A 72,089-nucleotide genomic window follows, 5' to 3' on the forward strand; every position below is an offset into this window, starting at 1 on the left:
TGAGTCTGGGCAAATCACTTAAATGTCTCCGTGCCTAAAATGAACGTGTCGGTCTGTAATGGTCCTCATTTAAAGTGTTCCAATCGCGTTTGCCCTATATTTAACTGCAAAAAAATAAATAAAACAAATGGGGGCGTCTATGATGGAATGCTATATCTCAGCATCATAACAAGGACAATTGGAGACATCTACGGGATGAAAGAGAGAAGGGGCGACAGGAGTGAGGTGGTGGGAGGGACGGGCAAGCTATGAGGTGGTGGGAGAGACCTATCCTACTCCTGAGGCGGAAAGCCGGGAGATTTGTGCTGCTATTATTGTTTAATTGTGTTTTATTTGCTCGTTTTAAAACTCCTTCCTTCCCCCTGAGCACCTTTACCTGGGACTAGGCGTCCCCTGGAGCAGACGCGCAGCGGACTTTAGCGCTGTCACGAAGCTCAGGGTAACTTTGCCGCCATCTCCCCATCACGCACAAGCCACGCCCACTCTAGCGAGGCCACGCCCCCTCTCTGACGCATAAAACACCGCGCTGACTACGAGCGCGCCAGAGACCTATCCTACTCCTGAGGCGGAAAGCCGGGAGATTTGTGCTGCTATTATTGTTTAATTGTGTTTTATTTGCTCGTTTTAAAATTCCTTCCATCCCCCTGAGCACCTTTACCTGGGACTAGGCGCCCCCTGGAGCAGACGCGCAGCGGACTTTAGCGCTGTCACGAAGCTCAGGGTAACTTTGCCGCCATCTCCCCATCACGCACAAGCCACGCCCACTCTAGCGAGGCCACGCCCCCTCTCTTCCTCCAGCCTCCTCATAATCATGTGCCTCCCAAGGACGCGCCGATGGCGCGCCTAAGGCAAGCCCGTCTGCGCCCGTCCGCGCCTGGACGGGCCCAGGGACCAGGCAGAATGGAGAATTCATCAGGTACACCTCCCCTGAATTGCATTCTCTTCAGAACTCTGGTCTCCCTTCCCTTGATCCGATCACACATGCTCGTCTAAAGGCCAACAATATTTATCCTCACCATTACACGCAAGAGCCATCTTCTACCTCACCTCAAAGCCCTAAACCCACTAAGCCCCCCCCTAGGCCCAATGTTCTGACCCTCCGTTGTCTTCATCTTAATACCAGATCCCTGGTTAAACATCAACTAGATATTTTTCTACTACTCAAGTCGGACAGACCAGACATACTATTCGTCTCCGAAACATGGCTCACTGCAGATTCCTTGCCAGACATTCTCACTGCCCTACCAGCAGATTACTACATCCTGTCAGTAAACAGAAAATCAGGAAAATCTGGAGGAGGCGTCGCCGCCATCATCCATAAAGACCATACGTTCACCACTCTACCTCCTCTAGACTTATCAGACACTGAAAACTTAGTCATCAAATCTGATACTGACATAGGAACCACGGTGCTAGTACTGATCTACCGGCCACCTACATCCATGCCTTCCTTCCCTGTCTCCCTATCTGAGCAATTGGCCGGCTTAGTCGTTGATTATGACAAGGTCATGGTAATAGGGGATCTCAACTATTGGTACAATAATTTGGAAGCCGGACCTCATGCTAAAGAACTTTTCGAGCTCCTCTCTAATCTAAACTTCCGTCAACACGTCTTGATCCCCACCCATGAAAAAGGACATATTTTAGACCACATTTGGTCTTATAATATCCCTACCTCCAGCCCCATGGTCTCACCATGCATATGGTCTGACCACCACCTATTGAAATTTTCCATCACCTCTCAGGGCAACCCCAAAAATCATGTGCCCTCGGGAGGGTTAGCCAGGAAATGGAGATCTCTTAACTTCCAAGATTTCCTATCCACCCTGACTAACTCCATCCCTACCCCGGCCCCTGATATCAACTTGATGGATAAAGCACACACTGAGTGGCTTCTTTCTGCATGCAACGAACATGCTCCCTCAACCAGGTTCTCCCGCGCCCGTCGCATGGACGCCCACAGGTGGTTCTCTGCTGACTTAAAAAACAAAAATTAGAACTCCGCCAACTAGAGAGGAAGTGGAGGCACGGCTACCATGACAAAGATAGATCATCATATACGACAGCCCGTAAAAACGACAAGAGCGCTATCTTATCTGCCAAAGCAGCTTTTTTCTCAGAAAAAATCTCTAACGCTCAAAACAAATCGAGGGAAATCTTCAGAGTCGTAAACGACTTGTGTAACGACTCAGGAACCTCTCCCTCTCAGCCACCATCCCAAATGATGTGCAACCGGCTCAACGATTTCTTCAAGGAGAAGATCAACATCATAAAAAATAGTATTCATACTAACCATATCATGGCAGCCTATTCGGACATTAGCAGAAACCCATACATACTTCAGGATATTCCTCCCATCGATCCACCCAAATTGCTGGAACTGATGAACCGTGTAAAATCTGGTTCCCCCAATGACCCTTGCCCTCCGCATATATTGAAGGAAGTTTACACTGCACTTCCTCAAGGCATACTTCCCCTTCTGAACACCTCCCTATTACGAGGATTAGTCCCCAACTCATTTAAAAATGCCACCCTAGTCCCTCTAATTAAGAAACCGGGTGCCGATCTCTCCAATCTCTCCAATTACCGCCCCATATCCCTTCTCCCTTACGGCGCCAAGCTGCTTGAAGCCCATGTAACCAGCTGCATATCCAACTTCATAGAAACATCCGACTACCTGGAGTCTAACCAAGCCGGGTTCCGCCAGGCACACTCCACCGAGGCGGTGATCCTCGCTGTCCAGAATACCCTAAGGACCAACGCCGATAATGGAATCCACCAAGCCCTCGTACTCCTCGATTTGTCGACCGCGTTCAACACGGTGGATCACACCATCTTATTACACCGTGTCGAACAAGCCGGCCTTAGCGGCGCGGCTCTTGACTGGATTAAGTCCTTTCTGACGGACAGATCCCAGGCAGTAAAGCTGGAGAACTTTATGGCACCCAAACTCTCCACCATTTGCGGTGTCCCACAGGGCTCCTCATTATCTCCCCTCCTTTTTAACTTATATCTTAAACCGCTACTGCACTCCCTGAACAACAGGAAAGTCACCATCTACAACTATGCGGATGACTTGCAGCTGGTATTCCCCCTCAACTCCACGGACTCCACTGAGGAATTCCAAACTACCATGCTGCACATCCAGAGCTGGATGGATCAGAACCATCTCAAGCTCAATCCAGGAAAAACTGAGCTTTTACTCCCCGGTAACAGTGCATTAAGCTGGGGCCCCCACTTCTGGCCGGCCTCGATGGGCACCCCTCCATCTCCCTCTCTGTCAGTGAAGAGCCTCGGGGTCACTCTCTGCTCCGACCTCTCACTAAAAACCCAGGCCGGAACAGTGATCTCTTCCTGTTTCTCTCAGTTAAGAAAGATCAAGAAAATTGCCCATCTGCTGACTCACTCTGCCCTCATTCAGGTGGTACTCGCCTTGGTCCTTTCGCGACTAGACTTTTCCAACTCCATCTACTTGGGCCTACCCCTCGCCCTTGTTAAACGCATGCAGATTGTTCAAAATCAAGCGGCCAGATTAATATTTAAGAGCAACCGCAGGAAGTCGGCCAAACCTCTGTTAGCCTCCCTTCATTGGCTCCCTATAGCCCAACAGATCACCTTTAAGGTAGGCTGCATAATCTTCAAAGCACTCCACGGAAAAAGTCCCAGATTCGTCAATCAACTCATAAATAAATACGAACCGACCCGTGACCTTCGCTCTGCCCACCTGTCTTTCCTCACGCTGCCTACGTTAAAAAAGAAACAACTTGGTGGATCCCGTTTCGCCTACCTTGCCCCAAAAACCTGGAATTCCTTCCCCCTGTCTATTCGGAATTGTACTAAGCTGGCAGAGTTTAGGGGAGCTCTGAAGACCTGGTTATTCAAACAAGCGCACAGTTAGAGTATTGTTACCATCTATCTCTTCAGTTTACCATCTGTCTCACTTAGCGCCATGAAACCCCTGGGTGACCGTGCGCTTAACAAATTCCGAATAACATAACATAACATAACATAACATAACATAACATAACATGAACTGGAATGCAAAAGCAGATGGAAACAGTAATTCGGTGACGGGAAACTGATAAGAGAAGCACAGGACAAGGAAACAGGAAACAGGGTGCCACAGCCAATAGAAATGGAGGAATGGAAGTGGCAAGCACAGGAACCAACAAAAAGCAATGAAAGCAGCAGGCGGGAGGTAAGCCCCTTTTAAGATAAAGTTAATAAAAACGATTTCGTGAGCACAGCACAAGCGCTGTGTAGGTGAAACTTAAAAGTTTAGCAGAGGGATTTGGTGGTCATGTGCAAAGGACGGAACGGTTCCCTCCTCAGCACATCAGCACCGAGACGGAGGACGGAATTGTTCTGTCCTCTGCACCAAAGGGGTTAATCGGGGCCAAAATAGCAAATGTTACTACTAAAAACTCATACAAATTGTAAATGCCTAATAAATATATACATTGCTTGCAGCTTTTCTTCACAATCACACATTAACTGCATTATGTTTCTCTTTAACTTGTAGGGTTGTCTTTCATTCTTTTCTAATCTAATCAATAAGCAGCCCTTTCCTTGTCTTGCTGTCACTTGCTACATATACATGCTGCTATTTAAGCAGTGTTGCTGCTGGTAATTATGCCTAAATTAAGGGTGGTATCTGTAGGTCATGCAGGTGGTAGGCACTGTGTGTTTTTTTAACCAAATTATGTCATCATACATCTTCTGTACTCTAACGTAATATTCCCACAAAGAACCTTTGTTTAGATAATACTCTTGTGAACATCAAGGGCCTTTGTTTGAACACAAAAGCAATGCAACACCATATCTACAAACATGTGGTGCTATTGCTATTTTACCGTGCTCTGGCACACAATCAGGGTGCCTAGAACCTCACACACACTTATACACCACAGTGCAAAGGTGTCTGTGTGAGTCTAGCATAGGTTTTATACTTAGAGGTACCCTTCCCCCTTGATGTGCGAAGCACTATTTCGCTGAACGTTGTACTTTTCTCCAACTTTCCAGCAAAAACAAGTTTTGTGCTGAAAAGTAAATAGTAGATGTACACTGTGCATTACTTTTGGTGACTTTGCACCAGTGCAAAGTGTTGATGAAACTGGCCCCAAATCTCTCATAGATAGCCGACCCTTTGAACCTGTTTACCCCCAAGCCACTTGTATCATATTTTATATAAGTGAAATCATTTTTAAAGGTATAAATGAACTTTTGTTCACATCAACACGGCAAAGAGGCATCTTTTACGTCTTTGTGAGAACAGCTTAGCAGAAACAGCGTGTACAGCTTGTTTTCATTCCAATCTTAAATGCCATTAGGCCTCAAGGGATTGGACGGACAGATATTTATTACTGAACTTTCAAAATTCATCTTCTTTTCCACTCTTGGTTGTAGAAGAATATGAGAAATGACCTCCTTCCTCCATCTACCCTGTGGCTCACACTTGAGAACATCTTGTTTATCTGATCCATTTCTGACTGAGAAAAGAAAAGAGGATGGAGAAGGCCTGAAGGGGGTTCTCATAGACCTATATCTGAGAAACGAAAACAGTCACTAAGACGTAAGTACTGCCTGTGAACATTTCCAGTTGAGCTGACCTTGTGCCTAGTATTTGTGATTGCTGTCCTTTATTGTATCATAGGTTTAGGTAAAGTGTTAATTGCACTGGGAAGCCACTTCCAAGGATATCTGAGAAAAGAGGGCTGGGGGAAATTGGATGCAATAAAGACTTGATAGAAAGATGTGCCCCCGCATCTTAGGTTAACATGCGGGGTTTCAGTGCTATTCTGAACTTTATGCAGGACAGTCAGGCCAGAGAAGTAGTGGAAGAGATTTCCAAAGATTTCCAAAGGAAATGAATGCCTATCAAACCAAATATACTTCGACAGAAGATCACCATTTGGGATTGGGAAGCCAACCTAAGACCTTAGAAGCTCAGTTAGAGCCTGGTGGCAAGATCACTCACTTGCCAGAATAGCAAAGGCTATGGCCTGGTTTTCCCTGGTAGAGGACGGCTTGCCATTTATAAAGATACTCGTATGGCAGGAGCGGATTTCTGTGGCTTCAATAGGACCACTGCTACTGTGGCTCCACTGGAGGCATTGGACATTTCAGAGTGGGTGCCATATGCGATGAGCCCACTCAGAAGCGTTTTCTTCTTTCTGACAAAAAGCTCTTACTGCAGGGGTTTGTTCTCAGAAAGCAAAAATATATCAATTGCCCAGTTTTGCAGACAGATTTTTTCCATTGTGTGTTTTCACAAACTACGTAGGTCAGCGGCGCCTTGCAAAGTAGACCTAGGTAGACATAACAAGGGATTTGCTGCTAGGTCAAGGTCTTACTCATGTGGAACCAGCTAAGGCTCCGACTGGGGGAACCAAACATCTTTCTAAACCCTAAATTGAGAGGTTGTCCGATGAGACTGGTGGGAGAAGAGCACCACCGATTTATGGCAGTGATCAGGCTTGGCCGAACTCTTCATGTCTCCTATCCCTTATTCAAGCCAATAATATTGCTTATTGAACCTGAATATTAATTTTCGGATAGACATACTTCGTAATCCATCCACATCTTCTTTAGTTTAATAATCTATAAATTCATCTTGGGATTTGTGATAAAATAGGTTGTTGGTTGAGGGTTGTGAGCCTTCTCAGGCAACAGCCACACCTCTTGTCAAGGTGATCAACAAAAAGTCAATAAATTAACCTGTGCTAAATGCTCTGGTAGCTTGGCACCAAAGTAGTCAGGCTTAACTTAGAGGCAATGTTGAAAGTATTTATGCAGTGCACAGACAGCAATAAAGTGAAAAGACAACACAAGAAACATCCCAGACCAACCAAGAACAATAGAGTAAAATGAAATTAATTATTTGACACCAAAACAACAGAAATCCAAAAGGTAGAACTAGAGATGTGCACCTTTAAAGAATTAAGCTAAGAGTAGTTCCTGAAAGCACAAAGTGCCACTTGCGGTTATCTGGTCAAGCAAGACCGGGTGAAAGTCACAAGTTGAGGCCGACCGGGATGTAGTGTGTGCCGATACAGGAATCAGGTTAGTCCCACTGAAAAAATTGCCTTCTAAAGTCCAGTGTGAAGATTTCCATACGTGGTGGAATAGTCCGGGGTCATGGACAGGCATTGCTGTAGTGCGAAAATCCTGTCAGGTATCACGAAAGGCTGTTGCTGGAGATTCTCTCTGGCGGTTACCCGGGGTTGTCGATGCTGTAGGGCAAAGTGTAAATCTCAAGTTGACAGTGGTTGTTGTAGCTTGAAGAGTCGATTTCACTGGAGCTTCGCATTGGCAGTCAGCACTGGCGGTAAGACCTTGCCGCAAACTGACCCATTTTGCGATTGTGAAGAGCCCAAAAGTTCAGGATTTCGCCATTACTTTAAGGAGGAGCTTAACTGATGGAAGAGCAAGGGACTCACTTCACCAGAGGTCAGCAGGGTTCAGGCAGGTCCAGCTGCAGGGAGAGGTAGACCTTACAATAGTGAAAACTAAATTTGAGAGTTTTTCACTATCAAGACATGTAAAACTTACAGGTACATGTCCAATTTTTTTAATATAACACACCAAGCCCTACGGCCTGTTATGTGCCTAACCCAGGGGTGACTTATATGTATTAAAAAGGAAAGCTTAGGCCTGGCAAAATGTTTATTTTGCCTGATCAAAATAGCAGTTCAAAACTGTGCATACAGGCTGCAATGGCAGGCCTGAGACATGTTTAAAAAGGCTACTTAAGTGGGTGCCACAATAAGTTCTGCAGTCCTACTAGTAGCATTGAGCTTACAGGCCCTAGCACTTTACTAGAGGCCTACAAGTAAACTAAATGTGGAAATTGGATGTAAGCCAATTTAGCATGTTTGGAGGAAAAAGCACAAACACTTTAGCACAGTGGTAGAGTGCACAGAGTGCTAAGGCCAACAAGAAAGAATTCACCAAAACAGAAGGGGTGCAGACAAAATATTTTGGGGACTGCCAGCCTCTGATGTAAGGTCTAAGAGGAATTCTTAGTGTTGTTTCTGTGCCAGCTTCCAGAATCCTCAAGGCATTTCTAGTTGCCTTATATTTAATAAGAATCTAAGACCTCTTGCCAGCTAATAGATCAGGGTGATGCTGGTGAATTAAAAGGAGCTGGCCATAGATACATTTGTGGGTCCAGAGCAGTGTCTTGCATTATTATTATTTGATGAGCAGCATAGGTAGTGATTTCATTAGAGGTAAGATGTCCTTACCAGTGCAAAAAAAAGTTTGGCAGGTAAAGAATGAATGTTTTGAAGATTGTTGATGGTTTTACCTGGGACTCCAGTGTATATATAACTGAAATAAGGAAGATATTGCATATCAGTTGCTAGGACCTACTATAAGTATTAAGCAGGAGGATCCCACTCAGGATCTGTAGGTGGTAGGAAAATGACTGGAAGGAATGACTGGCATGACTGGACGTAATTAGCTGGACTGCAGTCCTAGCTGGGTCCTGATTTGGATTTCTTTGGCGTGCTCATGGAGGTTTTTGAGCATGCTAATGCAGGCAGTCTTCAAGGATTAAGGTGAAGTGTACGGAGCTGCTCTGTCTGTATACTGTGCAGCCTGAACACAGCTGGCTCTAGTGTTCAACCGCTGCCCTTTGCTGGTTATTGACCACTATCTATGTAAGATGAAAGTCTGGGAATACTATGTAATGTGTATCTGTAATTTGTTCCAAGGCAGGGAGACAGATGATGGTGTAGTCTGGTGGTATCCAGTCTTACTGATATCCTAAGGAGTCAGCCTCCAGTCTTCATCACCAAGAAGAGCTGATCTCCTGCTTCTAGTGCTGAAATGTGACACTATGGTGCCCCATTGAATTTATTTCTAACCTCAAAACAAAGCAAGGCTGATCCCATGGCTGTGGAGAAAAGTAAACTTGAAGCAGGCAGGACCCTATCAAATTAGCAAGGGGAGTGTTAAGACATGAGGTGGAGGTGGAATGTGGTGGGGAGAGATGTTTGATATATATTCTCTGCTCTATGAAATCGCTCTAGAATGTCTATTTGCCCTGATTACTGAAACATCATATACAAGGTGGGTGCCCCAGCCCTAAATGCTTCACTCCGTGGGTTGTGTGAAACACATATGACTTGTCTTCTTGCCTCCGGAAAAAAAGTGAATTCACTACTCCAAAAATGAACTCAACAAAAAGAGGCAATGATGATGAGAAGGTAAACAGGTATGCAGGAAAATCCCACCAACACACATTCATACTTCATCTATCCTTCACCTCTTTGATAAGTTGAAAATATCATAAACACATTTGCAGAGTTTCCATAAAGATAGAAGGGATTATAGATTTGACTGGGCTCATGGGTTTGCTAATTGGACAACTGAAGGCTCTGGACAAAATAGATAAGGCTCTAGCAGGCTACCATCAACTTTGGGTATTTGAAACCTCTGTCCTAAAACATTATTCCATGCAGCAAAAGACAAAGTACTTCATTATTAAAAGTATGTCTCTGGTCATGGACAATAATACAAAACATGAAAAACCTCATAATAACAAGAATATGGCTCATGCAAGCCCTGCCAACCAAGCCATATCTCTAAAAGCTACTGCAACAAGGACAATACCAGTGACATGATCCAGATTTGCATTGGAAAGTAGCCCTAAATTAATAGAATTTGGCCATTCTTCAGTTTGGTGCTACTTTGAATCAAGAGAGCATTCTGTGGGTGATAAATGGGTGTTCCCATCATCAACCCATGGACTTTGACAGAAAGCCCTACCTACTAAAAAAGGAAGTTAGGATTTTTTGCCAAAACTGACTACCTCCTCGAGGCAAGAGTAAAGTCTGAGATAATTTTCTTCTGGGGTTCTTCATCTCATGGCTTAGCACCTTGTCAAGAATGCTCCTTTTTGGGGCAGGGCAAAACATATAAGCTTATGGTAGACTATAGATGCTGTAAGCAAGCCCAAAAACCAACACACATATTGGTAGTACTCCTGAGTGAGCAACAACAACACCTGAGCCTATCTTTTTAATAAACTGGGAGTGCATACATGTTGGCGAGCAGTTATAGCATGCTTCAAAAGGGGAAATATAGACAATTAGGTTCCTGATCCAGGCTAGGACATTACAGCAACAAAAAGATATATTGAAGCAATGCATGTATTCTGTTTTAAAATGGTTAGTGGCTCACAACTGATATCTTTTTAATGTGATATTTTTGTAATAGTCCTTGTATTTCATTCAACTTTTTGTCTCTTCAATGAATTTCCAAAGTGATTTTTATGCAATGTTTTTATTAACTAAGCATATATAATCAAATTTGAATTTCGAATAGATTATCGTGTTCTACTTTTGACCTATCCAAAATGAGCTAAGGAATGCTGGGGAATGCTGGCCAATGGTATTCCTTTTTGTTTAGAATCACTGTCTCAATCTTTTTAATACAACTCACAGTCTTTCATCTGAAAATCAGGCCATCACTTGCATAACTTGTTTACTAACAACAGTTAAAGTGTTAAGCGGAAGTCAGAATGAAAGCCCTAGGTTAAACATGAGTTGCACAAACAACCTTGATATTCAGAAGGTGGTGGAACAATATATGAAGGGGTATAGTGGTTTAAACTTCTGCATATGGCAGCCTAAATTACATCACTGTATTATAACATTGATTCAGACAGTGCTCTTATCTATAAGTGCATCCATGCAATAGATGCAAGATCTCTTCAGAGATGTATTCTGCCTTTTCTTGGCTTTCTAGTGCTTGTAGTTCAATATCTCTCCTTTATGAATGCAGCACAATTACCACAATGTATTGAAGAGCTATCTACTTTTTCTTCCTTGAGGAAAAACATGGTTTTCCTAAACCATTCCCACTTTGCTTGTGTGTTGCACTGTACAGCACACATAAAGTGGAAGACGGAAAAAATATGTCTAAGCATAATATTTTGTACTGGAAGGATATCATTACAGTACAATACCAATGCTTTAAATCACTCACACCCCAGCACCATAGCACAAGGCAGCCAAAATGGCACCAGCACGTGGGGGAGGGGGAAACAGCACTGTTCTGCTTTCTCCATTTCACACAATGCAGCACAGCAACTTTTTTTGCTTAGTAAATCTGCACCCTAGTCTCCTGGCTTTCAGCATGTGTGGGATACAACCCCCACCATGAGACAACCTTATCCATGATTGGCAATGAATGACTGAGAAATGAACAGACACAGAGCCTACAAGAGATCAACAAGCTGCTGTTGATTTGTGGTCCTCGTGAGTGGCAATCGAAGGAGAGGCTCTATTATACCAACGTATGGGATATTTACAGACTTACGTGCACTAATTGGATTACAAACCAGAGCAATGTTTAAAGAAAAGATTGATCAAATGAATGGGCAAGTTAGACAACTAATTATTCCTAAGACTTCCAAAAGACACATGTCAAAGTAAAAATTGAACCCATGTGGTCAGAGTTTGGTTGGCGCAGTACATGGATCACCCCTTCATAAAATAATCAAAGAATTTGTTCACTCTAAGCATTATTATAATGGTCCCCCTGCCTGTCCCCCTTCGCCCAAAGCTGGAGCTCATGCTGAAAGTCAATTCGACTCAGTTCTTCATCCACTGACTATGTGAGTAGCACCACTTGCTGTAGGTATGGTAGTACCATTCCGCTACTGGAGCCAGGTAAGGGCCAGAAAGGAGGTGTTTTTGTCGCTCATCACGCCTGAGAAGCATTCTTTCTGTGTTACTAAGGGCCTTATTACGATGACAGTCGGACGAGCATCCGACCGCCATCTCAGCGGGAGTGGGACCACGCGACAAGTATTAAGAGGTTCCACCCACCAGACAATGATGTGACCTCCATGTAGGCGGTCAGAAACATCCCTTTTTTTATTGCAGCTTGTGCAGTGGCCCAGAAAAAGGGATATTTTTAAACATCCATGCACCATGTGCTAGCCACCAGTTGGTGCTCGGCATAGAGTGCATGGGTGTTTGGGGGCAAGTCTACAGGGGACGGGCCCTGCTGGGGGGCCCCAAAAGTCCCTTTCCAACAGCCTTTCCATGGTGGTGGGATCACCAAGAAAAGGCTGTGGGAAATGGACATCATAATGCCTACGGCAGTGACTGCGCAGGCACCACCCTTAATGTAGGGATTGCTGTCTGACCACCACCCCAACAGGCTCTTTGAGCCTGTCAAAGGTGGCGGTCTTTCCCCCCACCCACTGCGCTCCGTACACCTGTATCATAGTTAATCATTATGATATCAAAGGTCGGACCACTGCCCCAGATGCCGGACTGACTGCCACCGACGATCTGTTGTTGACGGTCTGCCCGGCATCGTAATTAGGACCTAAATGTGAATCAGCCCTCATGAATGATGCCACCCATTTATTATTAAATCAGATGTTCCAGAGAGCGTTTTTGCTGTATCGTTAACATTAAAGGCCTTGTCTAGCAAGTGTTGGTACACCCCTATGGAGAGGAAATGGTACTGTCCAGACTCCATTAAAGATATTCTAACTCGGCTGAGAATTGAAACTACTTCCGTGGTAATAGCACATGGGTTAATGATGTGTATTTGACACAAAATGCTACTAAGTACCTAACACCTTGATTATACAGCACTGTAATGTACTGGCCCCTAAACGTTGAGTCCACAAACTGCAGTTTTTTCATTTCCAGCACTGGAAACTGAAGAGGTTCGACTGGATCCAGATCATCCAAAGTCACTAAGAAGCACATAAAATACAAGGTGTCAATATTGTGTTCTGCATTCAATTATTTTATGTTGCCTAGACATGGATTCCTGGGTTGTGGTCCTCAAACACTCAAATTGTGGCTTACTGAAGAGGCCAACTTAGCCTGAAAGACTTCTATGATTCTTTGCCTCACGGAATTGCAACTTTGCCACTAGCGAACTTTTTTGGTGCCACCACTAAACAAGAATGAGGATGTTCTCCTGCTGACCTATCCAAATGAGCTAATGATCAAGCGGAGTGCTGGCCAGTGGTCTTCCTAGTGCTTTAGAATCAGCATCTCAATCATTTGGCAATATTCTGTTCCAAGATATTTTTGACTCAGTATTTTGGCAGCTTACCAACATACCCATCATCATTAAACTTTATTTGGACTTAAGGCTATTAAAGCACAATTAAAAAAAAGTAATACATATGATTTCAGCAAGATCATGTACTTCATAAAATCATCATCTCAGTAAATAAATTGGGGAAACAAAATATATTCATAAGAACATATTCATCGTATTACCCATCCTGAATCAAGAATAAAAAGGCAAAAGCCAATATAAAAGCAAACTAAAATCACAGGGTGGGTCTGGTATTAGAAGTACGAACCTGTAGGTCCCACTAAAACAATGAGGACAAATAATTAAACTGATCCATATTTATTTCTGACCCCAGAGCATGACAAAGTTTCCCACTGACACACAGATTTCCATGTTCTCTAACTTTTGCAAGCACTCAAAAGCCTCCTTGTAAGAACTGATGTTAAAATAATGAAAAATTGCGGTCAAAAAAATATTTCCTGCTATGAGAATACAAACTGCAAAGGCCAATAAACTGCTTTGTGCTTTGCGGGGCTACATTGTTACATACGCAACTCGGCAATGTAACTACCCTGTCTACATTTCTGGGAACCGCAACTGAAAGGTGCAGAAGACTAAATCCCAATCTTGTTAAGTAAAATTTAGCATTCCTAATATGGAACCAAAAAAAATATGGTTCATACACAAGTGACAGATTGATTGAATTATAGCTGGCACTTGCGGTCAATTTATCAAAGTCTGCCGTGTCTAATCTGAAATGGCTCTTTCACTTTGGGAATGGCCATGGAGTCAATACCTGATAGATTAGCAACGAGTTCCATTAGGGCTAGCTCTATAAATTATTTCCCAATGTAGCTAAGTCATGGTATGGCAAACGCATTATCCAAGGAGAGACAATCTTCCATAACATCCCTAGTTAACTGCTCATCTGAGTTCCCCCACACCCTTAGTTGCAATAATAGCCACAATAATAGGGGTTCCACCTTTGCCTCATTCCCCCAAAGGGGCCAGACCCAGCTCTGAGAGGCACATAAAGGCAGGGATTGACTTTATTTTCAACTTGCTGTAATGGCCCAGGGCCTTTATACCGCTACTCTCCTGAACCATAGGTCACCACAGACGCACATTTACTCTGATAAATCTCGGTTATTTCTCTTATCTGTTTTTGACCCAGCTTTCAGACAAATAAGACCGACTCCACAACTCTTTGGTCCTGGGCAGCCATAGACTGGTGCAAATTGTGCAGTGATAAGTTTTGGTCAAAAGGAAGACCCAAATAAGGATTTCCATCTTCCCTCAAAACGACAACCTGTTTTTTACATTTATAGAGCAGATGCTCATTGTGAAATATTTTTGTAAATTCGTTTTAATGTCTAGACACCCCATACAATTATAAAATCTGTTTAAAAGAAGCTTAGTGGCCCTTGCCATTGAACAGCATCACCTACATACAGTAGAACTGGCAAGGCTCTTACTTAATTCTCAGCAGATCTTTCCCTACTTTGGTATGGTGTAATTCTAAATCGTTAATATGGATAGGGAACAAAAGGGGTCCTTGACACACCCTTGCCTAACTCCTAGGTGTGACCAAATGTTCTGAGAAAGTTCCCTATCTTTGCCATACCTAACCCTTATGGTAGTCTCCCAGTGCATTTTTTGTAGGAGCCCTATTATGCCCTGGTCAATTTCCATTCTGGCCATGCCCACCCAGAGGTTCTCCATATTTACCATATCAAAGGCAGAGGAGAGGTCTGTAAACGGCAGGTAAATGGAACCTCTCCTAGTTTGTACATATTTTCCTATGGTCATCTGTATGTTAATGCACTGCTCACTGTGCCAACTCCTTGACGGACCCCATACTAGGCTTTTGATAAGCATTGATTGTCCTGTAGGCAGGCTTCCAGTTTAGATGCAAGTACCCTCCAAAAATGTTTTAGGGAACTATCCAGAAGGGAGATTGGAAGGTAACATACTGGCAGGTTCCATTTTCCCTTCTTAAAAATATGGACAACTCTGGCATCAGACCAGCAATAGATTAAATTCCCTTTTATCAAGGCGTTAAAGACATTAGTTAGATTGGAGGCCCACAGCATAACATTTTCTATAAAAAGGGCCAGAAGTACCCCATCCAGTCCACGGGCCTTTCCTGCTGACCTGTGGTTAATGGCAGCAATAGCATCCTTTTCATCAGTAGAGCTGCTCAGATCCTCATATATCCCTGCATTATGATTTGCATCACCACCAAAATTACTAATAGCTATGTTCTCAGGATTACAAATGTTGCTAAAATGGTCAACCCATGCATCAGCTGAGATCACTGCAACTAAAGTTGGTTTATCATAACTATAACAGCTGAATTTCTATGGTTCTGTTCGTATAAATTCAGAACCTAACTTTAAAATCCCTGTAACCTTTGTTTTTTTCACTGAATTTCTATGTTTTTTTACATGCTAATTTCAATCTATGATGTCCCTGTAACATTTTCTTTTCAGTGAATTTCTAAGTGTTATTTTAATGCAGCAGGGGGTTGGCCGCAGGGCCTGGCCTGTGGCCAAGCCCTGCGCCCAACCCCCCATGTGTTGACAAAACCATGCTGTGCACAGCTTTCAGACGTGCACCATGGGGGGTTGGCTACAGGGCCTGTAGCCACCCACCCACATGCTGCCAACCCCATGCAGGGTTATTTGAGTGAAAGTGTGTCATTTTTTTTATTTCGCTCTGGATCCACGGATCCATTGTGGATTTTCTCAAGGAGGTCACACTGAGGCCTGCAACGGATCTGTGATTGGCCAAAAAAGCAAGAAATTGGGGGCAATTTATTTCCCATGAGAGATCACTAAGGGACCCTGCCATCTATCTTATGGGGTCAAGATACCCTCTACCCTCACCACATATCTCCCTTTTCACTTTTATTTCCCGCACCAAGCCAATAAACAAAATGGCAGATGCAAATTTTCTCTTAGGTTGTTGCCAGCCAATCAGGACCTTGCTTTGGTGCGTATATCCCTGAATCCCCAGCAGTGGATCCGCTATGGATTTGCGTCTTTAGATATCAATATTTCTTTTTCCTTTATTAACTCCAAAATCTAATGAACAGATTGAGTAACATTGAGTTGGGTAACAATAAACATCTGTTATTCGGCACCAAGATACCCGTCTAGGTGAATGTGCGCTTTACAAATACACGCTAAGTTATGTTATGTTATGATATTTACACCAAATCACTAAGAGGGCTCTTTCTGTACCAAGAGCTAGCTTTCTGCCAAATTTGGTATAATTCCATCCAACTGAGTATCGAACTAATTAAAAAATAAAATCGGAAGATTCACCGAAATGTGGCAAGTTATTGGTAAAACAAATAACGTTTTTTCTAAGTCCTTGCTATAACTACCTACTGGGGACTGCCAGTAAGTTATATATATGACGGCGTCCCGATACGACAATAGTCCAAAACAAACCTCTGTCTCCTTCAGCACTCCCCCGTGGATGGGTTTGCTTCAAAATTAGTTTATGGTGGCATAAACACAGACATGGTAACTTGCTTCAACTAAACCTACCTGTCTCAAACAGGTCTTGCAGCAGAATATAATTTACATTATTCACTCCATGTTGAAAACTCAAAAAAGTCTCCACAAAACTGTGCAAAATGTAAAGAAGGAAGTAAAGTAAAAATTATGCAATCCAATTGATACACCAAATCAATGGGGAGATTCACACTCTTGTCTCCTGAATCAAAGGCAAGAACTCATACCATTGCCCTATGTACACTCTGACTCACAGTTGAATGAAAATATATATGTGCTAATGGTGCTGCACATAGTTTCCCAAAATAAAGCCTAAGTGGGCAACATTCCTATAGATACAATTGTTAAGAATGTACCAGTCTTTTACCTTCTTACCAATTCCTTATTCTATTGTGAGTGTCACCATTCTTACGGAATATGATATTAAGTCCTCATATTCTGATTCATATCAGTGTCATGAAATTCAAGTATATTATAAGGCAGAAGCGGGCATATTTCAGTCCTACACTGGTTTACATTTCAAATCTTCAAATTAAGCCCAAGAAGGCAATTTATTTTCATGCACTGATTTATATCCTCTGCTCTAAAACGAATGACAAGTTAATACATAAAGCATTCCAATACAGACAATATTTTGACAACAAATGTAATTTCATTTCAAGTGTCTAATCAATTCCTTATCGATATTCAGGCCATTCTTTTCACAGGTTCCCAAATCTATAATATATTTTATTCTAATTTCTGTAAAGTCAGTTTTGCCACCCATAGGGTTCAATTTAAAATGATCAGTTCCAAAGTATGTTAACCCATCACTCTCTCTCTTCTATGTGTTTTTTCATGGAAGTGCATGGCAACTGGGCAAGTCTCGTCATTTTGTATCATGGCTCTTCTATGTTCTAGGATCCTTGTCCTGTCTGGAAATGTGGTACTAACCATGTATCACAACTCACATGAACATTCCATATATACACCACATACATTGTGGAACAGGTGATAAATTGCAAAATCTAACTTTTCACTTTGGTATCAGGTATAAGAAAGCTGTCTCTATTGCTTGAACCCTTGCAATCCTTACAATTCCTATATCTCTTGATGCCATTTTTACCAGCAACTGTAGCTAACTCTACTATATGAACTAATCTATCCTTCAGACTGGCATGCCTCTGCCATGTAATGCCCAGTTCACCACCCACTATCTCACTCAATCTTGAGTCTGCTTTCAACAAACCGCAGTATTTCCCCAGAATACATCTGACATTGGGTGTCTGAGAGCTATATTTGGTTGTAAATCTCACCCTATCTGTTTTCTGTCTTTGGGCTTTGGAAACCACTATATTTTCTCTCTTCATGGAATGGACCTTCTTTTTGGCCTCCAGAAGAACATATTCCTAATATCCTCTCTCCTAAAACCGAGCCAGAACTGGTTCTTGCTCTTTCTGAAAACGTACTGTCATCATTGCAGTTGTGTCTAATCCTAATCAAGTCACCATAAAGAATACTCCATAGCAGGATGGCAACACTTAGTATGGAGCACACTATTCCCCACTGTTGATCTGCGGAACAGGCTAGGGACCAAACATTTCCCCTCGTCTTTCGACCGGACATCCAAATAGGTAACCTCCAAGGTGCTAATCTATATATTGCAGTGTAAATGAAAATCAATGGCATTCAATCTCTCCACAAACTTCTGAGCCTTTGGGATACCTCCACACCATACCAGAGCCACAGTACTATGGGGCATATCAACAACAACCGGCGATAATTATCTCTAAGCGCACTTAGCGTGAGGATAATTATCGCCGGCTAGCGTGAATTTTTATCGCTGAGATAGAGTGTTATTAGCAACGCTTATCTCAATAGCGATAAAAATCCTCACGCTAACAGGCTAACGTGAGATTATCGCTGGAAACACAGCGATAATCTCACGTTACCTTGTTGATAGGGACAGGCAAACTTAGCCATGATATCCTCCTTCCATAGGATATCATGGCTAAGTCAGAAAAATACCAGACGTAAAAAAGCAGCGTCAACCGCGGTTAGCGCTGCTTTTTTTGTCTCTAACAGGTTTAGCGACATTCTTGATAATAGGACATTAGCGACATTTCTCCTATTATTTTACTCTGGAACGCCCCCTTTGCATCTCATTAGAGATGCAAGGGGAAGCGTAGAGTAAAAGGGTGCTAACATGCAAATTTGCATGTTAGCACCCTGTTGTTGATAGGGTGCTAGTTTTATCTCTGCTTTTTTGGCTTTTAAAGCCAAAAAAGCAGAGATAAAGCCCTTGTTGATATGCCCCTATGTTTCCTGTAAACTCAACCAGATCCTCAGCACAGACCACTTGCTTCTCCCACCAGCCCATGAAAATATTTGCATACCTCGGGCTGAAAAAGGAGCCCATCACTTTTCCTTGCAGCTGTCTGAACAGCACATCCTGGAGATATTATTTGAAAAGCATCCCACTCAACATCAACAAATTAACTGATTGCATGCAATGAAAATGTGTACACGTCTTGAGTCCATAGGCATGGTCAATAGAAGTGAAAAGGGAGGTGGAATCAATGTTCTTTAAGCAATTTGAACTAAGCTAAGAGCTGTTCTTAATTTTCAACAAAAAACAAATCAATAGTATCCCTTACATACAATAATAATTTCTTTGCAAAGGGGGAATTAAAATGGTCATTATATACAGAGGCGTTTTCCAAGATGCTGTAATTGGAAACAATAGGCCAACAAGGTGGCTTTCTGGAGTACTTAACGAAGGTAGGGAAGAAATATAAAGTTGGTATCACTGGATGGTCATCATTTCCCGAAACATGATATTCTTCCCACTCTATCAGGCCGATATCTCACGAATGTGTCAGATTGTCGTTTACATCTGCCATTGTTGCTCTTTACACCTGTCCATGTTATCTCAGTGTAGGGCAGTCATTGTCCTTGGATGGCAGAACGTTTCTGCTACATATGAGAATTTATCAATTATAACAACATTGCCCCCTTTATCAGAGGGATTAACAATTGTTTTGTTATACTAACCATATTTATGACAATATTCTGTTCCATGATATTTTAACTCAATATTTTAATAGTATACATACATACTCAATATTTTTATAGATTATATTTTTGACATGATATTCTTGTGCCACAATATTGTTTGTCTTGATATTTTGTCATACAACTGTATAGGTGGAGGGGATCAGCGCTGCAAAGCTGGAGAAGATCTCTAGGGCCTCATTTATGAAAAGTGACGCATCACTGCGTGAAAACAGCGATGCGTCACTTTTCACTGCGCCCTCCCTGCGACTCCAATGATGCGTCATATTTACAGTATGACGCATCATGTCGCAAGGAGTCACAGATACGTCAGTATTTCTGACGTATCTGTAGGCGCAAAAGTGATGCATTGCTGGAGTGTGTCACAAAAGTGACGCAAATCCAGCAATGTGTCCTTTCACATGGGGCAAGCCCCATGTGAAAGGGCCTGCGTCAGTCTTACGCCTGCTGTGAGGCAGGCGTAAGATATTGACGCATTTGCACCCTAGAAGTGGCGCAGTGAAATCTTGTAGATTTCACTGCGTCACTTCTACGATGCTTACTTACGTGGGAACGCCCACCCTGCATACATTATACCTGACGCAGGTATAATGTAGCGCAGGGGTTTACAAAGTGACGCATCTAGGTAGATGCTCACTTTGTAAATATGGCGCATCATGGCGCATGTTTTACGCCACTGGTGCGTCACAAAAAGTGACGCACCCATGGCGCAAAAGTGACGCAGGGGCTCATAAATGAGCCCCCTAGAATTTAAACAATTCATTAAAAACTTAGGGGCTCATTTATGAGCCCCTGCGTCACTTTTGCGCCACCGGTGCATCACTTTTTGTGACGCACCAGTGGCGTAAAACATGTGCCATGATGCGCCATATTTTGTTTTATGCATTCTTCTGAAAAAACTTTATTTTTGGAATTGTAGATGGATTTTTCAAAATGTTAGATTGATTGTGGATTGCTTAACTTCATATAAAATGGCCTGCATCTATTTTAAGATTTAAAAAAGTAGTTTGTAAGTTTTATGAACCAGAAATATTTTTTAATGAAATAGGCACCAGCTCAAATAATCCAAGCAATCTTTCTTCAATGTTCTTCATTGATTTGATTTTAACTCGATGCTTATGGCATGCACACTCAGGCACAATGCAAAAACTATTATTGCTATTGTATTTTCTTCCCAGCACTATTTCAAAGAAACGCATGCATATCAAGATTTTACATTTTGGACGTAGAATGAGCACAACAGCCTTTCATTGAAGATTATTTGTTTCCAGCCATGAGCTTTTATTAGACAACAGCGCCATTTTTTTTGTTGCAGTTTTATATACTGCAGACTCCACCCGAAGGTAATGGAGTGTTTTACATGAGCACCAGTTACCTTTCACAAGGACACATTCATTTTTGGTAGACACAGGGAGATTAAGGGGCATATTATCAAGAATGGCGTTAAAATTATCGCTGCTTTAGTGGCAGGAAACTGCCGCTGAAGTGGCGATAACAGGCTTGATAATATGCCCTTGAGAATTCCAATAGAAGCTCATGTTCTGGTGTGAACATGGGCTACTATTGGAATTCTCTAAGGCATATCATCAAGCCCATTATCGCCGCTTTAGCGGCAGTTTCCTTCCGCTAAATCGGCGATAATTTTAACGCCATTCTTGATAATATGCCCCTAAGTGATTTGCCGAGAATCACAGAATGTTGAGCCGACGCCGAGGTTCGAAACTGGTTCCCCAGTTCCAAAGTCGTCAGCTCTGTACGTTAGGCCACATCCTCTCACCAGTCTATAAGTGAGGAACAGTTGGTTCAAAAGAAGTGAATAAATTAAAAAGTCTGAAGAGGAACAGCCATGCAGGCATACGTCCAGAATGGGGAAATTATAACTAATCCCCCACATTATGGCTCAGATTTAGTAAGATTTTGTGTCAGGGTTGCGCTATGCTGCCTGAAGTGGTGCAGTTCTGCTGGAGCAGATTTTTCAGTTTGAAAATTCTGGGGCTTTTGAAGCTCTGGCATGTCTATTCGTTGTATTAATTTATTAATAATTAATAATTAATTATTTGTCTTGTGCAAGTGCGTTTATATTAATCAATCCGTTTGTCCTAACAAGAGAGAGTTACACGTGGGTGTGCATAAATGTGCTGTTTTTAAAAAATAACGTGCGTGTTTTCATGTTTAAACGTTGCTATGTGCTGTTTATTTTTGAGCACAAAACGCTTTCCGAATTAATGCTTTTCTATGTTGCAAGTGCTAGATAAATGCATACACATAAGGGTATTAGTGGGGTTAACACTGTTTAATCACTATGCTGTGGTAACGTTGTTTTGTCCTTTTTAATTAAGATGGTCTATTGAGGCCTATGTTGGCCTAAGAAAAGATGGCCGACTTGTGAGCCTGGCTGTGATTTATAATATGAAAACTGTGACGAGGGAGACCCCTGCTGGAAATGGTTCTGAAGCTAACTGACCATGGTCCTTGCTTGAAAAACTTTCCATGAGGACAGCAGCAGTTTTTGGGAAGTCTCCAAGAGAAATGAAAGTGTCCTTGGCAGCCTTGGGAAACAAAGGAGCCTTAGAGAGAAGCTCTGAACTGTGGCTCGATAGCCGAGGAGAAGCAGGATTAATATGATACATGTTTTATTTTCTTGGTTCCTGTTCCGTAGTCTTCGTTATGTGTATTTTTCCTGAGCGGAGATTCTCAAATGTAGCGATGTTACATCCTTTCCTTCTCGCTCTGCTCAGCAAGTCCGGCGGACATTATAGTTTTTCTATGTTCCCAATGTATCTTTCTATTGTTTAGAAACTGTAAGAGATGTTAGCCTAGAGAGGGTTTTTGCCACTTGCCATTTTGCCTTTGCCGCGTACCGAATCTACGTTGCTGAGGATTGATGCTGAAGGGACTTCGTCTTGAGAGACATTTACCGAGAGACTTGTCCTGACCCGTTCTGACATTTAGCTAGAATAGGTAACTATGAGAAATGATTTACTCTGATTGATTTCCTTTGACTAATTTTAGATAAAGCAATATAATTTTAAACATGGTGTTGGATATTCTTTCTTGTCAATTATTGGGTTTACATTTTTGATTATTGCTATATATGTTGTATAGAATATGTTTAAGGACAGTCACAAAAACCAGGTCTTATCGACCTCGGTATAGATGCATGGTGTTTAGGAGTTTTTTCCTTCCACAGGTTTATTGCTGGTAGAGTATTTGAGCGTATGTTAGTGAAATGGGCCCTAGCGTATGATGTATGCATGTGCGTGTAACTGTGAGATTACTTTATCCGTGGTAGTGGGAATATTATACACACCCTGATCTCTATCAATTTCCTGGTAGCAGAGGATGGTTTTTGATGATTGTCTTGATCTGATAAGATTGTTTTTATTGATTATTGATTATTGGTTCATGTTGGTATATGTACTAATACTATATGTTGGAGTCGTAATGTTGAGTTATATGTAGTGCTTCTGGAACTTGGAAGCTGTAGCAGTTCCGTAGTAGGGCAGAGGGAAGTATATGCTGCTCTCGGGAAAGACGGAATTGTAAGGAATAACGTGTGACAATTGAAGTTGAGCGTCACATTGTCTGGGTTCGGAATCAGTGACATCGTCGTATGTTACTATTAGATATTTCTGGTATATAAGGAGTGTGTATGATAGTGAAGGTTATCTGTGAAACTCTGGTCTTAAGTCCCAGGGATCCGTAAGGATTTCCGTTAAAGCTTATCGCGGGAGGAGTAATAGGTATTCTCTGAGCTTATTTGAAGAACTGGGCAAAGAAAGCTTGCTTAGTTGATGTATGTTATGATTCTGTAGTGGAGCAGATTGTCTGTTCTCGGGAAGCAGGATTCTGTGTGTATGTACTACATTTTTTTGTATGAATGTGCGTGAATGTTTGTACATTTAGTTGATTGTAAGACTCTTTGGACAAGTCCTAGAGGAAACAGTTAATGAATGTATGTTAGTAGGGCAGAGTAGAGGAAGTGCTACTGTGTCAATGAAAGGTTTCTTATGAAATAGACTCTCTTTTACTATTCTGTGGTTAGCGAAGCAGACAATGGAGATGTTTTTATGTTGTAACTAATAGATTTTGTAGAAATTTTGACACGAAGTCTACTGAAAAGATTTTGTAAAGGAGGGGTAGACGAGTGACAGAAGACAGGAGACAAGCGACTGCAGCGACTGTTGACGTCAGAAAGACCGCGCTCTGATTGGATGGTAGATCAGAATAGTGCTCGCGCTAGGATTGGTGCGTTAGTGTGAGCCGCGCAAGGATTGGAAGGGCTATTTAGTGACGTAGACGTTCCAGGATTGGTGCGTTAGTGTGAGTCGCGCTGCAATTGGTTAAAAAATCGTATTGTATATTTATAATACGGAAAGAGTAGAGAGTTTTTTGTAAACGCTAAAATGTATTACCAAGAAGAGAAAAAGAAGAAAACATTTTTTGGTAAAGTTAAAAGGTGGTTTAGCAAGGATAAAGATGTTAAAACAAGAGAGGGCGAGTTGTTACCTCCACCGAAAACACCTGCATCCTTCATGGCTGCAAGACATGGGTTTCATACCTGTATATGGTTGGAGAATTGGGTTAGGTATACTAAAGAAGATGGTGTTCTAGCATTTCCAGAACATGGTTCATTTAATCTGGCCGTGTTGAGAAATTTACGGGAAAAGATGCTATGTCTTGACCCGAAACCGAGACCTACACAGTTTGAGGCTTTAGTGGAATGGGAAGAGGAAGTACATGAGAGAGAAAAACAGAGATCTGGAGGGTACTATAGGTATATGTTTGGGAGGAGACATGATCATGAGACTCATCATGATCGAATGAAAAGGTGGCGAGATGTTAGAATGTCAGAGGGATTATATCCAATGAGAACAGTTGAAGGAGGAGCAGAAAGGGTTCCTGAGTCAGAAATAAGAAAATATGGAGTTAATGAGTATGAGGATGAGGTCTTGAATGACATGATTTACAAAAGACCACCTCCATATAGACCAGAACCGGACAAAAGTACACCAGTTGTTTCTCCGATAAGAGATACAGTTTGTGTTAGTGAGACGGAAAATGAGACGCCTGAGGTAAGAAGTGATCATTACCTTGATGAGAATGCCAGACAATTAGCCAGAACTACAACAGAGTTGACAGAGAAGATTAGGGAGTTAACGAAGAATCTAGAAGCTGTTACGGTGCCTGTAACAATAGGTCCAGTTATGCCTGTGTTTGACAAACAGAGGACAGGTGAGAATGGACTGGTGATTCCATATGTTGGGAATAATCTTACAAATTCAGTTGGTCCTTCAGGAGATTCAGGTAAAAGAGCAGAAAGAAATGACCTGAGACAATCAAGACATGACACATGTAGTGAAATATTGGATGCTAGTGAAGCTAGTTGTTCAGGGATGCCAATTTTAGAACCGCAAAAGAGAGTAGTTCCAGTGAGAAAAACTGCTGAAATAACAGTTGATGATTTGAATGATTGGATGAAGGTTCTACAGAAAAAGGATAAAGATTCACAAGTAATTGATGTAGCTAAGTTACGAGTAGAACTAGAAGAGCTTGTCACAGGAACAGTTCCAACAGAGATTCTGAAGAGTCATCATGATAGTGAACTAATGTTTATGTGCAAGAGTGTCACCTGGAGAGCAAGAAATACACATGACAGGCTAAGAGCAATAGCAAATGAACAGGGAGTTGACATCGATAAAGTGAAAGCTTTACAAAGAACTTACAGGATGGATTTTACAGAGAAGGACATTGAAAATTTGAATGCTACTGGTAGAACAGGACAGATTAAGGAAATGGTAGCATTATTGCGAAGATGGGGTGATGTAGAAAAGTGGAAGGATAGGTGGTACAAGGAAAGAGATGAGGCTGAAGATAGAACAACTTATTCAGCATTTCCAGTGAGAGAAAAGGAGAAACCAGTGGATAATTATCCTATGAGAGAAATACCTGGAGGAGGATATGTACATGTTCCATGGACCAGACAGGATATTTTATCATTTACGAATGATTTCCCTCGATTGAGAGAAAAGCCCGTCGAGTGGTATAGGCAGGTAGATAGGTTTGTGAAATTGTCAAAAGTGCTGTGGGTTGACCTGAATAGTCTGTTTGATATAATTGTTCCAGCAGACTTGTGGACTGAGTGTAAAATAGTTGTGAGTTGGCCTACTGAGGAATATCCAAGAGACCCAAGAACAGGGGCACCAGATCCAGAGGTAATGAGGAAGTATGATCAGGTGATGGTATACCTGAAGAGTAAAGTACCTGCAAAAGAGACAGACTGGGTAAAGATAGATCGAACACAACAGGAAGCGAAAGAATCAGTTCATGCTTTTTACGAGAGGCTGATACTGGCATTTAAACAATTCAGTGGAGATGAACACTTGGGTGACAAAGATTTGAGTCATTTTGTATACAGATTTGTATATGGCCTTAGACCTGAAATTGGTGAGAGAATTCGTGAGCACACAGTGGATTGGCAGAGTAAGAAAGTGGATGAGATTCTGAGGCATGCAAAATACTTCAGTGATGAAATTGAAGCAAAACAAAGAAAGCTGAAAGAGAAAGCAATGTGGGCACAAGTAAAAGTTGCGGAGAGACAGGAAGCACAGTTAGTGGAACAGGCGAATAATCCAGGAAATAATGCAGGGAATAAACCTAGATATGCAGGGAAAGGTAAAGGAAGTCTTGAGGAAGCAAAGAAAAAGTTTCCTTGTCACAACTGTGGCCAATTGGGGCATTGGAGATCGGAGTGTCCTAATCCACCATTAGTGAGTAATGAAAATAAAACTTTAAATCAACAGGTGCAGAACGAAGGAAATAATCAACAGCAGCAACAACAGAAAGTTGTGAGACAGCAGAGTCAAGAGCCAAAACTGCCCTTGCCGCAGAATAGAGGGTTACAAAAGTATAATCAGGATTCAGGATTCTACAATGATGAGCAGGTAAACAAACCAAGACGTTCTAACAAAGTACAACAGTACTTGTTAAAGAGTGAAGGGAGTGAGTCTGAGGGTGATTATTGACGGTGCCGAGGAGAGGAAGAAGAGTGCATACTTGGTGCAACTCTAGAAATAGACCAGGCAGGACCATTTGTGGATGGGAAAATAAATGAGGAGAGTGTTACTTTTTTGGTAGACACAGGTGCGACAAGATCAACTGTCAGGTCAACAGATGTTAGAAATCTTCCTCTCTCGGATGAAGCAATCCAAGTAGTTGGTGTAGCCAATACACAAATCAAAACATGTCTTACTGAACCTGTAAGAGTACAGATAGGGAAATTTTCAGACATGCACAGATTCATTGTCTGTGACACGAGTCCAGTGAACCTATTGGGTAGGGACTTGTTGTGCAAAATGAACTGCACAATTTTTTGTACACCGGATGGAATAGCCTTTGAGACACCAGATGAAGATGCTTTGTACCGAGTGACTCTAGAAAATAGAGAAAGTGAGTTAATTGGTGCATTTGCTGTGTTTAATCCGGAGGATTTGCCTCAAGAGCTGAGAGACACAGTGAAAAGGACAGTTTGGGATTTTACTGGAGAGGATGTGGGATTGATGAATAATGTAGATCCAGTGAAAATTGCAGTAAAAGAGGGAATCACATATCCTAACATTCCTCAATACAAAATGACACCAGAAATAATTGAAGGGATAACTCCTATAATTGAGAAAATGATTCAGCAAGGAGTCCTGAGAGAACTACTGAGTAGTCCGTGTAATTCACCGATAATGGGACTAAAAAAGCCCAATGGGAAATTTAGTATCGTACAGGATTTGAGAAAAGTTAATCAAATTGTGGTGGCATGTTGTCCTATTGTGCCAAATCCATCAGTGATCCTGTATCAAATTCCACATGATGCTGAGTGGTATACAGTGATTGATTTGTGTCATGCGTTCTTTTCAATTCCATTGCATCATGATAGCCAGCCGATTTTTGCATTTAGGTTTGGCCAGCGTATCTTAGCATGGTGTCGAATCCCACAGGGGTATACGGAGAGTCCTTCGATATTCAATCAGTTATTGAAGAAATCGTTGGAAAGTTTGATCATGCCTGAGAGTTCAGTGCTAGTGCAGTACATTGATGACCTACTGGTGGCATCAAAGACACGTGAAGCTTGTGAAGTAGATACCATAGCTTTACTGAATCATCTGGCAGATGGAGGGTTAAAGGTATCTCCAGCCAAATTGCAATTTTGCAAGAAAGAGGTGCATTATCTTGGACACAATATTGAAAAGGGTCTGAGAAAAGTGACTGTTGACAGGATCAGAATAATCAGAGAAATGAAAGCTCCAAAAACCCAGAGAGAAGTGAGAATGTTCCTGGGTATGGTGGGTTATTGTCGTCAGTGGATAATTAATTTTTCCTTGATAGCAAAGCCACTGATTAAACTGACAAAAAGTGAGATGACAGATCCATTGGATCTAGATGCAGAACAAATGGCAGCATTTGAAGAGCTCAAAAGTAAAATGTGTGAGGCTCCAGCTTTGGGTATGCCTGACTATGAGAAAGAATTTGAGCTGTACTGCAGTGAAAGAAATGGATGTGCACTTTCAGTGTTAATTCAGAAGCATGGATTACTGAGAAGGCCTATTGCGTACTTCTCATCGACACTTGACCCTGTAGCTGTGGGTTTACCAGGTTGTCTGAAATCTGTGGCTGCAACATGCAGGAGTCTGGAACAGAGTGAAGAAATCATAATGGAATATCCTGTAAGGGTATTCGTACCTCACAATGTGGCAATTCTTTTGACAAGAAGCAGGACTCAGTACATGTCACATAGTCGATTGACTAAATATGAAAAAGTGATTCTGGGAGCATCAAATGTGACTCTCGAGAGATGTGTAAATGTGAATCCAGCGACGCTTTTACCAGACATTGAAAATGTGGGTGTGAAGATGGAAGATGATCATGATTGTTTGGATGTGTTTGAGTACTGTACAAAACCAAGACCAGACATAAGGGATCTACCCTTGAATGAGAGTGATCATGTGTTGTTTGTGGATGGATCATGCCTGAGAAATGATGATGGTGTGCTATATGCAGCATATGCGGTATGCAAAGTTTCAGAGGTCATGGAAGCATCACCATTGAAAGGGGTGAAATCTGCGCAAGTTGCTGAATTGATAGCATTAACAAAAGCTTGCGAAATTGGGAAGGATTTGAGGACGACTGTATTGACTGATAGTCAGTATGGATTTGGAGTGGTGCATGATTTTGGCCAACTTTGGCTACAAAGAGGTTTCTTGACATCGAGTGGAACTCCAATAAAGAATGCTGAAATGATTGGTAAATTGCTTGAGGCGATACAGCTGCCTAAGGAGTTAGCGGTTGTAAAATGTGCTGCCCATGGACTAGGGGAGGATTTTATAACGGTCGGAAACCGTTATGCCAACGATGTTGCACAATATTGTGCCAAAACAAATCAATCCATCAACAGGGACAGAGAAGGGGAAATGTCTTTACTCTCTGTGATGTTTACTAATGTCTTAGAGACCTGGGATGAAGTGAAACAGTTGCAAGATGAGGCAGGAGAGGAAGAGAAAAAAGATTGGATTAAGGCAGGATGTGCTCCAAGAGAAGCAGACCATGTTTGGGTCTACAGAGATGGCAGACCAGTGATGCCCAACTCCATCTTGTCGTCAATGGCAAGGATGTATCATGGCCAGGGACATTTGGGGAGGGACGCGATGGTTAGGTCGTTCAAGCAAACCTGGTACAATGCAAAGTTCAGGACAATTGCAGAAAGCATCTGTCAGAGGTGTTTAGTTTGTCAGCAATTTAACACTGGGAAAAAGACAGTGGTGAGTCTGGGGACAATAGGCAGAGAAGGAGGTCCTTTTACAAGAATGCAGATTGATTTCATTGAAATGCCCCAAGTAAACAGACTGAGGTATGTTCTAGTGGTAGTCTGTTTGTTTTCAAGGTGGGTGGAAGCTTACCCGACTAGAAGAAATGATGGATTAACAGTGGCAAAGTTACTGTTAAGGGAGTTGATTCCTAGGTACGGGTTTCCAGTAACAGTTGAGTCTGATAGAGGTGGACACTTTCAAAATGAGCTTATGGGTTTGATTTGTGAAGCATTGAAAATACAGCAGAAGCTACATTGTGCATACCGACCAGAGGCTTCTGGTGTGGTTGAGCAGATTAATGGCACAATCAAGAATAGGATTGGAAAAATGTGCTTAGCCACTGGCATGAAATGGCCATATGTTTTGCCTCTAGTTCTGATGACTATGAGATCTACTCCAGATAGAACTACTGGTTTGAGTCCGCACGAGATAATCATGGGACGTGCTATGCGCCATGCATTCGTGCCTGTCAATAAATTGGTGACAATAACTGATGACATGATTTTGGATTACTGTAAAGGCCTGGCTGACGCAGTTCATTCTGTGTTTCACCAGGTTGGAGAAGAAGCTACCACACTTGAGAAGAAGCAAGCCCATGATCTGAGTCCAGGAGACTGGGTGAGGATAAAAGTTCACAGAAGAAGAAATTGCTTGATTCCAAGGTGGGGAAGGCCGAGACAAGTTATTCTGACTACGACGACTGCAGTAAAGTGTGCTGGAGTTAAGCACTGGGTACATGCAAGTCATACTCTGAGAGCTTCGAATGAACCACTGCGAGTATCAGAGAAGAGATCAAATTCTGTAAAAGAGCCTGAAGTTTCAAACAGCAGTGAAGGAAAAAGAAAAGAAAAGAGAAATCACACAGAGACTACTCCTGAATCAGAAGAGGAAGAGATTGAAGAACCACTTGAGATTATACTTGAAGAAGTAGGGTCAGAAGAAGATAGAGAGGGACAGATTGCGGAAGACCCCCGAGGAGGTGTAGGGAACATTCTTGATGAGCCAGGTGAAGGGACAAGTAGACAGCAAGAAGATTGCGTGTCGGAGACCCGAGGAGGGACAGGAGTAGGGAAATCTCTAACAGTGGTGAGAAAATCTGTGGAAAAGAAGAAAGCTGCTGGAAAACGGAAACAAGAGGCACTTGAAACAGATGATGAGGATGAACAAACAGAGAGTCGGGTTCTGAGAAAGAGAACTTGGATTGGAGAAAGAAGTAATAAAGAAATAAAGCCGAAAAAGGTGTTAAGAGGAGATCGTTGGCCTAACAACAGAGTTAAGAGGCTGAGATACAAAATAATAAGAGCAAATACATCGAAAGCTGAACAAGTGAATGAAGTTTCGAGTCAAAGTTCAAAAGCTGAAGGAGAAGAATCAAAGGAGTCAAACGAACCAGTAGAAATAAAAAGAGTAAGAAGACCCAACCAAAAGTACAGATCGCCGAAATGGTCTTATGTGGCACTGTCTGAAGGAGGAAAAGAAGAAGCAGTGACTCGAGATAATCCGGAAGAGATCTTGAGAGAAGTGGTTGAGGAAGATACTGGTGAAATTCTGAAAGTACTCTTGACTGACATTGGAGAAGAGTCGAGTACTGAAGACTTTGATGTTGGAGATCTAATACAATTTGATGTTGAAGAAATTGAAGTAAAGAATGACAAGTATCCAAACTGAATAAAGGAAGGATTCACTTGGATTAAGTGAACGGAGAGATCATTTGGATAAACTGAAACCTGAAGAATTGCTGAAGAATTGAAATTGAAAAGTTCAAACAGTAGTGGAGTAGTAGAGGCTAAACTAAAATGGCTAACATAGAGGATAATAGAAATAGATGTGCCTTCTTTAAGAGGTGGTGTAGGATGTGCTGCTGCTGTACTGGATTATTAATGCTTCTATGGGGTGTTTTAGTTTTATTAGTTACTTTTAAAGTAGAGTTTGAAATGTATACAGAGAATGTGACAAATGTAGAAAAGAATTCGCAAAAAATAGTTCCAATTAGAATTAGTAATACTTACATACACAAAGATAGGTCAATTAACAACTTTTCTAGTAATGTTTTTTCGAAACTGTTATATGAATATGTGAAAACAATGGAAGTAAGGGATTGCTACGTCTGTATGCAATTACCTGCATCCGTTTCAGAGGGTGTTACTTATCATCATTTACCAGCTACATATGGTATTTCCTGTAGTATTTTAAGTAGTGTTTTTTATTTGTTAGGGAGAGTAGATTATAAGATGTCTAACAGAGATAGTATTTTTGGGCATTTGCCAATGAACAAAGAGCTGAATCCAGCTAAAGAAGCTAACACTTTTGGTGAGATTTTTATTGAAGAAAAAGGATTAACATTAGATTACATTTTTAAGAATAATTTAACTTGCAGTTTGAAAGGAGAGGAGAAAGCTTTCCTGGATATGGTGGAAGAAAGGAGATTGAACATGCATGAGAAAGCAGGAAAATATAAAGTGAGTGAGACAATTTGGGATATTGAGATGGGAAAAGAGTTGAAGAATGGGGCTAGTCCAACTTTAGCTCTAGATGCACCACAGAAGGGTAAACTTTGTATTACAAGAAGGAAATCCCAATATGATACATATTTTGTCGGGACTAGTGAGTGCCATGATACATACTTCATTGCAACAGGTTGGGGTTTCAGAGGTGGAGAAGATACAATTTTTCCAGGAGTATATTATGTTTGTGGGAATAAGGCTTATTACAAGTTGCCTGACCATTGGTATGGCACGTGTTATGTGGGCCTAGTTTTTCCAAAGATTTTTCATATAGATAAAATAACAGATGTAGAACATATTAACTTACTAATGCGTTTTAAGAGAGAAACTTGGTCTGAAATAGTGGGTGATATTTTTGGGGTTTTGATTCCAGCAGTGGGAATTTCTTTGAATGCTTATGGAATTCGGAAACTGTCCACAGTGATTGATCGCTTATCGACAAATACCGCTGGAGGGTTTCTTTTGGTGAATACGGAATTAAGTGCTGTACGTGCCATGTCTATGCAAAATCGACTTGCCCTTGATATTCTATTGGCCAAGGAGGGTGGAGTCTGTGGAATGCTGAAAGTTCAACATTGTTGCATTTACATTCCAGACGAAAGCAAAGACCTGAAGGTCTATATCAAAAATATTACTGATTTGCATGAAGAATTAGTACCACTTGAAGCTGAGAGTTTGTGGACTAAAATAGCTAATAAAATGATAGCTGTTAAGGATTTTATTGCAAAAATAGGTAGTACTATTATAGGTAGAATACTGTTTCCCTTAACTTGTATAATTGTTGCTTTATTAATAATAAGATTGGTGTGTGTGTGTTGTAAAAACAGGGGAGGGAGGAAGAAATTGAATAAAGAAAAGAAAAACAAGAGGTTGAAAAGAGAACCTCAAGAAATTGAACTAGAAGAATTAAGGGAGAGTGTTTACTTAGAGACAAAAAGGGATGATGAAAGAGTGACTGGTGTCTAATGTTGTGTAAAGGGGAAAAGACATTTCCGATTTCTCCTAAAATGGGACTACATTTTCACTAATTTTTTTTTGGGTTTATTTGGTGATAAAATCACCAAAGGGGGGATTGCTGGAGCAGGGTTTTCAGTTTGAAAATTCTGGGGCTTTTGAAGCTCTGGCATGTCTATTCGTTGTATTAATTTATTAATAATTAATAATTAATTATTTGTCTTGTGCAAGTGCGTTTATATTAATCAATCCGTTTGTCCTAACAAGAGAGAGTTACACGTGGGTGTGCATAAATGTGCTGTTCTAAAAAAATAACGTGCGTGTTTTCATGTTTAAACGTTGCTATGTGCTGTTTATTTTTGAGCACAAAACGCTTTCCGAATTAATGCTTTTCTATGTTGCAAGTGCTAGATAAATGCATACACATAAGGGTATTAGTGGGGTTAACACTGTTTAATCACTATGCTGTGGTAACGTTGTTTTGTCTCTTTTAATTAAGATGGTCTATTGAGGCCTATGTTGGCCTAAGAAAAGATGGCCGACTTGTGAGCCTGGCTGTTGTTGTAAATTGAAACGACGATGTGATTAAGCATTTACTAAAGACATTAATTCCCTTCGTTTAGATCATGTTTTCTCCGTTATGTTGACCGAAGTTCGGACTCCATTTTGTATTGTCATGCTTCCACGTGTTCCCCACGAGAAGAGTCCAACCTCTGTGTTAGTTGCTCTTGTAATCTGCCTAGTAACAGTCTATAAATAGCTCCTTTGTCCATCTGGCGCATGGCCAGACTTGACCACATCTGTTATCAGTTAGCCTTGCTTGACCATGTTTTCGCGGGCTCAAGGAGTGTGTCAGCTCCGCCCACATATTGATCTTGTATCGAAAATGTCCATAAAAGGTAACATTCCTTGCCTCATGTTGTATCCACCCACTTATGAGCCCCTCTGTTGTGTATAAAAGGGGACCGTGTACGCAAGTTCTTTGTGTTACTCTATGCAATACTGAAGAGTGTTGTGTGGATTGTAGGACCACCCTTAAGGGTTAATAAATGCTGTCTTTGTACTTTGCAGTTTCCGTGCCAACTTCCTTATAGATTCCATTACAGGAGAGCGAACCCTTGTGTCCTGCGGGCCTAGCTGGGGCCTGTATTCATCAATTGGCGCCCGTCACGTGGGGCTCATCGGCGACTCGGATGCTCGAAGGACTGGTCGCGACGAAGGTGAGGAATTTGGCCGGGGACGTGATCACTGCCAGCGGCGTCTTAGCCCTGGCATCCCGAGGTTTTTCTTCCTTCCCTTCCGAGCTGACCGTCCGGGTGGCGCCGGTCCTCGACTGAGACCTCTTCTGTCGGTCCTGCCGTGAAAGCCGTTTGGGCGATTGTGGAGCTTGGCAGTTGGAATCTGGACTCTTGATTGGTAAGAACCGGTGTACGGTACTTGCTCCGAGTTTTTGAAGCCTGATCTGGCTATTTGAGTTTGATTTGTGATGACTAGTCATATTTTGTATTTGTCTTTGTGATTATATATGCGTTGCAACACATATAGGCAGGTAATGTGGAGAGATTTCTCCGGAGCTGTGTAACTTTGAACGGCGCAACGATTAAGTGCCATTTTCTCTATAATATTGCATATTTTGCATTATTTCTGAGCATGCCTGCTTTTAGCGCACTCCGTAAGTGGTGTTGCTGTTTTGGAAACCGGTTGAACCTCGAGGAATCTGCTCCAGCTCCCCCAGAGGGGACTCCTAATAGGGATATGTATGTGAAGCATGGTCTTTCTTCCATAATGTACAGCACAGTATGGAGGAAATATACAAAAAAAGATCCTGAGTTACGATGGCCTTTGTATGGATCGTTTGATATACGTAAGATTGAGTATGTGGAACAGTGTATGTGCAAGCGGCGTGCTCGTCAGGATATGTTTGAGTGTGTGCGGTTGTGGGTGAAGGAGGTGCGTGAGCGAGAGAAGCGTGAGAAAGCGCTGTTTGATAAAGAACAACGGAAGAATGATCATGTGCGAGCCCAGGAAGCGAAGCGTCGGGAAGACAGAGAACAGACAGAGAGACAAGAGAAAGAGCGTAGGCTCCAAGTTTCGGGTCAATATGCTGTTCGGCAGCCACTCTATCCTGTCCTTAATAATCTTGATGATGATTTTTATTTACTAGATCGCTCTCCGCCCCCTTATGTTGGCGCATCTGCTCCAAGGCCGCAAGATTCTGTCCCGGGTACGGGTAAGGTAGATACGCGGTCCATGTTATCGGCTGAGCATATGGCTGAGCTTCGGCAAATTTCCTTCCGTGCACTTAAGGGTAAGGTGTCCGTGGATGAATTGTTCCATACTTGGGGGTCGTGGCAGGATAGAGAGAGATTGTATTTTTTGAGTCATTTCGCTGAGGAAGTGATTGCTGCTTTTCGGAAATATTCTAGTGTCTTTGAGCCTGAAGAAGTGACATCGGATGCTAAAGCATTGCATGATGGTGTTTTTTCTCCCTCTAAGGCTCCTGATACGGCTCGGCGGCTATTCGCCTTGCGGGACGCGGTGCTGGCCCATAAAGGAAAAGCGCGCCCACGAGCAGGGGAGGAGACGCAGTCGGATTCGTGTACAGCAGAAGGCCACTCATCCACCTCTCAATCAGATAAGAGCGATCTAGTGCATGCTAAGCCAATGCGCGAGGCGGCGCCTTTGTATGTTCCTCCTAAAGGAGCGGGGACTAGCTCGGACATTACCTCCGCCGATGCTAAGGGATATTTTGTGTATAATTGGGTTTATACTCCGTGGCATAGAGCTGATGTGATGTTATTAAAGAATGCGCTGCCTGACCCCCGCAAGAATCCAGCGGCCTTCTATGAAGAAGTTGAGGGGGCCTTGAATTCTTGCGTTATGACTTTAGCAGATATAGATTTGTTCTTTGGGCTTATTCTACCACCAGATATGTGGCGATCTGTGCGAAAGGTAGATGATGTTGCCACTTTTAAGGCTCGATGGTCTGAACTGGAGGATGAGGATAGGGAGAGGAAGCCTGCGCAGAAACCGCCCCAGAGTATTTTAGATCTCCCTGCTGCTATCGTGGCTAAGTTGAAGACAATTATTCCCCCTAAAAAGATTGACTGGAATATGTTAGCTGCATGTAAACAGAAAGCTGACGAGTCAGTTGCGGACTTCTTTACGCGCTTTGAGGAGACGTTTCATGATTTTAGTGGCCAGTCGCTTACTGACGATACGGGCCGCCACCTTTTTGCGGATAAATATGTGGCTAATCTGCTGCCGGCAGTTGCGGCCCGTCTAAAAGCGAGTGAAAGTTCTTGGTCCTCCGCTACACCGACGGCCCTCCTGACTATCGCCCAGTATTATGAGCGTCAGGAGCAAGAAGCAAAGGGCCAGGAGGAAAAGAAATCGAAAGATTTGAAAACAAAGGTGATGTTGGCACAAGTCTATGGCCCGCCCCGGCGGGGTAGTAATAGAGGTAGGGGAGGATCTTATGGTCCTCCCTCGGGCCGATCTGATTTAAATAGGAACCAATGTGCGTATTGTAAGCAATCGGGTCATTGGGCTAGGGACTGCCCGGTGTTGCATGCATCGCGTCAGGGGCATACCTATGGTGGCCCGCGAGGTAGAGGGGGTTTCTCGAACTTTCGAGGGAATTCTAACGAACAGGCTCGTTTTGACTCTGCTGGGCAGCACCGCGATAGATCAAACGTTTTTGATCGCCAGCATCAGTACCAAGCGTCGGGGATTGACCGGTCGGGGTACCATGACTCTCAGCATGCATAGGAATGCGTTGGATGGGGGTTAGAATCAGTTGAGGTGCCGGTCGATCAGAAGGGCCCTTATGTATCGGCTGAGGTTTTGGGCTCTACTGATCAGTTCCTAGTGGATACAGGAGCGACACGTAGTGCACTGTCTAAGCAATTGGTTCCGGGGGCTCCCCCATCCGGCTTAATGGTCACATCGGTAGGGTTTGACGGAACACTCTCCCGAAGCCCTCTTTCGCAGCCCCTCATGTTTAAAGTTGACTCTTTTTCTGCACCCTGTCCGTTCCTGCTTGCCCCGTACACACCGGACAACATTATGGGCCTTGATATGTTAAAGCATTTTAGGGCTACGATCCGCTGCTCCCCTGCTGGTGTACGGGTAATATTGAATGATAATTACCCCCGATCAGAACGGATGTGTACGATGTCAGAGGATGCGCTGTTAGCTACCCTCCCTCGTGCTTTGTGGGCAACTTCGGATACTGATGTGGGACAAATGGTGATTCCACCGGTCCACATTAGCGTCCAGGAGGGGGCGGTGTTACCACGCCTTCCTCAATACCGTATTTCCCAGGAAGGTGAGGAGGCTCTCATACAGATAGTGCAGGATTTGATGGCGGTAGGGGTAGTGGAGGAAGTCCCCTACAACATTTGTAACAGTCCGATTCTTCCCATACTGAAAAAGGATACGGATGCCAGAGTTTATCGGTTTATAATTGATTTGAGAGAAGTAAACAAGATCGTGATACCTCAGTACCCAGTGGTTTCCGATATCACGACGTTGCTTACCTTGGTCCCGCCTACGGCAACCATGTTCTCAGTGATTGATTTGAAGAATGCCTTCTTTTCCATTCCTATTCACCCTGATAGCCGATATCTTTTTGGGTTTACATTAAATAATAGATCTTATCGTTTTTGTAGGATTCCCCAGGGCTACACAGAAAGCCCTAGCATTTACAGTCAGGCTTTGAAACGTCAATTGGATTCCTTTGTTCTGCTCGAGGGGGTCGCCCTCATTCAATATGTCGATTACATCTTGCTGGCGGCTGACACCCTGGAGTTGTGTGAAAAAAGTACGTTATCCTTACTCTCCTTTTTAGCGTCCCACAATCATAAGGTATCTAGGAAGAAATTGCAATTCTGTAGACCAAAGGTGACTTATTTGGGTCACCTTTTGTCTAAGTAGGGACGTGCACTCACACCGGATCGTATCCAAGTAATTCTGGATACACCGAGACCGTCCACACAGAAGGATGTGCGTGCATTTCTGGGTCTTGTTTCTTTTTGTAGACAGTGGATATTGGGGTTTTCGCACATAGCTAAGCCATTGTTAGCCCTCTTGACAAAGGACACGCCTATCCCAATCCCTTGGTCAGATGAGTGTGATACTGCTTTTCAGCAACTACGGCAGGCCCTTTGTTCAGCACCAGTGTTAGGGACCCCTGATTATGCAAAACCCTTTTCGTTGTATGTGCATGAGAAAGATGGATGTGCATTGTCAGTTTTAGTGCAGATGCACGGCGATAAGCAGCGCCCTTGTGCATATTTTTCGGCTGTACTTGATCCTGTCGCACGAGCATTACCGGGGTGTTTTCGCTCGGTTGCGGCGACAGCTGTGTCAATACGCCAAAGCGAGGGAATTGTGTTATCCCATAAGCTGTTGGTATTAGTCCCCCATGCTGTCGATGCCCTGCTCAATCAAACGAAGACGCAGCATTTGACCAGCGCCCGTTTAACGGGATATGAGTTGACGCTTTTGGCTCCTCATATTACGTTAAAAAGGTGCGTAACGTTAAACCCGGCAACATTGTTGCCATACCCCGAAACCCAGCCTGAGGCGCGGAAAGCGCATGATTGTATTCTCGTGACTGAGGGACAAACAAAGGGTCGTATTGATCTCCAGGATACGCCCTTTCCAGATGTAGATGGAGAACTGTGGGTGGACGGATCATGTCTGAAGCTACCAGATGGTACGACTTCAGCAGCGTATGCGATTACCACATTGCAAACGATAGTGGAGACAGCACGCACACCACAGAAATCAGCTCAAGCAGCGGAACTGATAGCATTAACACGAGCATGTGAGCTCAGTACAGGACTATGTGTGAATGTTTATACAGATAGCCGCTATGCCTTCGGAGTAGCGCATGACTTCGGCCTACTCTGGAAGGAGAGAGGGTTTTTGACGTCACATGGAGTACAGATAATGCATGGAGAGTTAGTTCATAATCTTTTAACCGCATTGACATACCCAAAGAAAATTGCCATCGTTAAGTGTAGCGCCCATAGGAAAGTAGTTGATAAAGTTGGAGAAGGGAATGCGTTGGCAGATCGAGTAGCACGGGAGACTGCGATGCAGCCCGGTGCTACTGCCATGTATGTAGTAAAGTCACAGGTGGAAAGATGGCATGATGCGAAGGAGGGAGTGCGAGAAATGCAAAGGACCGCTTCTGACAAAGAGCGGGAACAATGGGCTAGTGAGGGAGAACTGGATGACGAGGGCTGCTGGAGAAATAAGCAGATGGATAGATGGAAATTACCCACGGCTTTTGTACAGCCTATGGTTCAGATGGCACATGGGCTAGCACATGTTGGAGCTTCTGCAATTGTAAAATTGCTTACCCAAGTTTGGGAGCATCCAGAGATTGCTAGCACAGCGAAGAGGGTGGTGCAGACTTGTATGATCTGCCTGAGGTACAACCCAGGAAAGGGCACTCGAACTCCAGCAGGAGGGTTTGTGACACCTACTGCACCTTTCGAGGTTTTGCAGATGGATTACATCCAGCTTGAGCGTTGTAACAACCTGAAGTATGTTCTAGTAGTGGTCTGCGCTTTCAGCAAATGGGTTGAAGCGTACCCTACGAAAGACAATACTGCAATGACTACTGCGAAGTTGCTGCTGAAAGAGTTCTTCCCTCGATATGGCGTCTGTAGACTTCTGTGGAGTGATAACGGCCCTCACTTTGTAGCGGATGTTATAAAGTATGTCTTGAAGGGCCTAGGCATCACTCAGAAGTTCCACGCCGTGTTTCACCCTCAGTCTGCAGGCCTAGTTGAGAAGTATAATGGACTGGTACACTGAAGCTTAAGATCGCTAAAATTCAAGCTTCAACGTCTTTGACTTGGCCAGACGCTCTGCCACTGGCGTTATTGTCAATTAGATCGGTACCACACTCTCGAACTGGCCTTACACCTTATGAAATTGTTTTCGGACGCCCAATGAATATTTGGGGTCCACCAAGACCTAAGGCTATGTATGATGTACCTTGTGTAATGATGAGCGATTATCTGGCACAGTTAACGGATAACTTGGTTTCTATCCATCAACAGGTCCGAGAGGCGCTCCCTGATTGGTCTACCGGTGAAGGACATGGTCTCCGGCCTGGGGACCACGTGATGGTGAAAGTTTTCGACAGGACGAACAGCTTGGAACCGAGATGGGTGGGTCCTGAGCAGGTCCTCCTCGCAACGAGGACGGCTGTGCGAGTCTCCAACAGAAAGAATTGGATCCATTCCCTGCACTGTAGGAAGGTGCCGCCCGGATTGGTGGAACCTGCCGTGCTGACCGATCAACGAGAAATCTTGGCTGCAGAGACAGGCCGTGCTGCGGAGCCAAACGCCACCGAGGAGCTCTTTCCGGACCACGCGACTCCTGGAGGAAGGCGATATCATCTTCGACCAAGGAAGTGAGTTTTCCAGTACCGGGACATACTGTCAGAACGGCCCTTGGGTTAGTGAAACGGAGAGCCGATGAGGCAAGGGGGGGGGGATCAGCCCTGCATTAGTGTAGCGACACCTGTCTTGGCCCGCTGGTGAAGAAATCAACCGCTGCCCAAGGGGAAGAGTTCTGACAGACTTTTAGTTTCAGGAAGATATTGGGTTTTATTTTTACTTTGACATGGAGAAAAAGAAAATCCTTTGTGCATTAGGGTTCATGTTGACAGTAGCCATTGTTGGGATAACCACATGGTTCGTGGAGGATGTAACACCCGCTCGGAAGATTCTTGTGTTGACAACTCCGGTGCCTGAGGAGCACTACTTTTATACATTACCGTATCAAGAGTTGAAGCATCGACAGTCTTACTTGAATAACACTTTCATCCAGATGCTGCATCATATCCACGTTGCTACGAATGCTACGAACTGTTGGATATGTGGGATGATGCCAGCCCATCAGAAGAAAGGAGGAACGCCATTTATACCACTTCCTTTCTCTCATAATGGCTCTTGTAGAGCATGGTATACTTTGCTTTTTGCTACTCGGAAACCGACAGTGGGACGATTGCTCTTCAGACTTAATAAAGAATGCCATCAAGACAAAAATGGGTATCCACAAGCGAATGGGACAATTTGGGAGTGGGAAGAGTACCGACCAGACAATGAATCCATTCCCTACATCTTCACGAACACAAGAGACACTGTGGGAAAGGACAAATTTGTGATTCAAGTAGCACAAGCTCAAGCGGACCTATGTGTCCAGAGTGTGGGTTTTATCCCTGTTGGTGTTAGTGATTGTATTACTGTTCTAAACATTGACGGGTTGAACAATAGTACCTTTTTAGCCTCCCATAATACGTACTTTGTGTGTGGAAATAAAGGTTATTACCGTCTGCCGGCTGGGTGGTCTGGGGTATGCTATGTATCATTTCTATTACCTCCTGTATTCCTAGCTCCCGCATCTTATCATAAGGATCTGAAATTATTGAATAATGTGACTGCAAATAGGTATAAACGTACCTTATCAATTGATGATGTAGATCAGACTGATACCAGTCTGCAACAGTATATTGATTTTAACTTAGGACTGTTTTTCTTTGTTGGAGCTGCCCTGAACAGTAGGAAGATCCGAAGATTAACAAGAGTGGTAGAAGCTGTAACAAATCAGACTGCTGCTGCTCTTGGGAATCTTACGGAGGAATTGCAAATTACTAGAATTGTCGCGTTGCAGAATCGTATGGTATTAGACGTTATGCTAGCTGACAGAGGAGGAGCTTGTAAAATTATCGGAAGTAGTTGCTGTGTGTTTATTCCTGACCACACACCGTCAGTCTATAATGCAATTAGCAGGTTGCATAAAATTGCAGCTGAAATCCATACAGAAAACGGCACTTGGTCCTTTTCTGGATGGTTTTGGGCGTTAATTACTGCCTGGGGATGGAAGGTTCTAACTGGTCTCTGCATTATTGTAGCGGTTCTGTTTTCATGCTGTATCTGCGTTCAATGTGGTCCCTTGCTCTGCTCATTATGTGTATCATTTTGTATCCCCGATAAGAAAACTATTGCCAATGTTGCTCACCAGAAACGTTTAGCTAAAGAAGTTGAGGAAATGATGACAATTGACATACATGATGATTATCCTAACAAACCGGATGTCTTCAGTAAATGCTGAAAGGGTCGTCTGTTGTAAATTGAAACGACGATGTGATTAAGCATTTACTAAAGACATTAATTCCCTTCGTTTAGATCATGTTTTCTCCGTTATGTTGACCGAAGTTCGGACTCCATTTTGTATTGTCATGCTTCCACGTGTTCCCCACGAGAAGAGTCCAACCTCTGTGTTAGTTGCTCTTGTAATCTGCCTAGTAACAGTCTATAAATAGCTCCTTTGTCCATCTGGCGCATGGCCAGACTTGACCACATCTGTTATCAGTTAGCCTTGCTTGACCATGTTTTCGCGGGCTCAAGGAGTGTGTCAGCTCCGCCCACATATTGATCTTGTATCGAAAATGTCCATAAAAGGTAACATTCCTTGCCTCATGTTGTATCCACCCACTTATGAGCCCCTCTGTTGTGTATAAAAGGGGACCGTGTACGCAAGTTCTTTGTGCTACTCTATGCAATACTGAAGAGTGTTGTGTGGATTGTAGGACCACCCTTAAGGGTTAATAAATGCTGTCTTTGTACTTTGCAGTTTCCGTGCCAACTTCCTTATAGATTCCATTACAGGAGAGCGAACCCTTGTGTCCTGCGGGCCTAGCTGGGGCCTATATTCATCACTGTGATTTATAATATGAAAACTGTGACGAGGGAGACCCCTGCTGGAAATGGTTCTGAAGCTAACTGACCATGGTCCTTGCTTGAAAAACTTTCCATGAGGACAGCAGCAGTTTTTGGGAAGTCTCCAAGAGAAATGAAAGTGTCCTTGGCAGCCTTGGGAAACAAAGGAGCCTTAGAGAGAAGCTCTGAACTGTGGCTCGATAGCCGAGGAGAAGCAGGATTAATATGATACATGTTTTATTTTCTTGGTTCCTGTTCCGTAGTCTTCGTTATGTGTATTTTTCCTGAGCGGAGATTCTCAAATGTAGCGATGTTACATCCTTTCCTTCTCGCTCTGCTCAGTAAGTCCGGCTGACATTATTGTTTTTCTATGTTCCCAATGTATCTTTCTATTGTTTAGAAACTATAAGAGATGTTAGCCTAGAGAGGGTTTTTGCCACTTGCCATTTTGCCTTTGCCGCGTACCGAATCTACGTTGCTGAGGATTGATGCTGAAGGGACTTCGTCTTGAGAGACATTTACCGAGAGACTTGTTATGACCCGTTCTGACATTTAGCTAGAATAGGTAACTATGAGAAATGATTTACTCTGATTGATTTCCTTTGACTAATTTTAGATAAAGCAATATAATTTTAAACATGGTGTTGGATATTCTTTCTTGTCAATTATTGGGTTTACATTTTTGATTATTGCTATATATGTTGTATAGAATATGTTTAAGGACAGTCACAAAAACCAGGTCTTATCGACCTCGGTATAGATGCATGGTGTTTAGGAGTTTTTCCTTCCACAGGTTTATTGCTGGTAGAGTATTTGAGCATATGTTAGTGAAATGGGCCCTAGCGTATGATATATGCATGTGCGTGTAACTGTGAGATTACTTTATCCGTGGTAGTGGGAATATTATACACACCCTGATCTCTATCAGTTCCACTCTCTCCCTTTCATGCAATGCAGTGCAGAGCAGCGAAGCGCAGTGGAGCAACGTTGCCTTGTTGCGTTGCGTGAAATGTTAATAAACCTGCCACGTGATTTTCGGTGAGACGGTGAATAGTTTGTTAGGGTGTTTGTATCCTTTTCGATTGTTTCTTGCCTCTTTATCATATCATTTGTTCTTGAGGACATGCAGTTTATATGATTTCTGTTGATTCGTTTAAAATGTGTTTTAATATTTGAATTCAGCTCTTCTGCAATTAAAGACCATATAGAGCAGAGGTCTTCAAACTGGGGGGCGCGCCCCCCTAGGGAGGCCTCAAGTGATCGGGGGTGGGGGGGTGGGGGGGGCAATAGGCTCTGGCCAAAAGAAACATTATGCTTTGTTTTCAGCCGAAAAAAATGAGCTGCAGTAAGCACGTCTGTAATGGGCCATCAGTACCATCCTTTGTCATTTAAATCCTGGCTGGGAGAAGGTGTCAAAAGGGAAAGGACTCCAAGTTTTCTCCAAAAACCCCCACTACCATTTTAAATAATCACACTGTGGATACTTTTACACATTAGTAAGGCCTGCCTCACCAGAATAGTATGTTTGGAAAACATGTATTGTTTGCATTTCTAAAACAGTGGCAGAACTTAGCTGCAGTGTTTACATAAGTCTAGACATATTTATACATTGGAAGTTTAATAGCATAATTGTGAAATTTTTTGAAAGGGGGGCTGGCGATTTTTTTTTCAACACTTGGGGGGGAGCGCGGAATTAAAAAGTTTGAAGACCACTGTAAAGTCAAAATTGTTGAATGCCAAATTAATAAACAGAAGTGGCTACATCTCGCAGAATGCATTAGTTTTCTAAATGAAATGTGACAGTAGAAACCTTGGACCATATGTATTAAGGCGAATTGCGATCGCAAACGCTAAAATTCGCAGAATTTCAGCGTTTGCGATTGCAATTTGCCCTAGTGCTATGTATGAAAGCACAACTGTCTCGCAAATTAAGAAATCGCAAAGTTTGCGATTCCTTATTTTACGAATGCATTTAAGGAATCGCAAATTGCGATTCCTTAAATGCAATGTATGAAGCACCCAAGTTTTTCGAATATGGCATAAGGAATGTCAAATTACTACCAACTACAGGTTGGTGGTAATTTGCGATTTCCTTCAAAAATGCAAATTTTTGCATTTTTCAAAGTGGCATGTGGCGCACACACATGCCCTTAGGGCATGTATGTGCGCACATGTGCACCCATGCTCATTTAGGGGTGCAACAGGGTGTTCATTTGACACCCTGGCACACTTGAAATTGCATACTCAATTTGAGATTCTCTAATTGGGAATCGCAAATTGAGAATGTCTTTCCATTCATTCCTATGGGCCTCTAGGCCCATAGGAATGATTAGAGGCCCATAGGAATGAATGGGGAGGTATTCCTTAATTGCGATTCGCAATTTGCGATTCGCAATTAAGGAATATGTAGGATTTGCAAAATTTATTGCAAATCCTACATGCATCGCGTTTGCGATTCTCAAATAACGATTCTCAAAAATTTGCTATTTGAGAATCGCAAAACCTGACATTGATACATATGGCCCCCCTTGTGCTCTAGTAACTTGCTGTGAAGTGACCATGCTGTTTTACCGAGCTTGGAATACATTGAGCAATGAAAGGGAAACAGCATCCAATATTCGAAAGTCTTTTATTTCTGTTATTGTAAAGTGCACTGAAGAGGTTTATAACATTTTCACTGGAGAAATCAAATAAATGTATCATGTCGCCACAGATAGGAAGCTGATTTAAAATGAGAAATTGAAACATTTCTTCAATCCACTTCAGAGAGCAGCTAATATTTTCAATATGTTTTGCTTCTAATAAAAAGCAAAGGCTTCTGCCCCTGCTGCAGACATTCCCTTTGTAGCTTCAGTCCCAGAAATAAAATCAAGTGTGTGTGCACAGCTGGAGACATGTTTAGCAAACCCCCTTGTCATCTCTCGGGGCATATTTCCAATTACAGAGCCCAGTCACTGTAAAAATGATAACATTATCGTTGGTACTTCCAAATCCAAGGCAAGGGGAACGAGAGCAAACATCCTTGTTAACTCAGTACTGTAGATGTGTGCAGATCTGATGCAAATGCTCTTTTGGCCCTCTAAATGTAAGCACCCCATGTGTTGTAGAGAGAAATGTCCAGTTATTGTTATGGCGCTTAATACTAAAAACCCACCAGTTTTTAGGACTCCCTCCTGCGTCAGATAGTTGCAGGGCCGGACTGGGAACCCACAGCAGCTTTTACTAATTTTGTCAGACCAGCCCCCGAATGGTGCATAGTGAGTTCAGCGAGCGAGCCTGGTCACTACAAGGAGGGTGTAAGGGACTTCCCCCCACCAGAATATTTTGGCAAAAATAGTTCATTCTACAACACATATTTATCCAATTGTATCAGCTTTTAAATCATAGTAAATTATGACATTACAGTGCACCAAGATTCAACAATCTCTGTTGGGGCCTTTCAATTGTTCCTCACTATCACCATCCAAGAGTGCCCCTCATCTCTCCATGGCCCTTCTCTCACATGGATTTCATTTGTTTTATGGCGCCTCCCATACCGGTGGAGGGTGTTGGAGCACTTTACATCACACAGAAATACAGAGACAATGAATCATATGTGTGTAAATCAGTGTATCGAGAGTGTACCAAAAGGGGACTACAAGGAGTGGGATTCATGGCATTTATACTGGTAGGCAGTTTTTTAAGAGTGTTTTTTGTTTGGAGAAGCACAAACCCAGGATTCAGAGAGTAACACAGTGGTTAGGGTTGGCTTTACTAATATGACTTTATTTCTACCCAAACAAACCCTTTTTAGCAACATTAGGATAATGAAAAACTTGGAAAAAAAATGTAACTTTCTAACCTGTACTATGTATTTTGCATGCAGCTCTTTGATGAAACTTCATAGCTCACTGTACTAGATTATTTTTTTTGTGTTGAATTTTTTTATTGAATTTTACAATAAAATACATAGTAACACAGGATTAATAAAACAATGGATTATTGATCAATATTAAATACATATTCTGATAACAAATATGGATGAATAAATAGAGTAAATAAGGAATCATACTATGTATAAATATATAAATAAATAAATACATAAATAAGTGAATAGATAAATAGTAGAAGTAACATGAATAAGAAGTTGATATTGCATATATTATAATATATAAAATATGAAAAAATCTAAATGTAAATAAGAAACAATAACTTTGTACGAGATAATTATATGAATAAGATCAGCGCACCAAATTTTAAAGTAGAGTAGAAAGTTGATACGGAAAGTGGAAGGAAGAAGAAAATAAGAGAAAGGAGATAATCTTTAAAGAATATAATGAAGGAACAGTGAGAAATAGATAGAGTAGAGCCAGAGTAAGGGAGGGGAGGGAAGGAAAACAGGAGAAAGGAAATGAAATGGTAAAGGGTGAAGGAAAAAAAAAAAGAGGAAATACACAAGGATGTAAAATAATGAATTAATTAATTCAATTGTTTGCGTTAGGAGAGAGTGTGGGGTTGGTACCTTTGTCAATTTTAGCTTTTCAGAAAGGAGACCAAGTTTGGAGGAAAATATCAACTTGGTCCTGGAGGTTATAGATTGTATGCTCATGTAAGGCCGTCTGCATCATTGCCACCAGCCATTCTTCCTGAGAGGGTGGAGATGGAGACTTCCAATGGCGCAAAATACAAATTTTTGCTGTAGCTAGCGCAGTATGTAGGAGACTAATTTGTGGTTTGGAAAGCTTTGGAAAGTTGCGTAAATTATGCAAAAGGATGGTGGCAGATGTAAATGGTAAAGATAATGACATTGTGGAATGCAATGTTCTGCCAATGTAGGTCCAAAAAGACCTGGTTTCTGGACATTCTCAAATGATATGAGCTATGTCACAGCCAGAGTTGGAACATCTCCAGCAATTAGTATGTGAGAGTAGTCCAGCTTTATGTAAGTCAGTCGGTGACCAATGCCAGTCATGGAGGATTTTAAATATACAAAATTTAAGCCTTGCTTCACGAACTCCTTTATGTAATCCCTCCAATATCTGGTCCCATTCAGAAGCTGTATATGAAATAGATAAACGGGATTGCCATTTATTTTGAAGAGCATGGGAGAGAGACTGTGAAAATAGAGGAAGCATAAAGGTTTTATAAAGACCAGAGGTCACTCCCTTAAGCTACCCCACAAATGTAGGTAAGACAGCATTGGATACACCTGAAGCAACCAAGGGGGAGATCCCAGGTGCTTCGTCAAACATTGTTGAAGTTGAGAATATTTAGAGGAGTGTTGTATAGGAAGATTAAATTCCTCGCATAGTTGAGAGAAGGTTTTTGAAATTTCCATCATGAAAAAGTTGATCTGGGGAGTAAATGCCAGCTGCTTTCCATAAAGGCTAGGATAAAGTGCGATCATTAATACGGATAGCTGAATTATTCCATAGGGGAGCCTAGTATACGATGTCCCCTCTGCCAAGATTTGTGCATGACTGATAAGATCGGATTTTTGGGGTCAGAAGAACTAGTGCCACTACCATATAAAAGAGTAAGAGCTGGATCTTTGGATAAAAGATGACGCTCAATGGAAATCCATTGCGGAATATCTGTAGTTCCTGGCAGAAAATAAGAGAATTGGGAGATGTGTAAAGCAAGGGAATAGTGTTTGATGGATTGAAGACCCATACCTCCATATAACTGGTGGGCTTTTAATTTTCCTATAGCAAGACGTGGCTTAGCGGAGCCCCATATGAAAGTCTTAATCTTAGAATCTATTGATCTAAGGGTAGCTAAAGGAATCTGGAGGGGAAGCATACCTAGAATATAAATGAAACGCAGAAGGGTGACCATTTTGATAGCTTGAACTCTACCCCAAAGAGATAGTCCTAGAGCTTTCCACTTATCAAAATCCCTCTGCATTTGAGAAAATAAAGGATCTAAGTTGTCTGCAGCCATATTTTCCAAACCTTTGTTGACTACAATTCCCAGGTATTTAGGATGTGAAGACTGCCAATGAAAAGGAAATCCGTGAATCGCTGCCTTTGTAGTGCCATCAGAAATGGGTAATGCTTCACTTTTGTCCCAATTTATTTGATAACCCGAAAAGGAGGAGAAATCATTAATAATTTGAAGGAGGGACGGGAGAGATTTGAAAAGATTAGTAAGAGTAAGAAGGATATCATCTGCATATAAGTAGATTTTAGAATGTCCAATTGGGAGGGGGACACCTATAATATCATCAGATTGACGAATTGCAGCAGCAAGTGGCTCCATTGCTAAAAGAAAAGAAGGGGGGACAATGGGCAACCCTGACGCGTTCCCCTCCGAATTGGGAACACATTAGACAAAAAACCGCCGCAATTTACCTGAGCTGAGGGGTTGTCATACAGTAAACGCACTTTAGCTATGAATTGATCACCTAACCCAAACCTGTGCATTATAGTAAAAAGGTATTCCCACTCAATGCGGTCAAACGCATTTTCTGCATCAAGCGAAAGAGCCAAGGCATCTTCTGAACGATGTTTAGCAGACCACAATGTATGGGCCAGTGTACGGAGATGATTCCGAGAGGAACGCCCCGGGACAAAACCCACTTGAGTATAATGTATTAAGGAGGGCAGTACTTTGCGGAGTCGAGACGCCAAGATGCTGGCCAGGATTTTAATATCACAATTCAATAAGGAAATGGGACGATAGCTACTGCATGAAAGAGGGTCTTTGCCAGGTTTAGTTAATACAATGATGATTCTCTATCAGCCTCAAGAAATGCAGCATGCAAAGTATCAATCATACTATGACCTGCCCATCTATAAAATTCAGCAGGGAAACCATCCTCCCCAGGAGCTTTATGATAAGGCAGAGCAGCAATAGCTTTAGAAATCTCATCTCTGGTGATTTCACCATCAAGTAGAGCTCTACCATCATTAGAAAGACGCAGAAGCTTCACCTTCGCTTGAAAAGAGGACATCTTATCTAGGTTATTTGGCTGCCTGGTGTAAATAAGAATTGATAAAAGGAGGCAAATTCATTAACTATCTCTTGGGGCCTTGTAAATATGTCACCTTGAGTCGATCCGATAGCTGGAATAGCCATTGCAGCTTCTCTTTGTCGTAATTGTGCAGCAAACAACCGCCAGGCCTTCTCCCCTTGTTCGTAATGTCTCCCCTTCATTCTTTGTAAAGCATATTCAGCTTTGGATGTAAAAAGACCATTAAGAGACATGCATGCTTGCTCCAATAATTTGTGATTATGCAAGGTAGGATCTGATGTATATAAACGAGAATAAAATTGAAAGTCTTGTTCTAATTCTACTTGTTTTGCAATATTATTCTTATTAGCGAGAGCTGCATCACGCATTAACTGCCCCCTAATATTGGCCTAAGCTGCCGCCAATACATTCCTGCTGGAAGTGACAGAGCCCTGATTATTAGAGAGATAATCTTGGAGATGGGATTGTAATTGAAGTTTACCCTTGGGTATCCTGTGTCTCTGAATGCTCATACGCCATGGTTTACGCCCTGGTCGGGATAGACCTAAATCTAGAGATAAAAGGACAGGAGAATGATCAGACAAGGCCGCTTCTAGGATATGGACTCCGTGACCAATTGGATCGCTTTGTGTGATATCAGAAAGTAGTCTAAGCGGGAAAACGTGCCATGCGAGGATGAAAATAATGTATACTCTTTATCTTGTGGATGACTAAGACGCCAATGGTCAACCAAACCATTATCCGAGAGTATGTCATTTAAGATAGCTCTATCCACTGCATTGGCTTTATCAAATGGACCAGTTTTGTCTAGAATAGAATCTTGTACTAGATTCCAATCCCCACCAATGAGGTATTGCAAGGCATCAATTTCTGTGAGAAGACGATTCAATTGAAGAAAAAAAGATTTTTAGTTCCAATCGGAGCATAGATTGATCCAAGACAAATGTAAGAATTCCCAATACGTAATTTGGCAAATACATATCGACCATCAGGATCCGACCAGGTCTTGGAGATCGTGACTGGAAGTGATCTCCGAATAAGGATTGCAACTCCACATTTGCGAACAGGGCTAGCATCTGTAGGGTCATTTTTGTGAATGCTGTTGTGAATGACCTTTCCCACCCAATCTCTGCAGAGTTTGTCAGATTCAATCGCATCAAGGTGTGTTCCCTGTAGTAAAGCTATGTCTACATGTTTGGACTGTAAATAAGAAAGTACCTTCTTCCTTTTAATGTAATGGGTGAGGCCATGGACATTCCACGTAATGGTAGATAGAGGATGAGTATTAGCCATGATGGGATACAGTCAGAAGGAATTAGTAGTCAATGTATTAGTCAAAGTGAAAGAAATGATAAAGTGGTGGGAATACAATGAGAGGGAATAGGGCAGGATGGGAGGGGAGGGTACTCTGGCTGAGAACTAATAGAAAAGTGTAAGAAAATAAGTGTTATAGGTTAAAAAATGTAGTATCTGAAACAAAGATTATAAACTTGTGGATGAGAAACATGATAGAGAAGGAGAAGCAAATAAACAATATACCATCCACAGAATATCGTACAGAACAATAGAAGATAATATAAGAAAAAGTAAAGGAAAGTTCCTAAAGGAATATATTAAGAAGATCAAACTGTACAATTGAATCAGAATACCTATAACTGTCAAAATAGAAAAGAAGAATCAAAAGTTGATATAGGTTTGTTGCCTACGACTTTTAACTTTTAACCGCGGGTCTGGGCTCACTGGAGCACCACCACGAGTACGAACCCCCTGAGGAGGGTAGAAAATTAATATGAATATTAGCCAGGACAGTAAATTCGAAAAGCTAGAAAGAGAGTAAAAACCCTGAGGCCCGAATACATATAGTAGCATATGTTAGGAGGAGAAGTTCATTCCATTAAGAAGCATAAATAAACATTAAAACATACCTAAAAGCAATCAGTGAATGAAAATGAGTTCCAGAAATTAAAGTGAACTATTAAAGTTATCATTCATAAATACACTTTTTATAATATTCATATAGTAAAACAACATTTGATAACATAAATGTATAGATAACTGTGGAAATATGGATTTTTATGGTCGGTTATGTCCCCTATCTTGGACCCCAACGGTTTCATGTATAAGTCACAAGTACATGTATGTTCCCTCCAGTTCCAGTTATGAAGACGCAAATACATGTGCGTCCACCGTCAACATGTCCTCTTTCAGATCCGCCATGAATGGGCCGGATATTCTATTCCTAAGTATGAAAGGCCACCGGCTTTATATGGTTCATTTATCCCATTTTACAGTCCAGGCGAGTAGGCCCTGATTCTGCCACCAAGCCTTTTCCTGCCTTCTGCCTCTGAAAGCTCCAGTCTGAGCCTGCATCTGTGACCATGAACTTTGTCTTACTCCCTGCGCGGCTAACGGTGCCTGATCCAGCCCGTAGCCTGCCAGAAAACTGTATTTCACCTTCAAGATTATCTCCTCCGCCCCCCATCCGATGCATTCCTGTCTAGCAGTTTAGGTAAACATTCCTCCAGCTACCGTGCAAAAGGGCCAGGCCTCGCTGTCCTCATGCAAGTAATTCATAAACCCTGTTACCATGGAATATTCCTACCCCCTCGCATCTAGTGTAGACACTTAGACGCTTGTACACGCACTAACAGTCAGTATAGTCAGTATAGAATAAGATTCTATCCTAAGAGACCTCTCTTTTTGGATAACACAGTTCTTTAAACATAGGATATTAGATATGATTTGGGATTAGGTTAACATAACCCCAGACTTTTGTCTCCACATGTAGAGCTAAATGTCAAGCCCCTTTCTCCTTCTAGTTGCACGTCAAATCACACGTCATGCTGCTGCGCGCGCATCTCTGCCAAATATTTTTGCTGACATTGCGAAATTCTTTCATGGAACCACCCATTTGTGACATCATACCTAATGACGTTCTTTAGTTACGCCTAGTTACACCCATTTTAGTTACGCATGTATGTCTTTATCTCTGTTATCAACTGTTACGCCTCCTGCATCTGTTTCACTGTAATGCCTCTTCTATAAAAATGATTACCTGTCAATAATGTAGGGTCCTTCACTTCCTGAACCTCCGTGGTGATGGAATATGAAGCCCACAATTCGAATTGTTATTGGAATAAAGCCCGTTCCGAATCTCTAATACCACGGATTCTGCCTCTTATTTTACTGAGCTATTCTTATTAATTTTCCGCATCAAATTAAGTACCGGTAATTACATTATTTACCACATATATGGCGCCCGAACAGGGACACTTTCTCATCTCACGCGCCGGAGGTGCGTTGCAGGCCCGGTCTCCTGCCACAGCTGGACGGACAACAACGCGTACCCACAGGATTTCCTGTATCTCCCTCCTGCCGAGCGGGGGTAACTGAGGCTGCGATCAACACCCAGACGAGGCGGTGAGAAGTGCGAAGTATCCCGACCAGAGCCTAGCTGAGAGAGCAAGATCCGAGGTATACAGAGGCCCACCAGGTTCCGAAGTTCCGAAGTTTCGAGTCGAGTCCAGTCCGGTCCAAGTCCAGTTCAGTTCAGTTCCGAGGCCTTCCGTTCCGAGCTACCCGGTGAGTACCATTGCCGGGGAGGCGTTCTGACGTGCACATAGGTTGTGCCGGTCAAGACGGGTTTGGGTACACAAATCCGGTCTGCACTGTTTCAGCAGTGTATCTGTACTGTTTAGCAGTATATCTAGTATGTCTAGTATATAATTCAGAATTACCTAGTTAGTGCCGAGTATTATGCTTAGTGACTAGTTCCCTAAATGGCCATCATTGTTGTTCATTATTATGTTAAATGTTAGATGTTTTAAATACGTTCTGCATATTGTGGTGTGAATGACTGTTCATTATTGTGTTTCGTTGTATTAAACGTGTTCAAAATTAGGTATCAGATCAGTTCTCAATATGCCGCTCTTTTCAAAATTAAGACAGATCAAAATTAGAAAAGGGGTACTCGAAGAAGCTGTTCCCATTCCTCCTAGGGACACTCCAGGGTACTTCATGTATCATAAACATGGCCTAGACGCCATATTATTTCTTGATTTATGGGTAGACTACACCAAGGAATTACCAGAAAGTCAGAGGTGGCCCGCAGCTGGGACCTGGGATGCAGATTGCATCATGAAAGTAGAGGAAGAATTATGGAAAAAGAAAGCTAGACAATCACAGAAAGATGCCATTGAATTATGGCGTAAAGAATCATATAGACGTACAGAAAAAGCACTCAGACAGGAAGAGAAAAGTAAGGAGAATTCAAATAAAGTCCGAGAAAATCTATTAATTGAAGAGGGTACCCGAGCAAAATCAGAACAAGTAGACAGACAAAGAAATGCCCTTATGAATGGTATGTATCCTCTTCTGGCCGAAGGGTTACCTAAGGCTACTCTGGAGATACCCAAAGACTTGCCACCTCCATTGTTTCCGATAAAAGCACATCCCAAAGGGCATCCCAGAACCGCAGAAGATGTTTTCCTTTCCTCTTATTTAGACGACGCAGCTCCCGAGTATGCTAATACTGCACCACATAGACCGCCTGCCGAGGGGGTTCAACGCCAAGACCCTCCGTCTGTACCTCCGCAACAACAAACTCCGACACAAGTTCCGGCAAGCACATCTGTTTCTACAGCTGTACCCACACCTATGGTTGCTATATCACGTTCAACGAATCCTTTCCCATCCAGCACCCCAGGCGGTGCTACAGGAGGTACAACAAACATTTTTTCCACGCCACCCAGAGTAAATAAACTTTCCTTTCAAGAATTAGCCCACCAACGTACGCCCAAACTAGTAACTCCCGACATGCTTAAGGAACTTCTAGTAGATTGTAGATATGACCCTGTGCCCGGCAAAGAGGACGAAATGCTGCTGGCATCATTACGTATCCGACGAGCTGCAATATATTTAGGGAGGCTACCAGGAATGACTACACATTTAGAAAATATATATCACTTTGTCCAGTCAGGGCGAGATTCTGAAAGTATTAATAGAGCCATGGAGTACCAGAAAGTGGAGATACAGGGGGAACTGTTACGTTTCCTCATAAATTGTGTGATCAGAAATCAAGACCGACCAGGGGTAAATCCGGAAGAAATGCGAATTCTTACCACATGGAGTCGGAATATATCAGAGGGGAGACATGATAAACTACTAAGTATAGTAGCTATGTGCCGAAAGATCCGCAAAGAAGTAGAACGAATACACGAAGAGAGATTAGCGGTAGACCAGCCTGAACAAAACGAGGAGGAGGAAGAATTGGAACTGCCCACAGGACAGTTAGAAACCATGGCCTATGTAGGTAGAGGAAGATCTTGTAATAATACTAGATGCTTTACTGATCCGATACGTCCGATACGTCCAGTTAATAACAGAGATTTCCAAACCCATATAATAAATATAAGGTCCCCCGAACATTCGTTCCAAGCCGCTGACAAATTACTTCGAGAACGAAGGGGTTATCATATACTAGATTCTATGGACGAACAAGAATTAGCCAGGTCAGCCGTTCACTGGGTTGACAGTCCCGGAAAATATAGTGATGATACACTAGCGCACACGTTTTTGAACCTCACCCCAGATGAACAGCGTTTAGCTGGTATCTACATGATTCAACAACTCCTTATATTATATACAAGCCAACACTCCGATCCTGGTCCCTTACCTGATATATTGACTGAATTACTCACGAATAAATGGAGAGGTTCAGGTACTGAGTTAATTAGAGAAATACTAGAATCCAGAAAGCAGTACATTCTTTTTGTATGCCCCGAACATGTCTCACTGCCCATCAAGGAAAGAACGACGTATTATATGGATAGACAGAATCCCTTACGCGAAGTCCACCCGATAAAAGGTGATGACAATCAGTTTAAACGTGTGTTTGTATACACACCCATATCTAAAATGGAACTATTAGAAATGAAGAAAGTGGTACCCAGTCATGACAAAGACCCAGCGGGTTTCCACCGTGAAATTAAAGACATGTTGCTCATGGGAGAGTATACCTATCCCGACATTATGAAAATATTAAAGGTATTAATGCCTGCGGGCATTTACGAAAAACTCAAAGAAAAGGATTGGGAGGTGGGAGACCAAAAGATAGATTGGACAGCATTAGAAAACGAAGAAACAGCTCGAGGTCCAGGTTTAGGGCTTGGGGAAAAGACCAAAATACTACCAGGTTTATTAGTACAGGTACTGCCACGTTTATTAACTACGAAAAAGGAAGACTGGGGTGCAATCTCAGCCTGCAAACAAAAGCAAGATGAAGACACTAGTGATTTCTATGCCCGATTCGAAAAATGTTTTGGTATAAATAGTGGAATAAAAGCAAGTAGCGAATCGTATCCACATCTGTTTGTGACAAAATTAGTTGAAAATTCCTTGCCCCAAGTTAAGAATAGAGTATTGAAATTCGAGAGTACCTGGCAAGGTAACACCCCGTCACAAATGTTACAAATGCTACAGTACCATCACAATAGAATTAGAGAGGAACAAGAACATGAACAAAGACGCATGAAAGACACGAAAATGAAAATGCTAGTTTCCCAGACAGTTCCAGCTGACGGTCATAAAAAGGGTATGACACAGTCCAGTGATTCAGCAGGGTCTGTAAAAGGGACATGCAACTATTGTAAACAGTCAGGTCATTATATACACGATTGTCCAGTCTTAAAACATAATATCGCCATAGGTATTACAAAAGAAAGACCACGGCCACTTAGACAGGATCAGAACCAACAAGGAGCCCCGCAGCATGCACAGTCCATGCCAGCTCCACAACAGTCTATGCCAGCTCCACCACCGCAGCCTATTGCTGCCACACCAACAACGACACGACAGATGTACCAGATCGCACAGTATGACTACCCTGATTATCAACGATACTCATGAAACAGCCTAGAGAGGGAAGTTGGTTTACCCCTTATCGAGGTCCCTGTAGATCAAGAAGGACCTTATGTACACAGTGAACTATTAGGACAAGATAGAAAATTTTTACTTGATACAGGGGCAAGCCGAACAACCATAAAACGTAGTGAAGTTCCAGGGGCACCCCTCTCAGGCTCACAGAATATTTCCCTTGGTTTTTCAGGAAAACCCATCATTAACGAAGTATCACAGCCTCTTCCACTTACGATTGGTCCCTTGACACGAACTACAGATTTATTGCTTACTAAATCATGTCCAGAAAACCTGTTAGGTATAAAAACACTGAAAGCTCTAGGAGCTATAATATGTTGTTCTCCGGAAGGAGTAAGATTGTTTTTACGTGATTTCAAAGGGCACTATGTGTCCCGAGACATGGATCACCGACTGCAGACTTTACCCACACATTTATGGGCACAAGGCCCTACAGATGTTGGTTGCATGAACATTACACCATATCGAGTCACACTAAAGACAGGAGTGGTACTACCACGAATGCGACAATACAAGTTACCCCCAGATGCTGTAGTGGCTTTACTGCAAATCGTTGACGAGCTTATTACCCAAGGAGTGGTTGTGGAAACCGACTCCAATGTATGTAATTCCCCGATAATTCTGATTCTTAAACGAACTGATCCAAAAGCCCCGCCAGTATATCGATTGGTTATTGATCTGCGCGAATTAAATAAATGTATTGTACCACAATACCCCGTAGTCCCAGACATTTCTTCATTACTGACAGCCATTGATTCCGAAGCAACATTCTTTACTGTAATTGATCTCAAGAATGCCTTTTTCAGCGTCCCAATAGATCCGGAAAGCCAATACTTGTTCGGATTTAGTTTAAATGGACGAAGCTTTAAATTCACACGCGCACCTCAAGGATTCACAGAAAGCCCCAGCATCTATAGCCAAGCACTGAAACGAGAACTTGACAGTATCCACATGCCAGTCAACACTGCCCTGCTTCAATATGTCGATGATCTGCTGATCACCGCTAGAAACGAACTTGAATGTGAAAAAGCCTCACTGATGGTTTTACAATTTTTGGCCGAAAAGGGGCACAAGGTGTCCCCTTCTAAGCTGCAATTCTGTGTCCAGCGAGTTGTTTACCTTGGGCACTCGCTGTCCAAGGAGGGAAGGCAGCTTACGTCAGATCGCATCCAGTTAATTGCTAACATGCCAATACCCAAGACACAAAAGGAGGTACGGGCTTTTATAGGCCTCACTTCATATTGTAGGCAGTGGATTCCCCAGTATGCATTTCTAGCAAAACCACTCATTCAGTTGACAACACAGGAGGCGGCCACATCGACTGTCCTCCCTTGGACTCAGGAACATACACAAGCTTTTGAAAGCCTAAAGAAAGCTTTATGTCAAGCACCTGTTTTAGCAACACCATGTTACAATAAACATTTCACGCTCTTTGTTACAGAACGCGAAGGTACTGCTTTGTCAGTACTCACACAGGAACAAGCAGGATCACACAAACCATGTGCTTATTTTTCTAGTACATTAGATCCCGTAGCTCAGGCTCTGCCTGCGTGCCTGAAATCAGTGGCAGCGACAGCTTTAGCAATCAGACAAAGCGATGCTATAGTGTTAGGACATCCATTGACAGTACAAGTACCACACGCAGTAGAGGTTCTTGTGAACCGAACGCAAACACAACACTTGACTATAGCAAGACTTACCGGTTACGAATTGACATTGTTTCAGCCACACATAGAAATCAGACGTTGTAGTACATTGAATCCTGCCACACTTTTGCCAGTAAACGGAACAGACCCACTAGCACATGATTGTATTGAAGTTATTACTATCACGACGAAACCCAGACAAGACTTAACAGACGTCCCATTGTCAGATCCAGACCTGACGTTGTATGTAGATGGTTCATGTATGAGAACAAGTACAGGAGAGCTAGTGGCCGCGTATGCAGTTACAACAGACACTGAAGTCATTGAAACATATTGCATAAATACCTTGTCAGCTCAAGCAGCAGAGCTCATCGCTCTGACACAAGCCTGTATTCAAGCCACAAATAAGAAAGTCAACATATACACTGATTCACGTTATGCATTCGGAGTTGTACATGACTTCGGCGTGCTGTGGCGAGAGAGAGGTTATTTAACTTCTCACGGTGCCCACATTCAGCACGGACCCCTCATTCATGCCTTATTAGATGCAATACATCTACCTACTGCAATATCAATTATGAAATGTAAAGCTCATACGAAAGTTACTGATATCATTTCCCAAGGCAATGATCTAGCTGACAGAACAGCTAAACAGACTGCTCAAACTCACATGTCTGACATGACAAAGACAATAGTTCTGACACCAACACATTGCATGACGGTTAAGGATCCCGCTCTTGACGTAATTGACATACAGACACATGCTACACCAGATGAAATAAAGAAATGGACTGAGTTAGGAGGGATCCAAACGGATCAAGGATGGATGACGAAGGAAAAATCTGTGTGGTTCCTTCCTGACTCTATGGTTCAAGTTATCATTAATACAATACATAGTCCAGCGCACCTAGGAGAAAAAGCTATGCTAGACAGCATTCAACACATTTGGTTCAACAAACATTTACGAGCAGCAGCTAAACAAAAAGTTCGTACCTGTATGATCTGTTGTCAGTTTAACCCAGGTAAAAGCATTTCCGTAGAACAGGGTGGATTTCAGCCTCCTGATCACCCTTTTGAAGTCCTCCAGATGGATTATATCCAGATGGAACGATGTCGAGGATTCAAATATGTTCTTGTAGTTGTTTGTGCTCTTTCCCGTTGGACAGAAGCCTACCCGGTCTCAGATTACACTGCCCCGACTACTGCCAAACAGTTGGTTCGAGAATTCTTCCCACGGTACGGTTTACCACGTGTTGTCTACTCAGATAACGGCCAGCCGTTCTCATCCGAACTAATGAAACACGTTTCACTTTTGTTAGGCTATCAATGGAGATTTCACTGTGTCCGACACCCCGAGGCAGCAGGTCTCGTGGAACGACATAATCAAACTCTGAAAATTAGATTGTCCAAAATATGTAGAGAGAAAGGTGTCGATTGGGTAATAGCCTTACCAGTTGCACTCTTTTACATGAGAATGGTAGCGCACTCTCGAACAGGGCTATCCCCTTATGAGGTGATCTTTGGCAGACCACCAAATATGTGGGGGACGCCTATACCACGCAAAATAACTGATGTTGACTGTAATGTGCTGACAGATTACCTGGCTTCCTTGATGTCTGCACTACAATCTTGTCGTTCACAGGTAGCTGCAGCCTTTCCCGACAACACTGAGGTGAAACCCCATGACGTAGTTCCCGGGGACCTGGTGTTAGTGCGGAATTTTGACCGGAAGACTCAGCTGGATCCTAGGTGGAAATCGCCTCAACTTGTACTACTCACCACGAGGACAGCCGTGAAGATCGAAGGTCGCAAAGGATGGTTACATTCAAGTCATATCAAGAAATTTCATGGACTACCGTCTGATGTAAACGTTACACCTCGCGTGTCTTCACCGATTGACTCAAAGCTTCCTTTGGTTGAACAAAGCGATAAAGAACTATACAAACTAAAATTACGGTCTAATAAGTCAGACAATTTGATTGTTTAAGTCCTCTCCAAGGTGAATCGGTCGAATTTGTCTCTGACATGTATCCCCTAGACCTGAATAGAGAAAGAAACCGAAAGATGCAGTTGAAAAAGCATGCGTACTGTAAATCACTACGTAGTCATTGCACAGTGACGTTGTTAATTTTGTTTTTCTTAAATCTTTTAATAATCGCTGCAAGTATATTGTTGCACATATATTATCCTATTTCTAAACATGTTTACAATGTTACTGCTGAACATTCTTTTAGTGAATTACCCCCGCATGAGTTGTCCTATAGATTTGCGCTGCGCAATAACACTTTTATTAGTATGTTACATCATTCCCATCAGACTAGCAATGCTACAAATTGTTGGATATGTGGCCGACTCCCTCCCTATCAGAACTATAAGGGAGTTTTGCCCCTCTTTCCCTATCCGTTCACACACAATGGCTCCTGTGGAGCATGGTTTAGTTTGATCAATTCCCTAGATTCGAATTCCGCAGTTTATCAAGACAACTGGGTATGGGGAAACCTGAACTTAGTTTTGCTTAAAGTCTGCTACCCTAACAAGGAGGGACTTCCCAAAAGAACAGGAACTGATCTAGAAAATGAAGTATACGGATTAGGTAATTTTACACTTAACCTCATGATCCTGAACGTTGAATCTGAAGCTACACCAATCTTGTCCGCCATGTCCGTATTCCCAGTAAAAGGGGAACTATGTATAAGAAAGAATGGCTCCATACACATGGGCCATAGTAAATGCACCACTGTGATAAAATTCAGTGATCAAGGCAAGTCTACATTTAGAGCTTCTCGTCATTCCTACTTTATTTGTGGCCAGACCGCATATATACGCCTACCTCTAGATTGGGATGGTACCTGTTACATAGCATTCCTCCTACCACCTGTTTTCCTAGCTCCTCCTGATTATCATAGAAATACTCATTTAGTACACAATAGACAGCAGAGAGATCTCCCAATCGTCGATTACACTGAAACAGCATGGGAAAAATACACAGATTTCAATAAAGGTTTCTTCCCCTATATAGGTACAGTCACTAATAGTAAGATGATACGTAGATTAACCAGAACCCTTGAAGCAGTAGTGAACGAAACTATTTCCGCCTTAGGCAATTTAACAGAAGAACAGTCTGCTATGCGGATTGTTGTGCTTCAAAATCGTCTTGTCCTTGACGTCATCCTGGCCGATAGGGGCGGAGCTTGTAGGGTCATTGGATCAAGTTGTTGCATTTTCATACCAAAAAATTCGCCATCAGTATATAAAGCCATAACCCGCCTTCATAAGATTGTAAGCCAGATACACCAGAGTCCAGGCACCTGGACTTGGTCCGGTTGGTTCTGGGGCGTGTTGTCAGCCTGGGGATGGAGAATGCTCTCCTTCCTAGGTATTGGCTTTCTCATCCTATTCAGTTGCTGCTTATGTCTACAATGTGGGCCAGCGATTTGTGGTCTGTGTGCCACCTCGTGTATCCCACATCCAAGTTTTCGTTCGAGATCCCGGAAGAAGAAAGAAGAACAAATGATGTTATATGAACAGATCGATGGATTGATGAAGATTGATATCTCCTAAGGGCCAGTAGGGGACAAGGAGGGAATGTGGAAATATGGATTTTTATGGTCGGTTATGTCCCCTATCTTGGACCCCAACGGTTTCATGTATAAGTCACAAGTACATGTATGTTCCCTCCAGTTCCAGTTATGAAGACGCAAATACATGTGCGTCCACCGTCAACATGTCCTCTTTCAGATCCGCCATGAATGGGCCGGATATTCTATTCCTAAGTATGAAAGGCCACCGGCTTTATATGGTTCATTTATCCCATTTTACAGTCCAGGCGAGTAGGCCCTGATTCTGCCACCAAGCCTTTTCCTGCCTTCTGCCTCTGAAAGCTCCAGTCTGAGCCTGCATCTGTGACCATGAACTTTGTCTTACTCCCTGCGCGGCTAACGGTGCCTGATCCAGCCCGTAGCCTGCCAGAAAACTGTATTTCACCTTCAAGATTATCTCCTCCGCCCCCCATCCGATGCATTCCTGTCTAGCAGTTTAGGTAAACATTCCTCCAGCTACCGTGCAAAAGGGCCAGGCCTCGCTGTCCTCATGCAAGTAATTCATAAACCCTGTTACCATGGAATATTCCTACCCCCTCGCATCTAGTGTAGACACTTAGACGCTTGTACACGCACTAACAGTCAGTATAGTCAGTATAGAATAAGATTCTATCCTAAGAGACCTCTCTTTTTGGATAACACAGTTCTTTAAACATAGGATATTAGATATGATTTGGGATTAGGTTAACATAACCCCAGACTTTTGTCTCCACATGTGGAGCTAAATGTCAAGCCCCTTTCTCCTTCTAGTTGCACGTCAAATCACACGTCATGCTGCTGCGCGCGCATCTCTGCCAAATATTTTTGCTGACATTGCGAAATTCTTTCATGGAACCACCCATTTGTGACATCATACCTAATGACGTTCTTTAGTTACGCCTAGTTACACCCATTTTAGTTACGCATGTATGTCTTTATCTCTGTTATCAACTGTTACGCCTCCTGCATCTGTTTCACTGTAATGCCTCTTCTATAAAAATGATTACCTGTCAATAATGTAGGGTCCTTCACTTCCTGAACCTCCGTGGTGATGGAATATGAAGCCCACAATTCGAATTGTTATTGGAATAAAGCCCGTTCCGAATCTCTAATACCACGGATTCTGCCTCTTATTTTACTGAGCTATTCTTATTAATTTTCCGCATCAAATTAAGTACCGGTAATTAAATTATTTACCACATAACTATAAACATAAACATTAGTATTGTCGAAGAGAGAATATCAGCAATGTAGAGATGGATAAAGAACCTGTTCATAAAAAGTGAAACAGCAGAAAATTCAAAGCCCATCCCATAATATATAACAGATGACCAGTTTAGTATATAATTGTAAATAGAATATAGAATGGAATTCTTCAATTAAAATATCTCAAATAAAATAAATATTAAATACAGTTATAAAGCTAAACACTCAGTAATATATTATAATCACATATGATAAATGGAAGTAGTACTCATTTCTCCCCCCTGGCTGAAAAGCAAGGTACAAGTAAAGCATAAGAGTTATGGACTAGCTTAACTTAAGAAGCCAAGTAAGTTGATAAAAGGATATTAAGATATTAACTGAGGCCGTAACTGTGAAGATAATATAGAGCAACCATACTTATTTTCCATCTGATGCAGACTTTAAGGGAGATCTGGACTTATCTCTACGTTGATCGTGTGTGAAGGTAATTACAGACTGTAAGGCAGATGTTTGATCCTTGTGTGCACAAAGAGGTCTTTCCCTGTCTCTACCTCGATGGCAAGCTTCACCAAGGTTGCAACGCCTGCTATCTGTCAACTGTTGAGGTTGCGGAGAAGTTCGATCAGGCTGATCGTGAGAGATATGTTGTACATCTATGTCCTGTATTGACAAACTGACTAGGAAACGTTGTAATTCTTCAGGATTGTAGAAATCTTTCGATTCACCATTGCTAGTGATACGGAAATGAGCTGGGTCAAACAAGCCATACTTGATATCCAGCTTCCGTAGTTGTGGCCTCATAGCTAAGAATAATTGCCTTCATTTGTTGGTTTCTCTCGAGAAGTCAGCTGCCATATGTATTTGATGACCATCATAAATGTAGGATCTTTACGTGCGAGCTAACATTAATATCTGTCTGACTTGCTCGTGTCTCAAGAAACAAGCAATTCGGGGCCTTGGTCGAGAGTCCAGGTTTTTTCGTGGAGGTCCAATACGATGGGCACGTTGAATTTCCAATGGCGGGTCAAAAGTGATACCTAGTAACTTGGGAAGAGTTTTACATAGAAATAACCAAGCATTCTGGCCTTAAATTTTCTCTGGAAAGCCAAAGAAGCGACCATTGTCTCTTCTATTGCGATCTTCCATGTCAATAAGCTTACTGCGAAGGAGTAGAAGATCCTGGTCCTTGCTTTGTACTAAGTCAAGCCTATTTTCCACCACTGTTAATCGTCGATCCAACCCTTCTGTTTTTTGATGGAATTGCGCAATATCCGCTCTAATGGATTTAGTTTCTATCGTGAGGGAAGAAATGTTATTATCCATTTCTGTCAGACGGTAACTGATAGTTGAGATTTCCTGTAAAATACGGTTCATAGTTGCACCTGACTCTGCGGTTGAAGTGACCAAAGATGGATTAGGTGGCGATGGAGGTGAACCTTTAGTAGGCATAATACGCGATTGCTTATGCGCGTCTGCAAAAGGAGACAATTTGGAATTTTTGTTGCCGTTTTTGTGATTAGACATCTGTAAAATGTTTTCTTCAAAGTGTTGCGAATACCAGGCACATATAAAGCGATTGTCAATCAGATGTGAATAATTAGAGCACGTAGTGTTCAATATGAGAATAGAAAATAATATTTGCCACACTTAATCCAGAAGGCTCTTGCAAAATAAGTATTTTAGTCTCTTACCGATAGTAATTACAAGAATAATCTATCGCAAATGACAATGTATAGTATCTCATGACACAAAATATTTAGCATTTGTCACTTAAACAATATCAGTATAAGTAACTAGTAAGTTATAGATTATGAGAAAGGTCAATCTTTTACTACATTGTGCATAAAATTATTGAACCTTTATAAAATACAGTATAAGGCTGACAGAATATTCAAGGCATTGGGCGGAAAGTGCGTATGGCGTCACAAAATTTCCTCAGACGTAATATTTCAAAAGCTTAAAAACATTTTCACTAGACAACGTGGTGGCAGTTGCTGAAGTCATAAAGCTGTGCCCTCATGAAAAGGAGCTTTAATGAGCAATCTCAGTCTATCTGGAGGCATTCTGGAAATAAAAATGCCACAGAAGTATGGGAAGTATTGGCTGACCTGAAAACTCCATTCCCTAATTTTCTCTGTAAATGTTGTCAGATGAGAGCTGGAAAATTTATAAAAGCACAGTTCAGAGCTCTGACGATTTATATGTTAATTGGAGCGCAAAAAGGCAGCGTGTGAGGTGCTTCAGATGAACAGCTGAGCTCCAATATTCAAAAGTACTTAGTAAAATGACATTTGTTTCAGTCAGAATTGACCTTGAAAAGGGTCATTTAGTCGCTTACCTGCTTAAAATTACTGAAGCTCTGGATGAAGTTAGCCTGTTTCCGCTATGCACGGTAATAAAGCCCTCTCAGGAATGCAGTGAGAGAGATGCTCCAGTTACGCAAGAGCTGAGGGTTTTTGTTGTGGTGTGAGGCCCAGGACGTGCTTGCCGGAGCAGAGAGTATTCTAGTCAGAATTAACCCCAAAAAGGGTTGTTTGGTTCCGAAATTCGGCAACAAGTGAAAGCGCTGCTGTAGGATACCATATCTGTCACAAGGATGATCCCGGCTGAGATGTGAAGTGCGCCGTCTCCGTCAAGGGTCCTTCTCGTAGCGGAGCCTCACGTTCAGGCGGCCATCTTCCTTTGTGGCCAGACCACGCCCCTGTACTAGATTATGATTGTAATTTAAGGGTCTCTGTGACAAAAGCAGTAACTCACTAAGCTATGCACATAAAATACTATTCTGTGATCTGTATGCTACACGTCTTTTGCAGCAGGCATGTTAGCACTCTGTGCTACCGTAGATGAGTGAAAACTGCCACTAGACAAAACTCTGATCCCTCTCCAGTAAGTATATTAATCAGCAGCAAGTATATTAATCACCAGAGTTATCATGACACTCTTATTGTTGCCTGAAAACTACTGGATATTCAAGCAACTCTGCAGTGGGTGCTTTCAAAACTGCTGCACTGCTACAAAAACGGCCCCCAGTAACAAAACTGCCCCCCCACCCCCACCTAACCAGCATCCTGTGGAAATGACTGATGTCCAGTATGGCCAGTCCAGCCTTGGGTAATTGGAACAGAACCATACTTTTCTCAGAATCAAGCTTCATGGTGTAGTGGGAAGACCTGGCTTGGACCCCAACACTCTTGGAACATTAGATCACATTAAAAGCACTTTGCTGCTGCCAACACTGGAGGTACATGAATTTGCATAGTTTTTCCTTGTCTAGTACGAGTAGATCTCATAAAGCCAAGCCAAAAATCCATAGTTCAGTGAGAGGTGGGCTTCCAGTGGAAAATTGGGACTTCTGTGACCACTTTGTAAGTGTTTTTTGCATTGGGTCACTTGTGAGGAAGTGCTAAGCACAGTAATGCACTCTCATGCAAAATGCTTCTGGTTACCAGCACTGTCACGCGAGAAACTATGCGAGTGCAAAGGTGTAGGAAAGTCAGGAAACTGATGGCCTGATAGACAAAGAGTTCATGCAATGCAGTGCAGTTGTTGTGCTGCGTTGCATGGGCAGGAGAGAGCAGAACTGTGCCATATTTACAGTTCTGCCCTCTTCCCTGCACTACACTGGCACACTTTCCACAGCCATGAGCCAGAGCAGGCCCCTTTGCTCCATAGTGCAAGAATGTCTGTCTTGTAGTCAGCATCGTTTTTGTGCAAGCAGGGGTCTCTTCCGGTACAAAACTATGCTTTAAGGCATTCCCCTCTTTTTTGTGTGCTTTAGAGGAAAGAATTGGGGGAAATGACAACAGTTCTCCTCATTACACCTGCCTCATAGAGGCAGAGGATTTTGGTGCAAATCCCTGTCTACAATTCTTTTTAGATGGGATTTGCGTTAAAACCTACGGAGGGTTGCATGGGAACACTCATGCACCAAGCATGGAACAGCACATTGGTGAAAAGTAACAGTGCATTGAGCTTCATTGTCATACTTTCGTTTACAATCCTATGCAAATCACGATTTGCGCTGGATTGTAAATCTCACCAGTAGATGTTTCATCGGATCAGCATTAAAAAAGTTTTGTAAGTCTTGGTAGATCTGGAACAGAGTGAACTATAGGTAAACAACAGGGAGTTCCACAAGAATATGCTCATGTAATGGAAACTTTGGCCATCCCCACCTAGCGCCACATTGATGCTGTAGTATTACCTGTGATCAGTACTCAGATGTTTGCTACTGTGAAAGTAATGTGACTTGGGATATCAATTAGTTATGAACCTGTAGACTGCTTTTCACACAGCACATCACAACACTCTGCCTTGTTGAGCTGTCTTGCATGCACATTTTACATTCATGTGGCCAGGAGTTCTGTATTTCACACATATCCTGCACATCTCTACAGAGCTTCCAACCTTGAAACACTGCAGGAATGTGTGAGTGCATGTTCTTATTATGGTTTTTTACCAGGGACACAGCTTACTGCCATACACTGATGGAACCCAGATCCCTCATTGACTCTCATATTTCTACAATATCAATGTGTGTCACCATATCCAATTGACTGACATGGCAGCCTGTTTTGATGGCTTTGGGTCAACCTGAACCCCACATAGTAGTAGTGCTGGAATTGGTAACATGTACCTACCCAGGTTTGCCACACAACTGGGCCCATCAAGCGCAGCCTCCTACACACAACCGGGCCCATCAAGCGCAGCCTCCTACCATCCCTGACTCATTGGCTTTGTGGTGGCAAACTAGTTCTTCCTGTACCTTGACTGATCCCTGTTTCATATCCACGGACTTTGACATATGTTGCATGGTGAGCCAATTTGCCTCCAGACTCCCTCCTGCCACGTGCTACATCTTCACCCAGGGCCAGATCACATGTAGGATGTAGTGGCCCAATGGGCTCCTCTATGTCAAACCCTTCCCATCTATGACATAAGTGTGACACTGTCATACACAGCAGCGCATGTGTATTTGTCAGTCTATCTTGCTGTACACATATGCCTTCTCACCTCCTTCTATGCAAAGTATCCCTATCCACACACCATCTACACATCAGGGCCACACACCATCTACACATCAGGGCCACACACCATCTTTTAGTTCAATGCACATGGTCCTCTGGTGTGCATCACTTGCATTCACCCCCACACCCAGGTGTTTATGTACAAGCCCACTGTGCCCCAGAACATCACTTTTCTTGATGTTCTGGAAGCTCATAGTGAAGACCTATACCTGGGAGGCCATGCAAAGCCACGTTGACGTATAGTCAGGCAAGTTAGCACCTTGCACTGCTTTGTTTTAATCCATACCTATGAGGCCAATCAAACTACGCCGGGTGACTTTGTGTCACCTCATAGATTTGATTGAGAGGCTTGCGCCACATTACAAGTGAGTGTCAGGCAGCACAGGTCTCTCCTAACTGAGGCCCCATGTGTTTTTGCTTTACATTGTGGGACTTGTAGTTCCTGTGACTTATGTTGAGATTCGACTACAAGTGCCAGTCTACAGAGGTGACCGTAGACTGCTGCTGCACTTCACACATGGAGTGAGCTGTGCAACTGGTAGCTGGGCAGTGTGACTTACATATCTGTGATGCTTAATTGTACATGACCCACATACCTACCCTTTGCCCTGGACACGGCGCAGTGGAACGCTAATACTTAGCTAGCTGCACCGCACAACATGACATTTTTGCCCACATTACCCCTTTTTGGGACTTACCATTTAGGTCTTGGTGTTCCTCATGGGGTGCAATGTCTTGTCTCAGAACTCCTGCCACCAACTCCTCTGGGATGACAGCTGCCACTATCTCCTCCAAGGCATCCTGCTCCTCCTGTTGCCCCAGGCTACCGCATCTGGTCTGCATTGCTTCCTTGAGTTTGTTGGCCAGTTTCTCCTTCATCCTGCGCTTTATGTCGTGACAGCCTTTTTTTCAAGTTGGTTATTGTCCTCTTCGCTTGACCCACACTGTTGAATTTGGAAAAAATGGACTGCCAAATGGCCTCTTTCTTTCCTAATGGCAATTTTGAGGTGAGAAATAGCTAATGTTGGTGTCTGTCACCTCAGTGATCAGGATCTCATTCTCCTTCTCACTGAAGTTGCACTTCCTCTTCGTCTTCCCCTGGAAGTCTATCTGGACATCCTGGCTGGTGATGGGGTTGTTGGGGTGGCTGCTCTCTTTTCCCCGCTCCATGGCTGCCTTCTGTGAAGTGTGCTATTTTTTTGTGTGTACATTTTTATACTTTTTTTCAAGTTTCACTGTATAAAAAGTGGCGCTAAGGTGGTTTGGGTCGCGTTACGTGATGCAAATCTGCCTTATGACACTTTTCTGGCCGATACGTCACTTTTCGTTGCACTATAACGCCCACAGCAGTGTCATTTTTTTTTCAGGTAGCCGGAAGCTTGCATCATGCTGTAAATATGGTGCATCCATGGTGTTTTAAAATGACATAGCAATTCTTAACTCATTTTGACGCATCGTTGATGCAGTGCAGTGATAGCTTTCCCTAGAACTGACCATGCAATTCAAGGGTTTTCCATACCTTTCGGAAGTATAGGTCTGCCACAGAACCCTAAAACATTATTTCTCAGCATTATCACATCACGTAAGTGCCTTTCAGAAAACTGTGCACCCGAAAGAAACAATTGAGACGCAAAAGACAATTAACTGTACAACACCAGATGCAGTGCTCAATATTTTTTGTCAATTCTTATTCCTTAGAGTTGTTACTCCATCAAAATGTGAGCATCCATAAATAAAATACCATTGGAATTTCAGATATTGAAGACAAAATTATATGTAAAAGGGCATCCATCAGTGCCAGGCTAATTTCAATATATGTGCCTGTTGCTTCAATATTGCAGAGTACTGCTCACCTATCCTGTGGTGCTACTAGGAACATAATACTCCATGTGTCAACCCGTCTGTAAGGAGTAGGGCTTGATAAATAAAGGGATGCTCAATGCAACAATGGCTGCTTAAACATGCCTGGAATGCTTACTGTTTGTGGAGCTGCTCGTGATGCCATGGCTATTGAACTAATAACATTCTTTACGGTTTCATAGATCTTATAGGTCAAACAGCACTTTTGTCACATTGGACGAAAAATATTCGGGCATATCATCAAGGGCAATATCGCCGCTTTAGCTGCACTTTTTGCTGCTAAAGCGGCGATATTTTTATCATCCTATCAGCAAGCTGTCGCTAATAGCTGTTAGCGACGGCTTGCTGGCAATAGCGTCCGTGTCAATGCCGCTTTGCATGTCAGCGATAATAATCGCTAATGGCATGCAAAGTAGGCGTTCCCTAGGCGTTCTCTCTGGAAACAACCCTGGAAAAGTCGCTAACCTCACATCGCGGTATCATCAAGCCGGACCCTGATTTCCATAGCGACATAAAAAACTGAGCTAACCGCAAGTATCGCCATCAGCTAACGTCTGCTAAATGTCAGACTTAGCTATGTTCATAATGGGAGGTGGATTCTAAGCCTAAATCCATATCTCCCAATTAACAAGGATTCCCTTAGCGCTTGTACTTGCATCGCTGGATTTCCAGCGCTGTTCCCTCATAAGGCTGCTATCTCCGGAATTTTTATCGCCGTGGAGATAAGCGTTGATAATAACGCGTTATCTCGGCGATAGCCGACGTTATGCAAATTCGAGCTATGTGCACTCTGCGATGTTTATCGGAGTTTGTTGGTGATATGCCCCATTGTCTTTCTAGTCTGCACAGCACTCCACAGAGCACAAATTAACATGCAAACTTCCATGCTGCCACAGCATGAACAACACACTTGGCATGGCTCAGCTCAATGGTGAAGGAACACGGCTACAAAGTCTTGCAACTAACTAGTATATAAACATTTATTGACAATGAATCCATGCCAATTGAGCCTACACCCCAGCAGAAGCAAGGGAAAGACCTTCCCCAGGAGAGCATCTCCAATAGAAATGGCATCTTTGGGCTTGTGGTCCACATGAGGAGGATTTGATCTAGAGCTGGTGTGGTAAGGGGAAGCTGGATATCTGTCAACAGGCTATGGTCCTGATTTAGATTTCGAAGATGGGTTACTCTGTCACAACTGTGATAGATATCCCATCCGCTGAAATCTAGATCCCACAGGAAATAATGGTATTTAGATTTCGGCAGATGGAAAATACGCCTCAGGTGTGAGGGAGTAGCCCATCCGCCGAAATCTAAATTAGGCCCTATATTTAGAAAATAATATGGTAATCCCCCTGTCTTCTGAAAAAGTGATGGTTGATACAATTTCCCTAAAGACATGCTTCCATATGTTCTTTATATTGTGGGGAAATGTTGTTGCAAAGCTCTGGGGTTACTGGATTTATGAGAGAGACTCATGAGATCCTATTGAAGCTCTGCATAGCGCCAGCACCCCCCGTCCTCTTAGCCAATTGTGTCACTATTTGTAGCTCACGTTTTTGACAATTTCATTACAAAAAATTCCCAGTGCTTTACTCACTTGCTGCTCAGTTTATGTATAATAGACAAGAAAACGTTTGGAAAATATGCTAGGCATTACAAGCACTACCAGCAAAAGAAATATACAGCACCAGAACATTTACCACTATACATACAGCAATGCAGGTGCACCTTTGCTTACCAAGCATCGTCACTAGTAACTTCCTGAGTATGTCTTTGATCTGACTGTGTTGCCTGTGGAACCTTAGATGGACTCATCCGAAACCCACTGGGTCTGACCAGGTATGAGAAGACCTTCAGACAGTGCTACCAATCAGTGCCCCAGAATGTTTGAGTGGGTGGGCATGTGTCAACAGACAGGCAGTAGGATCGAATGAGTTTGGGTGGTGCAGCAGATCAGGGCAGGTCAGTGTAGAAAGGCAGAGGCTAGGGACCAGCAGCATCCGTTCTACGTTCATTACATGTGGCATTATGACCTTTGCAGATGCTTGGATGGTATCATAATTTGTCTCCTCTCGCTTTGGGTTTCTTCATCTCTTCTTTGCTTGTTTACTGATACTTCTCTCTTTCTTTGACTCCTAGCTCTGTGGTTTCATCACCTCTACCTCTTTCATTCTCACATA

Source organism: Triturus cristatus, chromosome 9, assembly GCF_964204655.1.
Source record: "Triturus cristatus chromosome 9, aTriCri1.1, whole genome shotgun sequence".
Lineage (NCBI taxonomy): Eukaryota > Metazoa > Chordata > Amphibia > Caudata > Salamandridae > Triturus > Triturus cristatus.